Below are 72089 nucleotides of genomic sequence, written 5' to 3' on the forward strand. Positions count from 1 at the left end.
AGAAAATCAATCTTTTCATGCAGGTGAATGATATGAAATCATTCCTCATAGCTTTTGTATTTTTTAATTCTGCATAATTTGTGTTTTAAACTTGATACCTTCTAATATACTTTCACTAAATTGTAATTTTAATATTGTCTAATATCATAATTTATTTAGGAATTTCCTTTTTAAATTTAAAAAAAATTTTTTTGATGAACTTTTTAAAAAAATTCAGTGTAGTTAACATCAGCATTATATTAGTTTCAGGTCTACAATATAATGATTTGACAATTCTGAACATTATAGAATGCTCATCATGATATGTGTACTCTCAATCCCCTGCAACTATTTCACCTACCCCTCCACCCACCTCCCCTCTGATAACCACCAGTTTGTTCTCTATATTTAAGAGTCTGTTGTTTTGTTTGTCTGTTTTTTTTGTTCCTTTGTTTTGTTTCTTAAATTCTACATATGAGTGAAATCAATGGTATTTGTCTTTCTGACTGACTTATTTCACTTAGCATTATACCCTCTAGATCCATCCATATTGTTGCAAATGGCAAGATTTCATCTTTTTTATGGCTGAGTAATAATAGTCCATGGTATACACTTACCACCTCTTTTTTATCCATTCATCTGTCAATAGCTACTTAGTTTGTTTCCATACTTTGGCTATTGTAAATAATGTTATAATAAACATAGAGATGTTTACACCTTTTTGAATTAGTGTTTTTTTATTCTTTGGGTAAATGCCCAGTAGTGGAATTACTGAATCATATGGTAATTCTATATTTAATTTTTTGAAGACTCTTCATACTGTTTTCCACAGTGGCTGTAGCAGTTTGCATTTCCACCAACAGTGCTTGAGATTTCCTTTTCTTTCCATATCCTCACTAACTTTTTTCTTGTGTTTTGATTTTAGCCATTCTGACAGGTGTGAGGTGATATCTCACCTCAGTTTTGATTTGAATTTACTTGATGATGAATGAGGTTGAGTATCTTTTCATGTGTCTGGAGAAATGTCTGTTCACAGGTTCTGCCCATTTTTAATTTGGATTATTATTTGTTGTTGTTGTTGTTTTTTGGATGTTAAGTTGTATAAGTTCTTTATATTATGCTGGTAAGTATTAATATTACTATTATCCTCATTTCACCATAATTATTTCAACAGATATGTATTGAATATTTTCCTATATTTTTCTCATTTCCTATTCTTTTTTTTTTTTTTTTGTCTTAAGCCAGTGAACATTTATTGTTGGATCCAGTTTCTGTGGGTCAGAAATCTGGCAGCATCATAGCTGGGTACTTCTTTTTATTTTTTAATTTTTATTATTTTTATTTTTTTTATTTTTTATAAACATATAATATATTTTTATCCCCAGGGGTACAGGTCTGTGAATCACCAGGTTTACACACTTCACAGCACTCACCAAAGCACATACCCTCCCCAATCTCCATAACCCCACCCCTTTCTCCCAACCCCCTCCCCCTGCACCCTGTTTGTTTTGTGAGATTAAGAGTCACATGGTTTGTCATTCCCTATTCTTGAAGCTATCCTACACATATCTAACAGAGTGATCCATTAAAAAACTAAGTATATATTTGATTTATCTGATCAAATTACTCCATTCCTTAAAATAGTCCTACCATATTAAGTGACTACCCATCTACTACAGGGTCAAGTTTAAACCTCTTAATGTGACATCAAAATCATTTATAACTTGGATCCTGTCTAGTTCTTCAGGTTTATCTCCAACTAATGCTTTGAAAAATTGCTTGCAGGTTCTTATATTAAAGATGTTCTTTCTTCTCTTTATTTAATTTTTATGGTTCTCTCTGCCTGGCTATTTCTCCACAACATCCCACATTTCCCCAACAAACTTCCATTAATCACTAAAGACTCAACTTTTTTTTTTCTTTTTCAAAGATTTTATTTGACAGAGAAAGAGAGAGAGAGAGAGAGAGAGAGAGAGGAAGAGAGAATGACCAGGGGGAAGAGCAAGGGGAGAGGGAGAAGCAGATTCCATGATGAGTGGGGAGCCCCATGTGGGACTTAGTCCAAGGACACTTGTATCGTGACCCGAGCTGAAGGAGGATGCCTAACTGACTGAGCCACCATGGCGCACAAGACTCAATTCTTATTTAATCTCTTCCCGAAGCTTATCTTTCCCTTTTACAGTTTGTGTTAAATACCTGTTCTTTATGTTTCTATGACAGTCATTTACTCATTTATAGATTCAGTAGATATTAATTAAACACAATATTCTAAGTTGGGTGTTAACTAGAAGCCCTGATAGGAGCAACTCATAAGAAAAAGGATTGCAAGTATCCAGCAGGAAAGCTATGGCTGAAATTATAGCCAATCATATACATTCTTGTTTGTTCTATAGTCAGATTTCTGGCAGAGTTAGACCAAAAAATAAAACAAAACAAAAACAAACAACCAAAACAAAAACCAACCACACAAAAAGCAACTTTTTTTGATTAGGTTGAAGTTTTTTTTTTTTAAATTTTTATTTATTTATTTATTTATTTGACAAGTAGGCAGAGAGGCAGGCAGAGAGAGGAGGAAGCAGGCTCCCCACTGAGCAGAGAGCCTGATGTGGAACTCGATCCCAGGACCCTGAGATCATGACCTGAGCCGAAGGCAGCGGCTTAACCCACTGAGCCACCCAGGTGCCCCTAGGTTGAAGTTTTTAAAACAAAACCCATATTAGAAATTTCTGAACTCTGGTACTCATTCTTGATATTTATTTGAGGAGAGTCAGAAGCATAAGCATTCAGTTTTCTTTTGAAAAATTTATCCTCATAGGATTAAAGGAATGGAAGTTCCAAATTTAGGTTTCATAGCATTAATTGCACCCTTTCCTTTAAAGAAAGATAATTTTGGAACTTAAAGATCATATTCAGAAGGAATAAGATGAAAGTTAGGTTGTGAAACTATTTTCTATTAATTCAAACCTCAATATTTTTCTCATGCTTTTTGTAAGTTAAAATAAGCTATTTATCTGCTAAAGTTTCCCTTTTTGTCCTGTGTGAGCATGATATTCTCATACTTCCTAACAATTATCCAATTATTTTCAAAGGACCAAGTTCACTTAGATGGGAGCCCATGTTTGTTAAAAATGATGACAAGAACTTAAGTCTCTATGGATAACTGTGGTGCCCTCAAGTGAAATGATAATTTAATAAATTATTAGAGAAATGATGTTTAACATGTGTAGAGTTGAATAGCAATGAGAAATTGACAATAATTTCTGCTGTTTCTTAAAACTCCTATGTGCCAGTGACAATGCTAGGTGCTTTACATACATAATCTACTTTGATTCTTACAATAGTCCTTCAGATTAACTATTAATATATTCCTGTTGAGAAAAGCCTCAAAGATGTTTTCACTTGCCTATGGTTGGCTAGTTAAATATGGATCTTGGATTTAAATCCATATATTCAGTATTTGAAATTCTGTGTTTCTTTCTTACAGAAATCTGTTGTCATAATAGTAATGAGATAAGGACAAAAGTGTGGTTGGAATAAGGTGATAGAGCAGAGTCCCTCAGTCAAGTATCATAAAGATTAGAAGCAGCTTTCCCAGGATCTACTGAGATCTCCAATTATATTTTAAGGCTCTAGGGTGATTTAGATACATCCTTTCTAAGTATTTGAATGCTATAAAACATTGAACAATTCCTGAAATGAAGTATTAACAAAACATTTGGATTATATTGTATAGAAAGACAAGGACTCTTGTCCTTGGAGAAGGCAAAAATATAGCCATAGGAGGAGAATTACATGGGAATTATATAGAAAGAATAAATGAAATTTAAGGTTGGGAAAATAGGTTATGATTTATTAATCTGATGATTATTTTTTTATAATCATATAATATTTATTAATCTGATGATTATGATTTATTAATATTATTTCTCAGAAGTTACTTTGAATGACTTTTGGCTATTTCAAAACATGCACCTCAGAGGATTATAATTTAGTATAGCTGAAGATATTCAACAGAATGTGCTACAGGCTATTGGAGGTAATTTCTAAATAGAAGTTTCAGAAATTGAGTATGGTAACTTAGTGTATTTTCTCAAAGGAAGAGGTAGAGTTAACTTGTATAGATTTGACACATTTCCTTTCTTTTTACAGTATTTTTTAAAATTTATTTTCAGCAGAACAGTATTCATTGTTTTTGTACCACACCAAGTGCTCCATGCAATACGTGACCTCCTTAATACCCACCACTTGGCTCTCCCAACCTCCCACTCCACCCCCTTTAAAACCCTCAGGTTGTTTTTCAGAGTCCATCATCTCTCATGGTTCACCTCCCCTTCCAGTTTCCCTGAACTCCCTTCTCCTCTCCATCTCCTCATGTTCTCCATGTTATTTGTTATGCTCCACAAATAAGTGAAGCCATATGATAACTGACTCTCTCTGCTTGACTTATTTCACTCAGCATAATCCCTTCCAGTCCCATCCATGTTGCTACAAAAGTTGGGTATTCATCCTTTATGATGGAGGCCAAATACTCCATAGTATATATGGACCACATCTTCCTTATCCATTCGTACGTTGAAGGGCATCTTGGTTCTTTCCACAGTTTGGCGACTGTGGCCATTGCTGCTATAAACATTCGGGTACAGATGGCCCTTCTTTTCACTACATCTGTATTTTGGGGGTAAATACCCAGTAGTGCAATTGTAGGGTCATAGGTGAGCTCTATTTTTAATTTCTTGAGGAATCTCCACACTGTTCTCCAAAGAGGCTGCATTCCCACCCACAGTGTAAGAGGGCTCCCCTTTCTCCACATCCTCTCCAACATGCGTTGTTTCCTGTCTTGATAATTTTGGCCATTCTAACTGGTATAAAATGGTATCTCAATGTGGTTTTAATTTGAATTTCCCTGATGGCTAGTGATGATGAACATTTTTTCATGTGTCTGATAGCCATTTATATGTCTTCATTGGAGAAGTGTCTGTTCATATCTTCTGCCCATTTTTTGATAGGATTATCTTTTTTGTGTGTGTTGAGTTTGAGAAGCTCTTTATAGATCCTGGATATCAACCTTTTGTCTGTACTGTCATTTGCAAATATCTTCTCTTATTCCATGGGTTGCCTCTTTGTTTTGTTGACTGTTTCCTTTGCTGTGCAGAAGCTTTTAATCTTGAAGTCCTGAAAGTTCATTTTTGCTTTCGTTTCCTTTGCCTTTGGAGACATATCTTGAAACAAGTTGCTGTGGCTGATATCAAAGAGGTTACTGCCTATGTTCTTCTCTAGGATTCTTTTTTTTTTTTTAAACATTTTATTTATTTACTTGACAGAGAGAGAGATCACAAGCAGGCAGAGAGTCAGGCAGAGAGAAAGGAGGAAGCAGGCTCCATGCTGAGCAGAGAGCCCAACGTGGGGCTCGATCCCAGGACACAGACCACGACCGAAGGCAGCGGCTCAATCCACTGAGCCACCAAGGTGCTCCCCTCCTCTAGGATTCTGATGGATTCCTGTTGACACATATTTTAAAAGACTTTTCCTTTTTTAAAAGATTTCATTGGTTCTTTATTTCAATAAGTTTTAACAAACAATATACATCTTATATATCTCTTCCTCAGAAAGCTTATTAAAAGATTAGAGGCAGGGCACCTGGGTGGTTCAGTGCGTTAAAGCCTCTGCCTTCAGCTCAGGTCATGATCTCAGGGCCCTGCAATTGAGTCCCACATCCGGCTTTCTGCTTGGCAGGGAGTCTGGTTCCCCCTCTTTCTCTGCCTGCCTCTCTGCCTACTTGTGATCTCTGTCTGTCAAATAAATAAATAAAATCTTTAAAAAAAAAAAGTTCAGAGGCAGAAAAAAGTCATAGGCAGGCTTTTCCCCCCTTACTGTATTTTAACTGGGGAAGTAATCTCAAAAAAAAAAAAAAAAAAAAAAAAAAGAAGAAGCACCTGGGTGGCTCACTGGGTTGAAGCCTTTGCCTTCAGCTCAGGTCATGATCCCAGGGTCCTCAGATCGAGCCCCGAATCAAGCCCTGCATTGGGCACTCTGCTCAGCAGGGAGCCTGCTTCTTTTCCTCTCTCTCTGCCTGCCTCTCTGCCTATTTGTGATCTCTGTCGGTCAAATAAATAAATAAACAATCTAAAAAAAAAAAGGAAATATAAAATATCTTGCAGCAATTCTGAGAACCTCTGGTTCCATGTTATAATTTCTCAGATGAAAGTTACTAACTTGCAGAGTTCATATACTGAAACTTGAAAAATCAAGTTACGCATATCAGGATGTCCTATAGTCACATGGATGGTGGCTCATTGGGTTGAAGTCTGAAAACTGTACAAAATACATTCTAGAGACATCCAGGGGAACCTGTCCTGTGTGGGAGTGGTAGCCAGAGACATCTGGGGAAATTGGCCTATGAGGAAGCTCATCAAAGCTACATATAGTACAGTGGATACAAGAGAAAGCCAGAGTGCCTTAGTAGACTTTCTGGCAGAAGTCTTGTCCAGGAGACTACCATGCCTAAAGCAAAGAGACATAACATTTTGATAATTTATCTTCAGAAAAATTTGGTTTGACCTTTTTGTCTTTTATACTATTTATTTTCCAGATGGTTCCAACTCTCCTTTAGTCTTTAGTTCACATTTTTCTTCTTCAGTATCTGACTAGGAATAGGTACTCATAAATCCATGTAAGGAGGGATGGTGTTTACTTTTCTATGACCCCATAATATGCCAACTGCATGACCATCCCAGCCACCATTCCTACATTTCTAATGTTTCTGGGTAGAGAGGCAGTGGTCACTCTTTGAAGAGAAAATGCATGGTATTTGGAAAATTTTTTAAAAACTTGGCAGTCATCTTATTTATAAGAAAGTTAATGACTTCATTTTGCAAAAGAACCTGTTTTGGCTCTTCTAGTTCAGTGTGCTTTTTGGCATGCACTCTCTTCAGATTTTCTACCTGCTGAGTCATTTCAACTGCTTTACTAATCTAGCTTTCCTGATTAATAGCTCCAAATATCTAAGTTCTCCTGGCTATTCATAACATACACTGGCTATAGAACGTTGTATTCTTCTCCAGCTTCTTAATGTTCTCCTAAGGCTGGCTGTCATCGTCACAGGGCGGTGTTAAAGACTCGAACAGGTTTACACAGATATGTCTTTCTTCAAATTTTCTTCTGCCAAGTCACAGGACCTTTTTTCAAACTACATAATTTTTTTCAAGGTAAACCAGTTGCTTTAAACCCCAACAATGATCTAAGAAATTCAGCTTTTACCTTCTTCTCATTAGAAATGTTATCACTATTTTTCTATTTTTTAAATTAACATATAATGTATTATTTGCTCTAGGGGTGCTGGTCTGTGAATCATTAGGCTTACATATTTTACAGCACTCACCATAGCACATACCCTCCCCAATGTCCATAACCCAATCAACCTACCCCTTCCTCCCCACCACCCAGCAATCCTCGGTTTATTTCATGAGATTAAGAGTCTCTTATGTTTGTCTCCCTCCCAATCCCATCTTGTTTCATTTTTCCTTCCCTAACCCCATGACCCCCACTCTGCCTCTCAAATTCCTCATATCAGAGAGACTGTATGATAATTGTCTTTCTCTGATTGACTTACTTCTCTCAGCATAATACCCTTTAGTTCCATACACATTATTGCAAATGGCAAGATTTCGTTTCCTTTGATGGCTGCATAGTATTCCATTAAATATATATATATATATATATATATATATATATATATATATATATATGTATATATATATACCACATTTTCTTTATCCATTCATCTCTTGATGGACATCTATGTTCTTTCCATAGTTTGGCTATCGTGGACATTGCTGCTATAAACATTCAGGTGCATGTGCCCCTTCAGATCACTACACTTGTATATTTAGGGTAAATACCCACTAGTGGGATTGCTGGGTCATAGGGTAGCTCTATTTTCAACTTTTTTGAGGAACCTCCACTCTGTTTTCCAGAGTGGCTGCACCAGCCTGCATTCCCAACAATAGTGTAGGAGGCTTCCCCTTTCTCTGTATTCTTGCCAACATATGTCATTTCTTGACTTGTTAATTTTAACCATTCTGACTGGTGTGAGGTGGTATCTCATTGTGGTTTTGATTTGTATTTCCCTGATGCTGAGTGATGTGGAGCACTTTTTCATGTGTCTGTTGGCCATTTGGATGTCTTCTTTGCAAAAATGTCTGTTCATGTCCTCTGCCCATTTCTTGATTGGATTATTTGTTCTTTGGGTGTTGTACTGAGAAGTTCTTTATAGATTTTTGATACTAGCTGTTTACTTGATATGTCATTTGTGAATATATTCTCCTATTCTGTCAGTTGTCTTTTGGTTTTGTTGACTGTTACCTTTACTGTGCAAAAGCTTTTTATCTCCATGAAGTCCCAATAGTTCACTTTTGAACTTGCTTCCCTTGCCTTTAGTGATGTTCCTAGGAAGAAAAAGTTGGTGCAGCTGAGGTCAAAGAGGCTTCTGTCTGTGTTATCATCAAGAATTTTGATGGGTTCCTGTCTCACATTGAGATCTTTCATCCATTTTGAGTCTATTTTTGTGTGTGGTGTAAGGAAATGGCATGTGGCATGTGGCTGTCCAATTTTCCCAACACCATTTGTTAAAGATACTGTCTTTTTTCCTTTTTTTTTCTTTTTAAAGATTTTACTTATTTATTTGACAGAGATCACAAGTAGGCAGAGAGGCAGGCAGAGAGAGAGGGGGAGGCAGATTCCCTGCTGAGTAGAGAACCCAATGCAGAGCTTGATCCCAGGACCCTGAGATCATGACCTGAGCTGAAGGCAGAGGCTTTAACCTACTGAGTCATCCAGGCACCTGAAAACTGTTGTTGTTTTTTTTTTTTCCCCCATTGGACATTCTTTCTTGCTTTCTTGAAGATTAGTTGACCATAGAGTTGAGGGTCCATGTCTGAGCTCTCTATTCTGTTCCATTGATCTATGTGCCTATTTTTGTGACAGTACTGTACTGTCTTGATTACAGCTTTGTAATACAGCTTGAACTCTGAAATAGTGATGCTGCCAACTTTGGTTTTCTTTTTCAACATTCCTCTGGCTATTCATGGTCTTTTTTTGGCTTCATAAAAATTTTAGGATTATTTGTTCCATTTCTTTGAAAAAAGGTGATGGCATTTTGATAGGGATTGCATTAAATGTGTAGATTTCTTTCAGTAGCATAGACATTTTCACAATATTTGTTCTTCCAATCCATGAGCTTTTCCAATTCTTTGTGTCTTCCTCCATTTCTTTTATGAGTACTTTATAGTTTCTGAGTATAGATTCTGTGCCTCTTTGGTTAGGTTTATTCTTAGGTATCTTATGGTTTTAGGTACAGTTGTAAATGGGATAGACTCCTTAATTTCTCGTTCTTCTTTCTTGCTGTTGGTGTATAGAAATGCAACTGATTTCCGTGCCTTGATTTTATATCCTGACACTTTGCCGAATTCCTGTATAAGTTCTAGCAGTTTTGGAGTGGAGTCTTTTGGGTTTTCCACATAAAGTGTCATATCATCTGCAAAGAGTGAGAGTTTGACTTCTTTGCCAATTTGGATGCCCTTTATTTCTTACTGTTTTCTGATTGCTGAGGCTAGAACTTCTAGTATTATGTTGAATAGCAGTGGTGATGGTGGACATCCCTGCTGTGTTCCTGACCTTCGGGGAAAAGCTTTCAGTTTTTCCCCATTGAGAATGATATTTGCTGTGAGTTTTTCATAGATGGCTTTTATGATATTGAGGTAGGTACCCTCTATCCCTACACTGTGAAGAGTTTTGATCAAGAAAGGATACTGTACTTTGTCAAATTCTTTCTCAGCATCTACTGAGAGTATCATATGGTTCTTGTTCTTTCTTTCGTTAATGTATTGATTTGATTTGCAGATTGATTGATTGCATTGATTGATTTGCAGATGTTGAACCAAACTTGAAGCCATAAAATAAGTTGGGAAGTTTTCTTTCCATTTCATTCTTCTTCTTCTTCTTCTTCTTCTTCTTCTTCTTCTTCTTTTTTGGAAACAGTTGCAGGAGAATAGGTATTAATTCTTCTTTAAATATTTGGTAGAATTCCCTTGAGAAGCCATCTGGCCATGGGTCCTTTTTTGAGAGATTTTTGTTGACTGCTTCAATATCTTTACTGGATGTGGGTCTGTAACGTTTTCTATTTCTTCATGGTTCAGTTTTGGTAGTTTAAATGTCTCTAGAAATGCATCCATTTCTTCCAGTTTGCCTAATTTGCTGGTGTATAGTTGTTCATAATATATTCTTATAATTGTTTTTACTTCTTTGGTTTTGGTTTTGATCTCTTCTCTTTCACTCATGATTTTCTTAATTTGGGTCTTTTCTCTTCTCTTTTTGATGTATCTGGCCAGGGGTCTATCAGTCTTAGAAATTTTTTCAAAGAACAAGCTCCTAGTCTTGTTGATTTGTTCACCTGTTCTTTGGGTTTCTATTTTATTGATTTCTGCTCTGATCTTTATTATTTCTCTTCTCCTGCTGGGTTTGGACTTTCTTTGCTCTTCTTTCTCCAGCTCTTTCAGGGGTAGGGTTAGGTTGTGTACTTGAGACCTTTCTTGTTTCTTGAGAAAGCCTGTATTGCTATATACTTTCCTCTCAGTACTGCCTTTGTTGTGTCCCAAATATTTTGAATAGTTGTGTTTTCATTTTCATTTGTTTCCATGAATTTTTAAAATTCTTCTTTAATTTCCTGGTTGACCCATTCATTCTTTAGTAAGATGCTCTTTAGCTTCCATGTATATGGGTTCTTTCCAATATTCCTCTTGTGACTGAGTTCTAACTTCAAAGAATTGTGGTCTGAAAATATGCAGGGAATGATCCCAATCTTTTGGTACCAGTTGAGACCTGATTTGTGATCCAGGATGTGATCTATTCTGGGGAATATTCCATGTGCACTAGAGAAGAATGTGTATTCTGTTGCTTTGGGATAAAATATTCTAAATATATCTGTGATGTTCATCTGGTCTAGTATATCATTTAAAGCCTTTATTTCCTTGTTGATCTTTTGCTTTATTTCAGTGAAAGGCTGTTAAAGTCCCCTACTACTATTGTATTATTGTCAATGCATTTCTTTGATTTTGTTATTAATTGGTTTATATAATTGGCTGCTCCCATGTTAGGAGCATAGATATCTAAAATTGTTAGATCTTCTTGTTGGATAGACCCTTTAATTATGATATAGTGTCCTTCCTCATCTCTTATTATAGTTTTTGGCTTAAAATCTAATTTATCTGATATAAGGATTGCCACCCCAGCTTTCTTTTGATGTCTATTAGTGTGGTAAATTGTTTTCCACCACTTCACTTTAAATCTGGAGGTGTCTTTGGGACTAAGATGAGTTTCTTATAGATAGCATATTGATGGTTCTTGTTTTTTTGTTTTTGTTTTTTCCTTTCTGATATCCTGTGTCTTTTGGTTGGGGCATTTAGCCCATTTACATTCAGGGTAACTATTGAAAGATATGAACTTGGTGTCATTGTATTGCCTGTAAGGTGACTATTACTGTATATTGTCTCTGTTCCTTTAAGGTTTGTTACTTTTAGGCTCTTTCTATGCTTAGAGAACCCCTTTCAATATTTCCTGTAGAGATGGTTTGGTGTTTTCAAATTCTTTTAATTTTTGTTTGTCCTAGAAGTTGTTTTTGTTTTTTTGTTTGTTTATTTGTTTTTTTAAATCTCTCCTTCTATTTTCAGTGACAGCCTAGCTGGAAATAGTATTCTTGGCTGCATATTTTTCTCATTTAGTTCTCTGAATACATAATGCCAGTCCTTTCTGGCCTGCTAGGTCTGTGGATAAGTCTGTTGCCAATCTAATATTCATACCATTGGATATTATAGACCTCTTGTCCAGAGCTGCTTTCAGGATTTTCTCTTTGTCACTAAGACTCATAAGTTTTACTATTAGATGGTGGGGTGTGGACCTATTTTTATTGATTTTGAGGGGTGTTCTCTGTGCCTCCTGGATTTTTTATGCTTGTTCCCTTTGCCATATTAGGGAAATTCTCTACTATAATTTGCTTCAATGTACCTTCTGCCCCTCTCTCTTTCTTCTTCTTCTGGGATCCCAAGTATTCTAATATTGTTACATCTTAGGTGTCACTTATCTCTCGAATTCTCCCCTCATGGTTCCATAGTTGTTTGTCTCTCTTTTTCTCAGGTTATTTGTTCTCCATCATTTGGTCTTCCATATCACTAATTATCTCTTCTGCCTCATTTATCCTAGCAATGAGAGCCTCCATTTTTTATTGCACCTCATTAAAAGCTTTTTAAAATTTCAACTTAGTTGGATTTTAGTTCTTTTATTTCTCCAGAAAGGCATTTTGTTTCTCCAAAAAGGGATTCTCTAATATCTTCTATGCTTTTTTCAAACCCAGCTAGCAACTTGATAATCATCATTCTGAACTCTCATTCTGACATATTACTGATGTCCTTATTGATTAGGTCCCTAGTCGTTGGTACTGCCTCTTGTTCTTTTTTTTGTGGTGAGTTTTTCCACCTTGTCATTTTATCCAGATAAGAATAGATGAATGAGAGAACAAAATACTAAAATGGTGGCAAAGACCCCAGAAAAAAATATACTAACCAAATCAGAAGAGACCCAAAACCAGGGGTCATATATATGTATATATATATATATATATATATATATATATATATACATATGTATGTATACACACACACACACACACACACACACGTATTAGACTGAGGAATAGAACAGAGCCACATACTTGATTTTGGTTGTATTCTGGTCTCTTAGAAAAAAATACCTCCCTAAATTTTAAAGAAAGAAAAACTTATACGGATACAAAAATAAGGGTAAACACAATGAAGTGATGGAATATGACTGTAAAGATGAAAAATAAAAAGATTCTAAAAAAGGAATTGATAAGATAGGAAGTTGGCTAAAAACAGAAAAAAGAAGAAAGAATGTGATCAGGCTGAAGAGTAGAACAAAGCCACATGCTAGATTTAAGTTATGTTTTGCTCTATTAAAAGAAACTGTATACCCAAATTTTCTTTAAAGACTTTTATTTATTTATTTGACAGACAGAGATCACAAGTAGGCAGAGAGGTAGGCAGAGAGAGATGAAGGGAAGCAGGTTCCCTGCTGAGCAGAGAGCCCAATGCGGGCTCAATCCCAGGACTCTGGGATCATAACCTGAGCCAAAGTCAGAAGCTTTAACCCACTGAGCCACCCAGGTGCCCATGTATCCCAAAATTTTAAAGAAAAAAAACCCTTATCTGTATACAAAAAATAAGGTCAAATACAATAAAGGGATGAAATATGACTATAATGGTGAAACTTTTAAAAGATTTTTTTAAAAAGTATTGGTAAAATAGTTTAAAAATGTTAAAATAGGAAAGAGAAAAATAAAACAAAAATAGAATAAGAAAAAAAAAAACCTTAAAAAATTTAACTTTAAAAGACTAAAGAATCATGGGGAAAAAAGCCATGAATTTTATGTGTTGCTTTCCCCTAGCTCTTGAGTTCCACAGTTCTCATTGATTAGTGAACTTGGTTCTTGGGTGGATGTTCTTGCTGCTCTTCTGTGGGAGGGTCCTCTTGCAGTGATTCTCAAATGTCTTTGCCCAAGGCAGAAATGCACTGCCCTTGCCAGGGGCCAGTAATTGGCTTGGGTTCACTCTTGGTAGTTTTTGTTTCCTGAATGATTTCTGTACAGCTTTGGAGGATGGTAATGAAAATGGTGACCTCCCAATATCCGGCCCTATAGGAGCCATACACTCAGGGCCCCACTCCTCAATGTGCCCTCAGAGAAAAGAAGTCAATCCCTCCCATCTCCCTGGTCTCCGGCTACACTCTGAACTCACACAGCCTCTGACTGAGCATTTCTATCTCTGGTGTATGACCCCACATGGAATCTTCAAACCCAGCAGATTCCTGCAGTGTGCTGTCACATTGTTCCTCCCAGAGTGTGTGTGTGGGGGGGTCTCTCCGTATCCACCACTTGTAGGGTCCCTGCTTGAAGAACAGTGGCCCAATGTGACTTGGATCATGGTTTAAGGTAATTCCAAATTGGTAAGGTAATCCCAATTAATCCCACTCCTTGGCTCCTTCTCTGTAGCTGGCTTCCCTGCTCTAATACCTGGGAGCTCTGCTACAGTCAGACACCCCAGGTCTTTCTGTGTCCCTGTGGGTCCTGAGATCACACTGTCCCCAAAATTCCCCCCCCCACCCTCCCCACTCAACCTCTGGAGTGACATCCCTCAGTGGAACAGATTCTAAAAGTTCCGATTTTGTGCTACACTGCTTTCTCACTTGCCAGGAGCCACCCCTCCCCTGACAGGCTACCTTCCTGTTGCTTCAGATTCACCTCTCTGCATGTCCTATCTTCTGGAAAGTGGCTAATGTTTTTTTTTTTTTTTTTTTTTCTCCTAGAACTGCTGCTCTTCTTCTTTTCTATCTCCTGTTGAGTTTGTAGGTATTCAGAATGGTTTGATAACTATATAGCTGAACTCCTGGGACCTAATGATATTTCAGTCTCCTACTCCTCCACCATCTTGCTTCCTCTGAGACACCATAAGGGACTCTTAATCATCAACTTTTCCTATTTTTAAAATATGTTTAAAATGGTCACATAATTTCACGTTAAAATGAATTATTAGGTCTTAATTTATAATTTAAAATGTAAACACTTACAGTGTAAAATAACAACATAAAACTGAATAGTCAATTAAAAGGAAATAACAGAAATTTGGCATTATAATTAAGGGGTAGTAAACATGTTTCAGAACTCTATATATGTTTAGACATGTTTTAGACTCTATATATCTAATAGTTTAAAGTATATAAGGTATGATTTGTAAGACCTCGGGTCTGGGAGGCTTTTTACCCTTTAATCCTACTGTGGATTTTTTAGTTGAAAATCATTTGAAATATCCTTGTAAGAGATGAGACAATGTGTGATGAAACAGTCCACTAATGGAAATCTCATTGTTTCATGAGAAACCCACTCAATCTTGATACAGTTCAGATATAAAAACATTTCTTCTTTTGAGATGGAATCTGCTCTCTCCTGGTTACTACTCATTGTCCTCTGTTCAATTCTGTAAGACCCTACAAATCAGATCATCTCCCTTTGTCACATTCCAACCATCAGAGGTCTGGTGACAAAATGTTCATCCCTCTTTAAACTAATCATCTCCATTCTTTTTATTAGTCTTCATATAGCATTATTTCATGTCACCTTAGCCTCCAGGATGTGCTCTCTTATAAAATTCTAGTTTCTCTATATCCCTCTTAAATGTGTGTATCCACAAGCATTTTGAAATTTGACAGTGTATATACTTCTCCTCATATGATGTCATACTGATGCAGTATAATTAGTAGAAAGACTCCTCATTAGTGTATATAGGATAATTTTTTATCATTTCTCCATTGATGTCTCTCTTCCCTGGTGGACTCTTAGATCTTTGGGGTAAGGGAATAGATCTGTCTTGATCATCATTGTATTTTCCATGCTTAGCATAATGCCTGTCTGATGCAGTGTTTTGTAAGTATCCATTAATTGAATGAATGGATGGCTGGGCACATGTTAAGGTCTGTGGCATCATTTTTACTTTAATTCAATAATAAATTATTTACCTATAGTTTCAACAGAGCTCTGATACAAACTGGTTTATGATAGTATCTCATAACTATTTTCTTCAAGACCTATAAAATCTTTCTAGCATGACTTTTTACAAAGGAGAAACATTATACATCAAGAGGACATATCATAGAGGATAAGGTGATTCTGTAATTTCAACCTGTGGAGTATCCAAGTTAATGATGTCTATTTTTCCTGTGAATTCTTTTATTGAGATCACATTTTAGAAAGTGGTGAGGTGTTAGGCAATTATTGATCTGAATAGGCTTGATAATAACATGCCTTCAATATTTTAATCAATATTATGAATCAAGAGATTTATGACAGACTGATTAATATGCAAATAGAATGGATTTGGAAAATACTGTGAATACTCTGGAATCTCGATCCAAATTGATCTCAGCAGATTGGAATCATGATGCAGTTTCCTTATTTTTCACCAAAGGCACAGAAAAGATATAAGAATAAACCATAAATGACAGCCAGACATGGAAATAAGAGTTTGTGGCAGACCAGAAGTCATGAGGCAAGTAAAAGAAGGGAGCAGATAGGACACTGCATTAGGCAGCTTGGTCTTCAGCAGTAAGCTCTGTGAGCTACTGCAGAAGGTATTGCAGGACCTATCTGGGAGAACCTCATTCCATAAAGCAGCACAGGATCAAACAACTGAAAAAGATATATAAAAGCCTACAAAGGAGAAAGAAATGCTATGTTAGGCTCCATTAATAGAATAGGGAGGTGGTACTTCAGTTTTCTGTTGTTTGGAGTTTTATGTTCCATACCAGGTGCCATTATTTTAAAAGGGGCACGTGCACCCAAATGTTTATAGCAGCAATGTCTACAATAGCCAAACTATGGAAAGAACCTAGATGTCCATCAACAGATGAATGGATCAAGAAGAAGTGGTATATATACACAATGGAATACTATGAAGCCCACAAAAGAAATGAAATCTTGCCATTTGCGACAACATGGATGGAACTAGAGCGTATCATGCTTAGCGAAATAAGTCAAGCAGAGAAAGACAACTATCATATGATCTCCCTGATATGAGGAAGTGGTGATGCAACATGGGGGCTTAAGGGGGTAGGAGAAGAATCAATGAAACAAGATGGGATTGGGAGGGAGACAAACCATAAGTGACTCTTAATCTCACAAAACAAACTGAGGGTTGCTGGGGGGAGGGGGATTGGGAGAAGGGGGTGGGGTTATGGACATTGGGGAGAGTATGTGCTTTGGTGAGTGCTGTGAAGTGTGTAAACCTGGCGATTCACAGACCTGTACCCCTGGGGATAAAAATATATGTTTATAAAAAATAAAAAATTTTAAAAAAAGTTAAACTTTAGATTTTTATTAAAGAAATTTCAGACATTATGGAGTCAGATGGGGCTAGTGGGAGCATGGGGTATATTATGGAAACTATGGTTGTTTAAGGCTTCTACATTCATATCAAGAGATGGAAGCAATACCAAGCCTTAAGGATGCCACACAGCAGACTCCTACCTTAAAAATCTCTATCACTCCTGAGCTTTTTCCGTTTACGTTTCCTGATATATGTAACAGTTTCCCTTAAAAGCATGTAGGGATCACCTACCACTTGCTACCACATCTACCATTTGATCATCTACCACTAGCTCCATTTCTCTTTTGGAAATCTCACCCTGAAAAATCGATCTCATTACTTCCAAATGATTGACAGAGGCCTTTCAGATCAGTGAGGTCAGAGTAAATAGTGATTTAGGGTTTAAGTCTTAAAGTCAGAGAAACCTAGGCTTGAATCCTAACCCCTACACTGATTAAGACAACCTAGGACAAGTTACTTAACCTCCATGATTCCCAGATTCTTTACCTATAAAAAGGAGATAATGATGCTCAGCCTACAAGGGATGAGACATTAATTGCCTGTGTTAGAGTAGGCAGCAAATAAATGATGGCTAATATTTTGATGGTTGCCTAACTTACTAAACTGATGCTCTGTTTGCTCCCTCTCTTCCATTACTAAAGCCAAGGCATTAAAAGTCATAGTAATAATGACTATAACAGTTTCTTATCCTTATTTTCATAGCAAATCTGAAAATTAAAATTTGGATATTCTAAATATAATTCACATTTACCCCCATTGCCCCACCAGAAAGATATACCTTACCATTTTTCCATTTCAATCCTTCTATTCTCTTTTCTTATTTAAACTTTTTTCCCCCCCACAATGAATAAAAAAAATAATCTAACTCTGATATAGAGGTGGAAAAGGTAATTTTAGGGGATGATTTAAGTTGGAAACACATTTGTTTATAGCACTCACATTATCCCAGGGCATCCTGGACAGAATGAGTGCTGCCTCAGGCTACTAGCTTCTCAGGTACTCATTAATCCTGAAGAAAGCTTCAGGTTGAGGCCATTACCACTTAATTACAGTTTGTGATTACTGGCACATTCTTTAGTGACCTTATTCTATGTGCTGGCCTGTCTGTTCACTAGAGAATCCATGCAGCTGGAAATTTTGGCTGACTAGAAAGTATAAATGGGGATTTGGGGGGGGGGGCTTGAATTGAAACCATTCTTGCTGAAATGTCAACATGTTTTTCTCCCATCTGGATATGGTTAATCACGGTGCTTGCTTTGATATACTTTTTTCATAAACTGTGCTTTTGATGTGTGCCTGAACTTATCAAAATGTTATTTTAAAGCAGTGGTTTGAGCAGAAGTGCTTGTCTATCATTATTTACTCTTTGTGGGCATAACAGGGGAGGTTTCTTATGAACACTTCAGCATATTGGAGCTTGCAATGTAGGGACCATGTCAGGGACATTTCTTCCTATGTAGAAACTGGAAGGAATTTTAATTCCATGATTCCTCTAAGAATAATGTGCTCTAAAATCATAAGGAAAGGGGCCTAATCTAGTAGCAAAGAGTACTTGGCTAGGAACAGAAAATCTGGCTGGCTTCTATGCTTAATGCTTAATTATAACTGATTTTTGGACAAAACAGTTGCACTTATTTACACATTATTCATGTCATAAATAAGTAGTATTTTCTTTGTGCCATACACTGGGGAAGGTATTGTGGATACTGAAGTCTGTGGGGACATGGGATGGTATTTTCTCTATCATACCTTCCCTAGTGTGCAATAATATATAAACAATGAGTGTGGCTGCGTTCCAATAAAATTGTATTTATAAACCATAAAATTTGATTTTCATATGATTTTTTGGTATTTCATGAAATATCACTTTTCTTTTGAGTTAAGACTATTTAAAAATGTAAAAACTATTCTTAAGTCATGGGCCATTCAAACAGAAGTATGGATTTGACCTATGGGTTATAGTTTACTAAATACTGATTTACAAGACAAAATAATAGCATTATTATTGGTGGCAGTAGATTTTCTGGGTTTTATGGGAGCACCTGGAACTCTTGGGTGTCTGAGTCTTTCCCAAGGATGAGTTATGTGATAGGACCAAAAGGATGAGGAAGAATGAGTCAGATGAGACCAAAGAGAAGAGTATATGCAAAGTCCCAGAGGCAAGAGAATAAATAAATCAAATGAATAACTGAAATACAGTATATAAGAAATAAATACAAAATATAAGAAATAGTGACAAATGTGCAATCTGCTTAAGTGAGCAGGGGCCATATTTTGAATAGTTTATATTACCATATAAAGGATTTTGGAGCAACAGAAAGGTTTTGGGAAGCTTTTAGTAAGCAAGTATAAATTAAATTTGAGGCTTAAAATATCTCTGTCGATATACTTGCAGGATAGAGTAGACATGGCTGTGCCTCAATATGACTTTACAAACCTAAGTGGGAGATCAGATTTAGTCTGTGGGCTATCTTTTGCTAAACCCTTCTATAGAGTCAGACAATCTGATTGAAACCTTGTCCCATAATTAACTATTTTTTGGCAAATTACGAAGGGGTTTTTTAATTGTTATTTTTTACTATTATATTCTGTTCAGCCCTTCCTTTCCTTCAAGAAGTCCTTTAGAAATCCATAAATTTAAATGAAGAATAGAAAAACTTTCATTTACTATGTTGAAAGAAAGCAGTAACTGGGAAAATGTTTGTTGTTTATTTATTTATTTTTAAGATTTTATTTATTTATTTGACAGACAGAGATCACAACTAGGCAAAGAGGCAAGCAGAGAGAGGGGGGAAGCAGGCTCTTTGCTGAGCAGAGAGCCCCATGTGGGGCTTGATTCCAGGACCCTGAGATCATGACCTGAGCCACCCAGGTGCCCCGACATATCTGACATTCTGAAAAATTTGTGTGAGTGTGTGATTATATTTCTTTAAAAAAAAGAGAAAGAACTCAAGGGAGGTTTTCTTTCTTTTTTTTTTTTAAAGATTTTATTTATTTGTTTGACACACACAGAGAGAAATCACAAGTAGGCAGAGAGGCAGGCAGAGAGAGGGGGGGAAGCAGACTCTCTGCTAAGAGAGCCTGATGTGGGACTCGATCACAGTACCCTGGGATCATGACCTGAGCCGAAGGCAGAGGCTTAACCCACTGAGCCACCCAGGCGCCCCTCAAGGGATCTTTGCAAAGCACATCAGTATATGTAATGTGTAGTGGAAAGACCCCAACTGAAGGTCAATATGACCAGTGTTCTAGTCCTATATCTGCAATTAACCAGAGCTATTTGACTTTGAACAGGTGTTATGATGTCATATGAAAAGAGAAAAAAGAGAATATCATTGTTTTCCAGCCCCGTAATTGATCCCTACTTTTGTCACTTTATCACCCCTGAGGAAACCTAGATTTAATTAAGGCAGTTTTCTCCAACATTAGTCAATGTGTGTACTTATAATACTATATTAATATAAAACAATAATAAAACATAAAAACAATAATTATTCTTAATCACTCAAAAAGTTTATAATAGGGGCATGTGGGTGGCTCAATGGGTTAAAGCCTCTGCCTTCAGCTCAGGTCATGATCCCAGGGTCCTGGGATGAAGCACTGCATTGGGCTCTCTGCTCGGCAAGGAGCCTTCTTCCCCCTCTCTCTCTGCCTGCCTCTCTGACTACTTGTGATCTCTGTCTGTCAAATAAATAAATAAAATCTTTAAAAAAACAAGTTTATAATAAATCATATATGGACTTAAAGACTCAGATGAAAATTCCTCCAAAATTGATCTGTAGATTGTAATCCCAATCAAAATTCTATCAATTAAGTTCTGCTTCTGAAAGCTACAAAATAATGTTGCTCCCATCCTAACAATAACAGAAAGCCAGATACTTACAAAATTACCATTTACCTTAAAGCCATCAGAGTGCTAAGGTCACAAGATAATCAAGAAAACTGAATTCTCTAAAGAGACAGATTCCTTGACAGGAAGAGGGCAGATACAAACCTTTGCCAAAGTGCAGGAAAAATATGTGGCTACCATAGGAGCATATAAGAAAAAAAAAAAATCAGTTAATATTGTAATTACTTCTTAAAAGCCAAAAGTAGATAAAGATTTCAGTTTAGAAAAACAGAAAGCCCCAGGCACAGGGGAGTTCAGCCTCACTCAGACTCTTCTCCATGAGTGTTATCAAGTGTTCACAGAGAGTGGGTGCAGAGCAAGATGGTCCTTCCCCACTCCAGACCTATGATGGGATGGATGTACAGGAAGTTACTGGATGCCAATGGCTGACAGGCAAAAAACAAAACAAAACAAAAAAACTAAAACAAAAGAAACTATACTTACTTCACTAGATCCTTCTATCTGAAACAAAAGTCTTAAGCCTCAAGGGCCGTCAATTCAAGAAGATACAACAATCTTAAGTGTTTATATATGGAGTTACATTTTAAAAATTGATAGAAGTCTCAAAATAATAACAGAAAAATCTACAAAAATAGCCAAAGATGTCAACATTCCTCTGTCAATAATGAACGGAAAAACAGAAAATCAGAAAAACCTATAACAATTATCCAAAATCTATAGTAAGACTAGAGAACACCTGAGAAGTATCATCAACTGCCTAATGTAACTGACACTTAGAGAATAACCCATTTAATAACATCACAACACACATTCCTTGCAAGTCCATGCACAACACTTACTGATGTAGAACATATTCTCAATAATGAGCCTATGCTAGAAGTAAGTAATAAAAATATATAAAAATTCTTGTATGTTTGAAAATTAAACCATATATTTTGAAATAACTTGTATCAAAGGGGAAATTGTGAGAGTCATTTGAAAATAGTTTTAATTTAATGAAAAAGCACAGCATATTAAACTTTATAGTATACAGTTAATGCATCACTTATAGAGAAATCTATAGTGATCTATATACTCTATATGTATCAATCTATATATTGATAGAAATATGAGAAAAGAAAAGAAATATGAGAAATATGAGAAGAGAGAAATATCTGAACTGAAAAAAAATCTAATTTATCAATTTATCTAATTTATCTAGATATCAATTTATCTAATTAATCTATCAATTTAAGATAGCAGCAAAACAAAAGCAAACTAAATCCAAAGCAAATATAAAGATATATGTAATAAACTTACAAGTTTAATTCAAAACAAGAAAATAGAGAAAATAAGTGAAACCAATTGCTGGTTCTTTGAAAATAACAAATTGATAAACTTCTAGATACAGATGACAAATATCAGGAAAGAAAGGAAATCAGTATATATTATACAGACCTTGAGGATATTAAAAAGTAAATATTATTAACACATTTATTTCAGTCAATTTGATGACATTAAATGAACAAATTTCTAGAAGGTCACAATCTACCAAAGTTAATTCAAGACTCAAATAACTTAAATGGTCTACTTAAGATAACATGAACACAAAATAAATTCTAAATGAGATGGCATCACTGATAAATTAACCAAATGTTTATATGCTACAAAAATTTCTCCAGGTAATTGAAAAAGGAGGAATCCTTCCACATTTATGAGACCAGTATTACCCAGAGACATTACAAAAAAAAAACTACAATCTTCAATATTCTTCATGAGCACAAATGCAAAAATCCTTGAAAATAAATATCATATTTTTGTGAGCAGAAAATATCCTCATAGGGTATTTTGGTGGCTGGAAGAATTTTCCAATGTCTATCAACTCAAAACTCCCTGAGTGTCAAGAAAGGAGCTCAGACTTCAACTTCAAATTCTATTGGCTAATCTTGTCTCTAGTCTTATTTCCCCAAACAGATTGTAAATATTTTGTAAACACTATGAAATTGGAGATCATATCTTCTACTTAAGTTTTTTTCACTAGTATAGCAATTAGGTATTTAATTAATATTTGTTCAGTAGTTTGATGGACACGAATGTAGAACTCAATTGTATCTAACAGATAAATTGATAGCACACTGAGATTTTGATAGTGATCTCAGTCTGACAGTTATCTTGGGAAGCTTCTCTCTCTCAATACATAAGCAAACTTTTAATTTAATACATACACAAAATTGTAGAAATAAAATGTAGCAGAATGAATTTCACAAAGTAAACCTTTGTGACCAGCACCCATCTTACAAACAGAACACCACCCAGATCCCAAAAGTCCTCTTTTGTCCCTTTATGATTGCTAGACCTCTAAGAGTAAGAACTCTCCTGACTTTTAACACCTTAGCCTAATTTTGTCTGTTTAGGAACTTTCATCAATAAAACTGTAACATATGCAGTCTTCTGAGTCTAACTTCTTTTGCTCTCCATCAGATTTATGTGCATTGTTATATATACAGATTGTTCGTTCTCACTGCTGAATTTTATTTATTACATAAATACCACTATTTATTTATATATAGTCTGCTGTTGTTAGATGATTGAGTTGCTTCCAGTTTGGAGATGTTATGAACAGCATCATTATAAACATTCCTTCGCATGTCTTTTGGGGCATATATTTCTATATTTCTACAGAGTTTACACTAAGTAGTAAAATAGCTGGAGCAAGGATATGCATATGCTCTGCCGAACATTTTTCCAGTTTATAGTTCTACCAGCAGTGAATGAGAATTCCAGTTGTTCTACATTTTCCTCAACACTTGAGATTGTTATATTTTTAAATTTTAACATTTTGGTATGTGTCGTGGTAATTGCTTTGTGTTTTAAATTCTCACTATCCTGATGATTAATGAAGGGGGGCACCTTTCTTCATTATTATTGGCCAAATGGTATGTTCTTTTGTGAAGCACCTGTTCATATCATTTGCTCATTTGTTTTCCATTGGAACATATTATGCATTCTTATTGATTTGTAGAAGTTCTTTGTATATTCTAGTTATACATCTTTGTTGAGTATATTGCAAATATTTTCTCTCACTTTGTGGGTTGCCTTTTCTTAATGGTGTCTATTTACAAGACTGCTAAAGCATTTCTCAGTCTTTTAAACTTTCTGTTTAGGTTTTGGTTTCCTGCTTGCTACTGTTTCAGAACTTGGTAACTGTTGTGAGACAAAACCAGTAATATGTCTGAGGCTCCCCATATACCTATTAAAAGCTTAGTTTTTTTCCTTTCTGCATCTTCTAGTAGCATCCCTTTCTGGCTTCAAAACTTAGATTCTCATCCTTATGCCCATTCACAAAATTAACAATTGCCCTAGGGCTTTTGTTAAGAAACTGCAGAAGTCTGTTTATTTCTGCTACATTCTTTCTCTCTGGAGTATGGCCCTTCCAATTCTCTTTGCCACTGCCACAGTCTACTGACTTCAAGCTGATGATTAACATATTTTATCTTGGTTTTCCTTTCTGTTCTCAGTGAAAGCATTGGTCTGCCAAAATCTCCTTCCCATTTATTTTTAAGCAGAAATCTACCACAATATATTTTGGATTGATAGATACTGATATCAAAATACTTAGCTGATCAAGAAACATCAGTTAAGGGACGCCTGGGTGGCTCAGTTGGTTGGCCGACTGCCTTCAGCTCAGGTCATGATCCTGGAGTCCTGGGATCGAGTCCCACATCGGGCTCTCAGCTCCACGGGGAGTCTGCTTCTCTCTCTGACCTTTTCCTCATTCATGCTCTGTCTCACTTTCTCTCTCTCAAATAAATAAATAAATATTTAAAAAAAAGAGTTAAGAAATAAAATGGGCTTGCAAGCATTACTATGCTTGGTGCTGATACATTTTTGGGTAAGTAGCATCAGGAGACCCAAGAGTAAGATCTCTTGATAATTGAAGGAGACCTGACTTTCATTTGCTTTTTCTTAGAAGCACTGGAAAACTAGAGTGGAGCTGATTGTCCTCATAATATGGGAGAAGTGAAATAGAAACAGTTTTAAGGGTGTTTAAACACATTAGTAATGATTTTTCTCTTGCATGACTAGTTTTGTTGCCAATTCAAGTAATGTAACTAAATCATGGCTTTAGGACTTTTCTCAGAAAACCATGAAAAAGAAACTGAAAAATTACTTGGCAAATCACACGCAGAAAATTGTGATTTGTCTGAAATGAATTTCTGACCTAGATTACCAGCCTGATTTCCGTTTTTCTGCCAAGCGAGGAAATTGAACCTACGATGTCGTAGTTCTCTCTGGCTAAGGCAAACTTTTATTAACAAATCCCATGGCTGATGCCTGTAAATAACAACATGAACAATCTCAGTGCCTTTTACTATATCGTTACTCTTATTGGTACTTTAACTTTTAATTAGGCTTCAGCACTGTTTGTGTACACAGTTGCTTTTTATGTAACTACCTGCCTTAACACAAAGTTGATGCATTAATAATATTTTAATAATAGTTAAGCCCTCCTAGGGAATACTTTTGGCTTTATTTTAGAGTTGAGAAATTTCCTGAAGATGATCTGAAATAGTGTTTGTTTGTTTGTATGTATTTTTTAAGGAAAATTCACATCCAAGCATCACTCAGTAAGATCTGGTACAAATAATGTGACACAAATAATAATAGCTAAAGATATAAGCAGAGATGTCTTCTCTGCTCCTAATTTTAAAAATAATATTGGCTTTTTCTAATTATTAAGATAATATTTTTCTGTGCAATACTTTAAAGAAACCATTCTTTATCATTTCACCCAGAGAAGTATCAGTTTGTTTAAAACCTTATATTTTTATAGGATATACTCCCCCACGTATACATGTTTATGTATATATATGTTTAAACTGGATTTATATTATATGTTTTATAAACAGACTTTCTTTCATTTAACTATATATTTTGGAAAATTTCCCTTTTCATTATAGTTTGTATAAAATGTGATTTTAACAGGTGTGTAATATAGCAAGTGTATATGGTAACACAATATTGATGAATATATAAGTTGTTTGAAACTCGTCACCATGTTCTAAGAACATTCGTGTATATGAATCTTCTTATACACATCTCACCATTCTATTAGAATAATTTCTTATAAAAGGAAATAAGAGATTAAAAATTCACAACTTTAAGGTTCTTGAATCATGATATCAAACTACTTTTCAGAATGATACTAAGTATATGAAATCATCCATTTCACTGAGCATTTACCAGTACTGAAAATTGTGCATTTATGTTACAGTTATTATAAAATTACATATGTATACTGTGACATTAGGGATGATTTTTATTGTTTCAACAAGTACCTAGGCAAACTTCATCTGAATCTTATTTATTTATATTAAAGATTTATCTATCTATGAGAGAGAGGGAGCATAAAAGAAGAAAGGGGCAGAAGGAGAAGGGAGAGAAAGAGAGACTCTCAACCAGACTCCCTTCTGAGTGTGGGGCCTGATGCAGGACTCCATCCTAGGACCCGAGATCATCACCTGAGCTGAAATCAAGAGTCAGATACTTAACCGACTAAGCCACCCAGGCATCCCTCAAGTCTGAATTTTAAAGCGACAGCTACATGACACCCACAGAATTGGAATAAGACAGAAGCAGAACTCAGTTCCTCAATCTCATTGGTAAAAAAATCTCCATTGGTCCTTAGCAAAGAGTTACACAATCTTAGAACCAACTTAATATTCTTTGTCTAGTTCTATGTGTTACAAACTATGGCTCGTTCTCATATTGCAAGTTTTAGTTCTTTGTAGTGAACTGTACTATTTGTACAAGGTACTACGTCAAAGAATCCTTTTAGTATGGTTCTGTGTAGATATCTAGATTAGGAGAACATTATTCTGTAGTCTGAGTAGAAAAATGAAAGCAGAATTCTCTCCTAATAGAGCTGCACGTTTCCCCAGCAGTTAGAAAATTCTGTGTGATGAGCTTAAGAAAATGTACCTCTTTCAAAAGAAATGTACCTCTTTCAAAAGAAATGATGACCTTTCTCTGACCTTTATTATTTATTTAACATTTATGGAGCAAGTCTTTCACATTGCTCAGAGAAGAATAAGGTGAAAAAGCATATGGAGTTTATTCTGATTTTATGAGAGCTTTCTTTTATTTGATCCCATAAGGGTTTTTGAGGTGAAATTGATGAAGTAGTGAGGTATGAGGCACAGATCTTCATCACTGAATATCACAAATCACTTAAAACTATATTGGGAATCCACTGAGTTCTCCTCTTAAATGAGAATATGGTGTTTTTGAAGACAGTAGAGAATGGAAATTTTTTCTAGATTTAGAATTACAACATCACCATCAAAAAGTCCAAGCATACCTAAGATAATATTAGAGATAATGGAAAAGCAGGGATGATATTTTGGAAGTTCAGAATACGATGCCACAAATACAAATAATTATTTTCTTTTTTAGCAAAAAGCTTTTGGCTGTTCATTTCCATTTAAGAGGCTCAGACATATGGCATTACCCATTGCTTGGCAGGCATTTTCTTTTTCTTTTTTTTTTTTTTTTAAAGATTTTATTTATTTATCAGAGAGAGAGGGGGGGAGAGAGCGAGCACAGGCAGACAGAATGGCAGGCAGAGGCAAAGGGAGAAGCAGGCTCCCTGCCGAGCAAGGAGCCCAATGTGGGACTCGATCCCAGGACGCTGGGATCATGACCTGAGCCGAAGGCAGCTGCCCAACCAACTGAGCCACCCAGGCATCCCTGGCAGGCATTTTCTTAATTGGAAAACACACGTGCCTCTCTTTTAGATTAATTAGGATACTCTGGAGAAAGCATTTTACCATCTATAGATCTTCACGTCTGTTCCTCTTTACCTGTATCAGAAGTTCTATGTTAACAAACCCAGCTGCATTTGGGCGACAGCAATCACTATTTCTAGGTTGGTTAAGTATTTGAGTTGAGGATGAGGAAGGGAAAATCTCTAGAAAAGGAGATAAAACTTTTAAAGCCTTCATTGTATTCATTTAGAAGGAAAGATGCATGGCAAGGTAAAAGGTAGAATGCCTGTGTTTATAAAGGAAGCATTGGAAATAAGCAGAACTTTTCAAAGTTCTCCTTCTTTTTTTCTAGCTAGAAGTGGATTCCAAAAGACATTGTTCTCTCATAGTTGTGGCTTTAGGGTTTGGGGAAGGCTCCTTTGAGAAAGGCTTACTGCTGTCCAACAACCTCTTTCCCTCATCTCCTAGTAACCTCTGGGAAGGATGCAGAGAGGACAGTCTAGTGCTGGACTAAGGGACATCTTTGGGGGTTGGTAACCCGGTCCATGCAGCATGTTTCTTAGCCTTGTTTCATTGCCCTCCAGGAGAACTGCATGTCAGGGAGAAGACATTATAAATTTTCTCTCCCAGTGTGGCCATAGGAAAGTCAATCCAAGAAGTTTGTTTTGAAGAAGCTTCATGAAGTACAGGGTACAAAGGTAAAATATTAAAGGTAAACATTAAACAAAATAGGGAAGATCTGTCATATCTCTTATTCCAAAGAACTGACATTATCAACTCAAGTTTAATGTTTTTGTATTAGTCTTTTGTACTCTCAACGGCTACCAGCCCAGTGCTATAGAACTTGAAGGTCCTGATAACTCAGACTTGCATCAAAGCTCCCATTTAAAGGCTTTAAAGCATATTGCCTTATTTTTTACAGCTGTCTCCTTTTCCAATTAGGTAATGCATATTTATCTGTTGTGATACTGGTCCGGATAACTGAGGCATGGACTACAATTAGTCTGAAGAGATTGCTTAGGGAAATTGGTCATGCTGAGAGCAGCATGTAAAGGTCTATCATTCAGTCTGTCTGTCTCTGCCACGTTTCTTCTCTGAGAGTCACCAGACAGTTGTAACAGAGCACAGTCTTTCTGGTCAACTTATCTGGGTTTTACTCTTAGTTCAATCTGCTAGTATTGTGACTCTAGGCAAATATTTTCATCTCTCTGTGTTTCAGTTGCATTTTTCTGTGAAATGGGTTAATAAGAATGTCTACATATACAAATTGTGATAATTAAATGAGTTAATACATGAAGAGCAGGTGGAACGGTGTCTGACACATAGTAAAAGTGCTGTAAGAGTTTTCTATCATTATCAGTAGGCAGGAGTTCTTCATCAGCCCAAGGCTCACTGGTTGGAACCCCCTTGAAATTGTACACAGAATCTAATGCGGCTGCTCCTGTATAGGATTTCTTGGCAGCATGCTCATACTGTTCATCAAAGTCATCTCTGAAATTAAAATGTTTAAGGACGACTGTGCCAGACATACATGAAGAGTTAGTGTCTATCATTACTAAAACTCTGTGAACCATTACTCATTTTGTTTCCTACAAATAATAATTGAATCTTCAACCAAAAATAATCATTAAGAATTTATTTACAGGGTATGTGGAAGCTATTGGTTAGGTATGCTAAGTCTGTTTTCTACAACTTCCTTTGAATTATGATTTCTTACCCACAATTATAAGCAGAGGCTAAAGAAATCAGCGGGCCAAATTAATCACAAAGAACACACCATATTGCATATCCCCCAAATCTGAGCATTTTTCTCAGCCTTTGCACTGTCCTGCATTAATGCAGGGACCCACTAGATGTCAATGTTTCCATGAGAATGAGTAAAGGCATTCTGTTGTCATCCTTAAAGCAAAGGATTAATTGATTGCTATAAAAAGTTAGATGAAATAAAATGTTCTCCTTGCTCTTCACACGAAGATAAGCTAATAACTTTGGACACAATTTCACTCCTCTGCATTCACCAAATGTCCAATTACATATCCTCTCTGCCTGGACCTTCAAAATAATATAAAATTGAATGAAGGCAATGAAAGAAGTCGCAGGAGGATTTCCACAGAGCACCATCCAGTTTAGAAACAAAGCAATTCAATACGTGTCTCCAAGATTTCCAAAGGCAATGACTTAGTAATATTCTTCCTGTATCTCCCCTATGTTCTTTTTCTTTTAGCTTTGAGACCTTTAAAAAAAAGTCTCTTTATGAGAACAATGCTTCAGCCATCTTTCTTCAAGTAAGCTTGCTTAATTGGGACAAAGATGACCCTTTTGAATCATAAATCTGTGTGGAATAGTTCTGTGTTGTTTCAATGTTCCATTTTCACCATTTGAGTACATTTTAGATGCTGTGCCTCAACCATCAGACAATCAGCAGAACCACAAAGAGCTATCTAAAGAGGCAAGAAATAAATAAAATCTTAAAAAAAAATAAAGAGGCAAGAAAACATAATGGATGGTATATAGGAAAATTCTATAACCAGAATTATCTAAATGAGTAAGGAGGATGCTGAAAGCATTAATTTAAGGAAAATACCAGCACAAAGGCTTCCTAATATCCCTGCCCTTGTGGTTTTATTCCGTACATGTCCTTTTCCCCATGAATAGGGAGCAAAGCATATGTGACTTTATAGCATTCTATCGCATGTGCACTGGGACTTCCCCAACGTCAAGTATCACCTGGGAATTCAAAATCTACCATGTATATCGAGGAATCAAACCCAGGAAGTTTGTCAAATGCATGCTTGAGTTAAAACAGAAAGATTGATTAGGGTGGAAGTGCTTTTCTAATCAAAGCAGTAGGAAAAATTTGTCCCAGGGATTCAGCATCTCAGGTTTTCAGGGCTGACAACCACAGAAAGCAGATGGCCTCAGAGGCTGTGCTGGACACTGGTTCAGAAACAACGCAAGGTTAACAGTGACATATGCTGTCATCCGTGAGGTACCAGAGTTCCAAGAAATATGCTAATTACATGGCCTTCTCTGAAATAGTGTTTCTTCTGTACATTTTCTAAAAGTTAATGTAATCAGGCTTAAAATGGCTCAGAGAAGGGAGCCATTTTATTTCTCTTGGGAGATCCCCTGGGAACTTCCATAGAATGCAATCCCTTTGCTTTTTCTTTTTCAGTTTTCTCTTTCAACAAGTTGAAAGTAAAAGTAATTCGTTGGAATAATGGTTTAGTATTTTCAATACAATGATATTTCAGTATAACAGTCTAAACATCCTAGAAATGTAATTCTTTATCTTAAAACAATATAGATGAATGATTTATGTAGACCCAGGGCTGTAGACTTGAAAATATCCAGATTAATATTTATGGTGAGGTTTAGGGCTAGGAGTGGCTAGCAAGACTCTTTCCAAATAATTCCCCTTTCCCCCGTCATAGCTTGTCACTGATGTCTGAAGTGACCCTATTAGAGATTCACGAAAGAATTGTCTTTGCCATTGGAGAAGAAATCCCTTCATCAAATTATTACCATTAATGCCTTATTGTGAACTCATTTATTTGCCTCTTTCTAATGTCATGGGAAAGATGGCAAAAAGCAGGTATGTAGGGTTCTTCCCAGAGAGGATAGGTCAGGTGGATTGCCCTGCATAGTGAGAGAATAAGAAAACCCTGGAAGTGTGGGGGGTATGAGGTTAACAGAAGTATCTAAAAAATAGAAAGGATACTTAAAGTATTAATAATAAAATCTCAGGAAAGCATATTTTAATTTCCTTCTAAATTTTCAAATTTAGATTTCAAATTATCAGAAGATGCTAAGAGTAGGGCATTGGTTCCTGAACATTATGTAACTGGTCTTAACTGAGAAGTGCCATTTTCTAGTGAGAAAACGTAGAATAACAAGGCAGAGATAATTAATGGATTTATTGGCATGATGGTATGTTGAATTTAGTAAATCATTTGACCTCCAGACCACTCTCTGGGGGGCCACTTGGAAAGACTCCGACCTCTCTCCCTTTTTCCCAGCTGCATATCTCTTAAAAAGGTACAGGGTTATTACAGTTTTAGAGGCAGACCCATGGTTATCAAGAATTGCTTTACCACTTATGTGATGTTAACCTTGAGAATTTCCCTTAACCTTTCTAAACTTCAATTTTCTCCCCTAAAATGGGAAAAAAAAAATCCTCCATAAGCTGTCCAAACAAGTCATAGGGTAGTTTTTAAGTTTAAAATGACAACTAAGTGTAAATGGGTTTTGTGAACTGTGAGACGCTTTACATGATCTCTTGAGCATAATTATTTATATAAATAGTGTAATTATGTCCTTTTAAAGTCTTTCAGGTCATGAAAACTAGAGTAATTACAGGTAAAAAATATGTCTAATATGAACTACATTAGAAAGTGTGGGAATGTGTGTAAGAAGATTAGAAAAAAAATTTGTAACTCTGAGAAAGGAAAACAAGAAAGAAATGCTATGGGATTTTATTGGACTCCTGACAATGGCACAAACCTTACAATGTGATTTTAATAGATTTGGGGGGAAGGTGTGAGATTGTCAGAGTTGTGACAATATCCATCTGGTGTTTTCTTTGGAGATAAAAGAGATAAGGTAATTTTTAAAAAGCATATCTTAAATGCTGACTTAGCTTATGACCCTTTCCAAACATTTGTGATCACTCACTTTGATGGCCTTTCTGATGTGACTAAAGCTTATGAGTTATTTTTATTAAGAACTTGAAAGGTTGCCAGATAACTAATTGCAGTGGAAAATAGCCAAGGAGCAGGGCCCAGAGTTGTGCACAGTGTGGATTCTCTCTCTAGCCTGCTAGTTACCAGCTTCCCTGGTCATTCTAACAACTTCCTTTTAAGACTGAACACTCCTATTTCTGTATGTTCTTCTTTTATTTATTTTGTCTGTGTCATATATGTGTCTGTATACTGCTTGTGTCTTATCATCTACTCCTCAACACAGACTGTATTTTTTTATTATCTTTGAGACTACCTGAAGGGTCTAATGTACTTAGACAACACGTGGGTGACATTCTGATACATAGTCTTTCACTGTTTAGGGAAAGAAAAATGGGTTCTAGATTCAGCTGAGCTCCTTACTAGATGTATACATTTTATAATTATACAGAATTGGATCTTTATCTTCTCATGAGGACCCAAGAGAATAGAGGAAGCTTATTCCTTCACATTAATTCATCCACCAATTGTTACCAAGTACATATTGCATGCCAAGGCTCTGCATAGGGACTTACCTGACAAATGTGACTAGAATTCTCACTGAAGAGTAGAATAAGGACTTCAGAGAAGGAGAAACTCAGAGGAGAATTTCAACTGGATGAGGTCACAGGAAGGAAGACCCCAGCTGCTGAGCTTTAGGATTCAGATATATGTATAACTCACTTGTATACTTTATCATGACCCTTTGTTAAAGAAGACATCCCAGAGACTTTCCATTTTGTCCTCACACTTGGTTTTCTGATGGTGAAACTCATTACCAATGGTAGGACGCCTGAGATTATCATCTATCTTAGGTATCTCCTTACCCTTAAACTTGGATTTCCCTAAAATTCTTCATAATGGTAAGATATAGATTTTTGGGGCCAGCTAGGAAGGCAGCTCTAAGAGACAGGACTCCATAATCAAAGAATACACAAGGTGATTAATTAAGGGATTTGGTAGAGTTGATAAAAGAGAAGATTAATGAGAAGAGGGGAAGGCACTGAATGTATAGAAGTTATCAATACCTGTGTACAGCGAGACTTAGGTGAGTAAAGCAGAGGTTAGAGGTGAAGAAAGGGGGGAGTCATTAAACTAAATCCTAGGTACCAAGATATTTTATGGATAGTGTGGGAAGGTAAATAAACTTTTTTTTGGTCACCATTCTCCTCTTTTTAAACCTTCCTCAAATCTTCCAAGTCCCTCCATCAGCTACAGATGAAAATAATTATTGTTTAAGAGTTATATCTGAAGATAAAGCATTAAGGGACTGATGTTTTAAAAGCTTAAGGTGTCTTCATATAAGAAATTGCAGAAGCCACCTAGAAATCTCTAATCGTTGATTATTTAGATGGGGGGATGGAGCTATGTTCTTAACATGTCCTTTAAATGGTCCAAAGTGATGGCAGACATGATGGTTGAGGTGTTACACAGGTGCTTGAAATGGTTAGTTGGTCCAGATGCTAATACCATTCTGCTGGCTCTTCATCTGATGGTTGAAGCTTAGGGTAGGCACTGGTTAGTATACTAATCGAACTATTAATTCCAGATCCCTAGATAGATAGATAGGTAGATAGATAGGTAGTGAGAATTCCTCAGATCAAAGTGAAGAACATCTGGAATTTGTATAAGGCAAATGAGACATCTATAAAGAGAGAAGGTCAGGGCATGAGATGACTAATCTTACCTAATGAAGAAATTCACTCTTTGTAAATAAATATACGTGTGTGTGTGTGTGTGTGTGTATGCCAAAATATACCAGTTTATATAGAGACAAATTTATTAAGGTATCTTTTAAAATAGGAAATTGTTGGAGAGCACATAAATGTCTTTCATAAAAATCATGTACGCTTACATTTGTAATCCTTAATGGATGCTATTTCATTTATGTTTTTATGTATGTCTAATTTTTTTCCTTAGGATAAACTTGAAAGACAGTTACTGTGTCAAAGGGTATAGATGTATTAATTGATTGAATATATTTTTTATTCTGTGTACCAGAAAGGTTTTGAAACATTTAATTGTTTGAGTGATATTTTAATAATTTATACTCCTACCAGCAGAGCATGAAAATTCTTATTTCTTCATCTGTTGGACATTAGGTATCTTTTTTTTTCTACAACCTAGTAGATCAATATTAAATTTTCTTAGCTTTGTAATTTTTATTTCTTTGATTATTAACAGTTCTAAGCATTAAAAATGCTCACTGGCCATTTTTACTTCTTCTTTACTGGTTCTTCTTCATGTCCCAAGACCATTTTAAGGGATGCTTTTGTGTCTTTTTAATAATCTTTTAGGAACTATTTACGTTTTCACATCATATGTATTGGAAATATTTTAAGCAGTTTTTGCTTGCATTTCACTGATTATTTCCTTTGTTATAGGGGGTACTCTAACTTTTAGGTTATTTGCATTAATCAGTATTTAACTTTTGGTTTCTGCTTTCTGTGTCATGCCTGGAAAGATTTTCTTCACGTCATATAAAGTAAACACATATATTTTCCTACTCTTAGTATGCTTTATGCTCTTTATATATAATTATCTTAACCTGGTGGAATTTATAATGGTAAAAAGTAGGAATCTGAATTTTTCTTCCCAAATAACCAGTTTTCTCAATACCGTTCATTGGGATATTTTCTGGATTACATTCTAAGTTCTTCAGCATGCTTCTGTTTCAGAACTGTCTGTTTGCATGCTCAGTACCACACTGTAAACATATTATAGTTATAAACTATACTAATATAGGATAGATACTATCTACACTGCATCACTCATTTTTTGTGTGTGTTTTAGTACTTTTTATCCAATTATGGAAAGAAACTAAAATATCAGAAAATAACAACCAAAAGGTCTTAGTGTTAAATAACTAGCTCTTGTCAGAAGGAGAAGCTGAAGTATCAGAGATTTTTGTGGATGATTTCAAAAAAGGATAAAGAATATCTAGCAGAGGAATCCAATTCTGATTCAACTTCAGATTCTCTAGACTCTGTTGATCCAGTTAATCCTATAACAACTGCCACTTCAACAGATTTGGAAAGCAATTTGATAGCCTACATAAAGCTGTCTTGTAATACCCAGGACCAAAATAACTACTGGCTGGCAAGACATTCAATTAAAATAGGTAACATTCATACAAATGATATAATCGGACATAAGGTACTCCAACCTTATATTTTGTGACCAGTGGTAATGAGCTATTTCTGTCTGAAAAAAGGAATGTACCACCAGTAACCATATGGTACCTAATGTGTAAGGAGGCCCAGACCTGTACTTGGGGATTCACCATCATTGTCTTTGCTGTTTGTTCAGAATGAAATTTTTAGCACAGGTAGGAGAAATGGACTTTCAAAAAATACCTGGGACCAAGATTTTATTAGGATTTTAAGGAACTAAAGAGACCTATTCTACCCTAATCCCAAAGGTGGTCATATTTATTGTGTGTTATGGATTTGCATTCTCATAACCTCACCATTAAAAACAATTCCCAGTATAGATAACATAATTTTAAAACTGTAAAATGCTAACTTCCTGACTTTCCAATATAAAAACAAGATTAATTTCTCTGAAAACACTCAGATTAATAGATTTAATCTAATTTGACATAAGAGCTGAAGACCCCATTGGGAGAACTCTAACCAGTTCTAAGTTCAGGCTCTATTTGACTATTACCAGAGTGAAGAAGCTCATACTTTTATTAGGGAGTCCATTCTGCTTGTTTTTATTAGGTCAAAGTATCTCTGACTATAACTTCAGTGGTTCTATCTCCTGGAGTCTTCATAGCACACATCTACACTCTCTTTGACAAGAGAGCTCTTTAAATGTTTGAAAAGAGCAAGCGCCTGAAGGATTTCCGAGCTGCAACTGCTCCACCCACGGTGCTATTCTCAGAACTTTTCCTGTTTCCTTTCTGGTTTATCAGAATCTGGAGCTCTGAACCAAATGCAAATTCTGAATCAGATTCAATCCACATAGAGTATAGTGAGAGGAATCACTTTAAAAATCGTTTATAAAAAATAAAAAATTATATTAAAAAAAAATCGAATATATTTCTCTTTGTATTCCCAGTGCATAGCACAGAGTTCACTAAGTATGTAATAGGTGCTTATTAAATGTTTGAAGGCAAAAGTGAATTAATGAGGCATTTTAGATATTTTTATGATCATTTTAACAAAAAAAAAGTAGGTCATGTTTTCGTAAAAGAAATTGTTTTTGTCCATATGCCCGTATTCCTTGAAATGTGTGGGAAAAATCATTCTAGAACAAGTTAAATGAATTTAACCTGCTTAAATCTTATCTAGGTAGCTTCAAGTGTTATATAGACTTTATTTTTATTTTGTTTATAGTTCGAGGACCCAGAGCAGAGGTTTGGTTTGTGGCAGCTCCATGTATCTCAAGAAGGAACATTTCCTGTGGAAAGTTCCGGCAACATCCCAGTGCACAGACATTGGTCTTGTTTAGTGTGCTGGTGCTGGAGGATGTGCGCTACTTTGTTTAATGACAGGGCAGTTTGTTTCTCAGCTGTGGGCTGCTTGTGTTAGTGTTCCTGCCATTGCCAGAGGCGGTTCTGTTGAACCTGGCATCTGTTCGTGCACTTTCTCCAAAACTGAAGGCTAATTTAGGCTTTGAAGTGTGTGAAGACCTGCTAGCTCTTTCCATTTCTGATTTTTTTTTTTTTTTTTGGCCCCAAATTGTCACTGTAATGAGGCCATTTTAAAAATTTTCCCCCCACAATGATTTATTTTTCTTAGTGAAGTTTTTCCTTCTGGAATTTGACCTTGTATATCTGTTTTCAGTTTTATTGGGAGTACTTTCTATTAATACTCCATGACTTGTCCAACTCTCGTCTGCCCTTTTCCCATCTCAACTTCTTGCTCTCATTTCTGTATAAGGTTTTCTTTGTCCATTACTGAGAATCGGGTCTCTACCTTACAGTAACTCATAACTACTCAAGTGGCATATTGTTGACTGTTCTAGGATGAAAGGAGACCCTTCCCCAGGAAGTGAAGATGAATTAGCTGCAATGAAAAGTGACAGTGACAGTCTCAAAATTTCTATATGGAGAAGTTTAAGGGTGATAATCTGGTTGAAAGAATTGAAAGAAGAATATGTCTGGGGGGTTGTGTTGAAGCTGTGCTTTCATTAAAGCAAACTTTCTACTTAGAACTGATTGTATCTTCTTTGTTTTTGTTTTTGTTTTTATTCTTTTGAGAGAGAGAGAGGATGGAGAGCATTGGAGGGGAGGGGCAGAGGAAGAGGGAGAAACAGAACCTTAAGTAGACCCCCAGGTGAGCAGGGAGCCCAACATGGGGCTCTATCTCATGACTCTGAGATCATGACCTGAGCCCAAATCAAGAGTTGGACGCTTAACCGACTGAACCACACAGGAGCCCCAGAACTGACTGTATCTTTATTGAGAGAATGACATGATATGAGTTACTGTAACAATTAAGGCCACCTTAGCTAGACTTCTGCTCTACTCATGCCTTCATTCCAGATACTAAATGATCTGAGAGAGCCTTCTTGAAAGCTGCTGCTTCTTCTCCATTTATTCCTTCTCCAGGATCTGCTTTTCTCCAGTTTTATGACAAGGGTGGGAGAGACAAAGACAGCTCAACAAAGGAAATGAGAATCCAGGAGTCGACTTTCTGCCCTGGCTCTGGATTTTCAAGATCCAAGCTTGCGTTCCCCCATCCCTTTTGCCCACCTTCTTAGCCTGGTGCCCCTTAAATGGATCCTCTGGGTATGTGATGTGGTAGGAAGGAAGTCACGTTGGCTCAAGTGGGTGCCTGTTTTGGGATTCTGATTGTGGCACCTATGCTTGTGAGGACCCTGAACCTGTTATTTGGCATCCTTGAGCTTTGGGAACCTTCATTTGAGAAATGGGTATTAAAACAACAAGAACGGGCGCCTGGGTGGCTCAGTGGGTTAAGCCGCTGCCTTCGGCTCGGGTCATGATCTCGGGGTCCTGGGATCGAGTCCCGCATCAGGCTCTCTGCTCGGCAGGGAGTCTGCTTCCTCCTCTCTCTCTCTCTGCCTGCCTCTCTGCCTACTTGTGATCTCTCTCTGTCAAATAAATAAATAAAAATCTTTAAAACAACAAGAACAAGGACAACAACAACAACAACAACAACAAACCACCTTTTAATTTTATTGGTGAGTAGGGAGATTGAACCAGATACTTTGGGTTGTTTGTATTAGAAAGTGTTGAACAAACTCTCTCTTCTTTCCCTGTGGAAACAATGAAAACGTTGTAGCAATCTGAGAAATATAAAAAGCCTTCTTCCCCTTCTGATTGCATTTAATTCAGTTTCATTCAACACACTCTTTAACTGGGTTGCTGTACCTAGTGGAAAGGTGGTGTATGAAGAGGCATCCACACACACTGATGGTGCTTCCTTAGCATTAACTTGGCATGAAGGATTATACTTGTTCAAAATTCAGTAAAAACATTGCATAATAATACAAATAATAATTTGCAAGTAAGCTTCTGCTTAGGAAGTAAATTCTGGATGCAGTTTTGTGTGATATGTGTCTGCATATGTACATTATATCCATTCAGGGGCATCATTTCTTCTACCCAAATAGTGTGTGTTTCTATATTACTCTCTGTATAAAGATCTGATGACCTACTAATTCACAGGCATGCATGTAGGTAGTGATATGAGTATAATGATATATAGGCTGTATTCAGGTATATGCTACTCTAAAGGACCAGGCCTTTAGCAAAATGAACTTTCCTCTAGTCTGAATGGTTTTGAATTCCATCTCTAACACTAATGTGCTATCTGACCTGATAAATCATCTTTCTAAAGTTAACTTTCTTGACCGTAAAGTAAGAGATTTTGGTTTTTCAAATATTCACTTTGTGGGTTTGAGAGAGTTTTCAAATAACGAGGTGAAAAATATTTCTAAATAAGAGTGCTATACATGTGCTACTTTTATTAATTAAGGTTAGGGATGCTCCTTGGGTGATGATTCGGCATTGCCTTCCCAAAGGCAAAGGCCATGATGACACTATTAGGGAATCAAAAGTTGATACTTGGGGCACCTAGATGGCTCAGTGGGTTAAAGCCTCTGCCTTCAGCTCAGGTCATGGTCTCTGGGTCCTGGGATTGAGCCCCGCATTGGGTTCTCTCTGCTCAGCAGGGAGCCTGATTCCCTTCCTCTCTCTCTGCCTGCCTCTCTACTTGTGATCTCTCTCTGTCAAATAAATAAATTAAATCTTAAAAAAAAAAAAAAAAGTTGATGCCTTGTACGGACTTGTCCTGGAAGCCAGAGGGAATGGCATCTCCCTACTGAGGATTTCCACTTCCATTTACTTCCACACTTACATAGTGAATGCAGTAGTACTAGCAGAGAGACTATCAGAAATGGGAAGGTTTCTTTACAAGCCCACAAGGTCACTCATTAGGATCTTATCACATGGAGTGAAATAAAGAAAAAAAGTGTTAATTTTAACACATCTTAATTGAACCTTGCTATACTTCTTTTGTGTGTGAATCATGTGAAATCTTGCATTGACCCTTAAAAGGAGACAGTCACATACAAGTATATAAAAAGTCATGCTTCTAGTAGAGGGAAAAATGTCATTCTGATGTTTTCTTTTTCCTTATCTAAATATGATTATTCTATAAAAGAAGTACTCCAACCTTGTCAGAATGAGCCTCTGTGAGTTTTAATGTAAAAGAGTAGATCAGTCAACTTGAACTCAAAATGACATTGATAAATATTAACCATAGATGGCATTTATTAGACTATGTATGGGGAAAGAGTAGCTTTACATATTCATTAAGTGATTTTTAAGATAAACTTCCATTTGGATGAATTTACTTCTCTCAAATATAGGTATGTTAGGTTGAGAAAGATTTGCATTTATTAGATATAAGGAAGATTTGCATTATTTTTACTATGGTACAGTTGAGTGTTCTACTTTTGTTCAAAATGTGCAAAGGGAGAGTTCCCATCATGATCCTGTGCAGGTGGCTGTGGAACTTGGATGTAATCAGGGATGCAAGATAGGTTTACTCGTCGATAAGGTCCAGGTCAGGGAAGCACCGAATGAACAGATGGTCATGAGGAACCTTCTCGCGTGAGGCGACGGAAAAAAACTGAAGTCGCATTCAAGAGGGGATGTCACATCCAGAGAGATCCATCTATGAGTTCAGAGGCAAAATACTAAACATGTTGCTGAGAGCACCTTTAAGAATTCTGCCAAATGGTCCCTAGTCAGTTGTTTTCATAGAATTATGTGCACATCGTTGATGTTTACTCTGGGGCATCTTATATTTCAGCTAAATAGGGATGAGGTCTAGAAGGGGAGCTATAATGCTGCCAGGTGAAGTTCTCTGTGGAAAATATACAAAATGAGAAAGAATGGCACAAAATAAAGGGAGGAATGTTAGATAATTTTTTCCCGTGAGCCAGCAGCAGTTACCCCTTCCTTCTTTCTAGAGGACCACATTGTAATAATGAATCTCCTAACTAAAGCTGCTCTGGGGCTGTAGACTGTAAACACTATGGAAAAATAAGTCCTCACTCCCCATAATGGGCAGATTTAAGATTTGTATAACCTCACATTGTCATACTCATTCTCATAGAGTAAATGGGTAGATCTACATATTAGGATTTTATAAAACATGAATATTCTCTGAGAGAAAGTCATAGTCTCTTAAATGAGACAGCTTTGGGATAGGTGCTATTTGTGGCACACTAACTATGAACCCAGCTTTCCAAAAGTGGCAATATTTAGAATATGTGAAATGGTGGTAGGTAAAAAGGAGCTTTTTTAATCAATGGAATTTTTTAGGATCAAATTAGCTAGCAGGTACAAAAAATCTCCATACACAGTAAATACATAAATATTATTATTTATGTGATTTTGAATTGCCATGCTACCACACCCCACTAAATTAGAATTTGGAAGTGTTAATGCATCTTCCTTAAGCATCTAATTAATTTCCATAATGTAGGTTACTTGTAACACACTCTAAAAACAGCTAGGTAGAGGATCTGTCTCATCCAATTTTCTCAAAGCCTTAAATACTCTATGGAAAAATATAAAATAATGTTCTAGGTTCCTCTGAACTTGCCTCTCAATCTTCTTATAGTTTACATATTCAGATACTTGGATTAAGTCACATATGGGACTGACCCAAGATGTAGTTAAATCTAATTTCTCTCTATTCCACACAAACTGGTAGATGTTGCAGCACCCAGCCAAGTGTGTATGAGTTTCAAGTGGTGTTCCTTTTCTTAAGTACTCGTGGCTCACTAACATGCTTCTTTGTGTATGGTGGGATTAGAAACACACTGATGTCTTTATCTAAACGAGATCAGCATGCCTGGTAGAATGCTCTACAATGTTATGGACTGCAACCATGAATTTCCAGGATATGATCTTCTTGTAGAGAATGTGGAACCAGTGGACATGAAGAAATCATACAGAATAATAATTTAGTCAACTCTGGTTGAATACTATGTATAAGGCACTGTCGTTTCCATAGCAGATATTCTTACCACCCACAAGAATCTCAAGAAGTAGGTATTATTATTATTTCTATTTTATAAGTGAGAAATAAGAGGCTAGTCTTTTTAAGTGCTTTTCCAGTGGCCAAGTTGTGAGGTGGGTATAGAACATCAATCATCTGTCTGCAGACTCATGTCCTTAACCATCACCTGCTTCAACTTTTTGCCCCTGGCCTTTAGACATTTAATGTTTGATCCATTTGTCTAATAGCATATCTTTTTCATATGCCTGTGTCACCTAATCTCTTACACCAAAAAAAAAAAAAAATTTAGACATTAAGAAACCAGTTATCTACCATTTCCTGGTGTGAATAGCCCACTAGAACATTAACCAAAATCAAAGTAAAACAAAGCTAAACAAAAAAATTCAGGCTGGAAATTGTAGTCTTGTATAAAGCATATACATTCTGTGTTTTAATGTTTATCCTGACGGTTCCTCATCCAAAAGAATCTTCATGAAGAGAGGTAAAGATAAATAATTTTAAAACAAATGGAGCAGTAAGACATAACGATTCTAGGCAGAAAGCATATTTTTTAGGAAAAGCTTCCTGTTTAATACATAAAATTCAGTTTGGATCCTGATGTATTATATGTAACATAATTTGCATTTAAGATGCTTGAAAGTAATTAACTACAATAACCGTTGAATATGAAGCAGTATAACATAATATTTAAAATCACAAACTTGAGTCAGGCAACTTGGATTCAAATCCTGGATTTGCCACTGTTTGTGTGGCCTTGGATAATTCACTTAACCTGTCTAAGCCTTTGTTTCTTCCTCTGTATAATGAAAATAATTATGTACTTCAAGATTTTGGAGGAGCAAGTTAAACATTTGTAAAGTTCTAAACTCCGTTCCTGTATTGTAATAAGCAGGCAATAAGTAATCATAATTATATACGTCTGTGATGCTTGGGGTATATTTAGGATAATGATCAGACATGAGTATCATAGTCATATATATATGTATATATATATGTTATTGACATGAATTTAGGTATATTTCTTCATGGATTATGCATAAGATAAAAAGAACAGAGGATGAACCATTTAGGGTAGAAGAATAAGGAAGAAATAGTCCATGAAAAAGATCAAGGGATGGCTGGAGAAATAGAAAACCAGAAGCATAGGGAAGAGGGAATGTATTAGGGTATTGAAAGAACTAAATACACGTGAGGGCATTTATTATAGGAATTGGCTCATGTGATTCTAGAGGCCAGCAATTCCCATTGTCTGCCCTCTGCAGGCTGCCGAAGTTCGAAAGCTGACAGTGTCATTTAGTTTGAGCTCAAAGACCTGAGAACCAGAGGAGCCAATATTGTAAGTCTGATTCCCAAGGCCTGATAATCTGTGAGCTGATGGCATGAATACTGGTTTGAGTTGGAAGGCTTAATAATTAAGGATGGTGACATCTGGGATGTTTGGGTGGCTCAGTTGGTTAAGCAGCTGCTTTTGGCTCAGGTCATGATCCAAGGGTCCTGGAATTGAGTCCCACATTGGGCTCCTTGCTTGGCAGGGAGCCTGCTTCTCCTTCTGCCTCTGCCTGCCACTCTTCCTGCTTGTGCTCTCTCTCTCTGACCAAAAAAAAAAAAAAAAAAAAAAAAAAAAAGGTGATGTATAAGAACAGGATGAGAGAGATGTCCCAGCTCAAGCGAAAAGAACATATTAGCTCTTCCACCACCTTTTTGTTCTAATCAGGTCCTCAGTGGATTGAATGATGTCTGCCTATGTGAACAAAGATGATCTTTACTCAGTCTACTTATTCAAAAGCTAATCTCTTCTGGAAACACCCTCATAGACCCAGAAATAATGTTTTACCAGCTATTCCTTAGCCCAATGAAGTTGACAAATAAAATTAGCCTTCACAGTCCACTTCTTGTCAACTGGCACCTGTATTTGTCAAATTAAACAATACTTAATATCTAAATAATGATAATTAACAAGGTCATAATTCTAACATGAGAAAACTCTTCTGCATACAGCTGAAAATGCACTAATCCTTTCCTTACATAGGAGGTAAAATCCTTTCAGGTGTTTATTCTTCTCCTGATATCCCATAACTTAAATACTTAAATGTAAAATTAACAATACTTAAATACTGATAAAATGCCAATACATCTCATGTTACATCATAAAGAAACAAAGACAGATTTAATATATGTATATATACACACAGATATATTCAGAACAAAATAAAAAATACGCATGGCAATCACAGTTCTTAATTCTGTATCTGGTCATGTGGTCTTAGCTGGTATTTATAACTACCTTCTTCTACTACCCATTCTGTGTTCTCTTTGCCTTTGGCAAGCACCTTAACTGGTCATTTCTTTACCTAACAGGGTGATTCAAATTTTCATTCTTAAAGGGTCTGGACTGTTAGTAGTCCTGCCAGGATTTGGTTGTTTTAGTTTCCATTGACCTTAGTCACAGGGATGGTAATACTAGGAGAAGGCTAATATTCCAGACATACTCCTCTCTATTTCCATTGTGGAGTAGCAGTCCAATTTCTCCTTGGTAGTCAGGACCAGTTTCCCAAGCCAACACCACAGTTGCTGTTGCCTATTGATTCAGATGCTTTAGAAGCCCTAAGTGGCTGGGTGGCAATCTTAACTTCCAATTCAGTAGAATCATTGTGTCTCTTGGTAGAACTATTACTTTCTATGGAACCAAGTCCTCTAGACAAGCAGAACATTAGGTGACAAAAACAGAAAATAAAAATTTTGCTAGTAGGTAATCATAGGTAACAGTGAATGGTGCCACTTCCATTTCCACCTTGATTCCTGGACCCCTGAATCCTGGCTATTGGAGAGTCCACACCATATATTAGATGCTGATTCCAAAGCATTAAGAACTCTCCAGAGAACCTTTCTCCAGCCTTGCAAGGAACTGTCATCTAGCTAGTGCTATAATTGAGTCTAATAAAGGTCATTTTGTCATTCTATCAAGCTGATTGCTTCAGAATGGTAGAGACCATAGTAAGACCCGTGAATCCCATGAGCATCATTCCATTCGCCACATTTCTTTTACTGTGAGGTAAGGTGTTTTTTTTTTGTTTGTTTTTGTTTTTTGTTGTTGTTGTTTTGTTTTTTTTAAATCAGAAGCAGTGCTATATGGAACACTTAGAGGAAAATGAGATTCATGGCCCCAAAGGAAGTCCAATAGTCTAGTAAGATGAGGATAAGATATGTCTATTGACTGACGATTATATATGTTATGAGTGATTTACAAATTTTAGTTTATAGTAGATAGAAGTGACATTTGAAGTATGAATAACAAGTGTGTCAAAGGGGAAAAAGGTTGGAAGCTGAAGAATCAAAGGAAGGGTTTTCTGTTGTTGCTATTAGTTGTTTTTGTTCTTTAGGTAGGAAAAAGCATGCGCTGAATGCCAAAGGGCCAGTACTAGTAAGAAAACGGTTTAAAATATGAAGGAGACAGTGAGTTATAATCCCTTGAAGGAAATGAAGGGCTAGGATAGAGAGCCCAGGTTCATTAATGCATTCCTTTATTAATATTCTACCAATATAGCATTGGTCAGGAAGCCAAACAAGTACTAGAGACACAGGGCAAGCCAGACGTATGTGACTCTTCTTCATGAAGATTTCACTTGAGAGTTTGGATTTTATTTCATGTCTAATGAGAAGTCACTGAAGGAATTTAAGCAGATAAATTGCGTGATTTGTTACACAGCATTTTAGGATCAATGACTCAACATAAGGAATAGACAACATGTTAAAATCATCCACACGGAAGTAATCAGAAACACAAAAATTGTTTTGGCTGGCTCTAGTAAGGAGAAAACCCGAGTTCTTTACATTAGTTCTTCCATCTGCCTGGGACCTCCTTTCTTCCAGTATTTGCAAAGCTGGGTTCCTTGTTGTGATTTGTATAGCAGCTTAAACTTCCATCTGTTAGAGAAGCATTTCTTAATTCCTCAATCTAAAATAGCTACCAGTTTGCTACTTAATAGCCCATCTTAGCTCTTTGTATACATTTATCTAGCTTTATATTTTTATATAGATATTTATTTTATTGATTCTCTTTCTCTATTGGGATCTAAATTCCATGAGGGAAGGGCTATTGTGTGAATTTTATAACTGTGTCCCTTCATCTGGAATAGGGCCTTGCATATCAAGCAGTTGACTAATGAAGGGATATTATGAATAAATATATAAAAGCATAATAAAAGTAGCAGCTGAAACAGAGATGTACACCAAACACTGTTTAATACAGAAAAAGAAAATCTGGAGATCATCATTTGAGTATCAAAAGACAAAGATCCCAGGATCTATCTTAAACTAGTGTTGTAAACAATTAATAACTCACCACACTTCTAGTAAATGATAGAGCTGGGATTTGAACTCAAGTTGGAGTGGGTCCAGAGTTGACACTCTTTATACCCTTCCCTATTGCCTTTCTTTTCTCCCATGGATGAAAACAGGGTGGTTTTTATTACCTTCTTATAGACAAAAGGTACATATTTCTCTGGTTATTAACATAGAAGACAATTTAATGTGGTCAGCTCTGAATTGAGACAGTCCTGTGTTTGAAGCCTGTCTCAGCTGCCTACCAGCTTTGTGGCCTAACCAACTCATTTAATCTTTCTGTGCCTTTCATTTCTTCACAGTCATTGTAAGGATTAACTGAGATGATACTTATCAAGTAGCTAATGCAGGCCCTGGCCCATAGTAAACAATTTATAAATGTTGGATATTTTTAATTATAATAGTCTCATTAACATGGGTACTATTGTTATGACTCACGAAGGAAAAGCTGCAACTCTAACAAAAGAAACGAGGCTAACTTATCTAAATTCTTCCGTCATTGTTGCAGAAAGCTTGGGACTTGGAGGCAACAGCATCTGAAAATTGCTTTGTTGAGTCTTAAAGAGCTAGGTTTGCATTGTATCACAGCACTTGTCACTTGTGCCAAGGATGCCAGTGATTAAGTATGAGTGAGGTTCTTAAACTAGGTATGACAAGAATTAGGTGGAGGGAAGGAATTCCATGAACCAGAGTAGGCTCTTTCTAGGCTAGGCACGGCAGAAGCAGAGTAATAGAAAAGTAAACACGTAAGTTGGGTTCACAGAATGGTGAGTAGGGAGTTTGGCTAGAGTGGAGGAACTGTGCTAGGGAGCTGATGTTATTGAAATCAAGATCTGACAAGACCTAGGTCAGATCTAGGTAGGTATGAGGACATTATCTTGTCAGAAACTAAATATGTCTATAATTATGTTCCCTCCTTTGAATAGTTTTCTTTCAAAGAGAGTACTCATTCTACAATCAGGAATTATATGTGATTTTTCTTAGCTCTACTTAAATATATTTTGGAAAAATGCCATTTAAAACATATTAGCCTCCTCTTCAACAAAGTGTTTTGTCAACACCCAAAATTGATCCCGTTTGTTCCTCTCCCATGCTTGTTTTAATGAAATCTTATTTTTTAAGTCCTATTATAGACCTTCCCTAGCACCACCTTTAATTTGTTGCATTTTTACTCAAGAATCTTGTCTTTTATATCCTTGTGTCAGGAATCATACGTAACTATGTTCAGTCCACTATTGTTGGTAATCACAAAAAAGTACATAACTTTAATGTCCACTAGTAAGGACATCAAGCCAAATGTGGTTTGGTTACATAAAAGAAAACTATTCAATAGTAAAATAAGACTAAATGAATCTAAAGGATTAAAAAAAAAAAAAAACAGTGTAAAGGTTTAGAAAGCAAGGTACCAAGTTATGTCTGAGTATGATAGCATTTGTATAAATTTGAAAATTCACACAAAACAATAATCAAGCCATTTATGGAAACAAAAGAATTAAAACATGGATTAGAAAAATATCAAATTCATGGTAATAGTTGTGTCTGGAGGAGGTATGGGAACTTGGATTGGGGAAGAGCTCAAGGAGGGTTCAATATTAACCAAAACACTTTGTTTCTTTTATAAAATAAACTATGCAAAAAGTGACAAAATATAAGATTTATTCATCCAGGGAAGGTTTATGTATAGGTTGTTATATTTTTCCCTCTGTTCTTTTCTCTGTTTTTCCCATCCTATCAAGAACAAAATTAAAGATGAAATTGATCCTTAAGAAATAGGTTAGAATGCAGGATCTCATACTGTTCACCTTCGAAGACCCCTTATGTTATTCTCCACCCCTCATCAACAACAGACTTTAGATTTTGAAAAATTTTGTTTGACAAGTTATATTTATTTAGCCTAATTCCTACCCTCATTTTCTTTTAAAAAATGTATTTACCAATAAAAGCTTATCCTCAGTCTGAGAAAAACATTTGTGGAGGTATATGATGTGGTGACAGTCATTTTGCCCAGATCTGTACTTGGAGGAATGTTGTGAGGTTACTGATGAAGGGGCTGGTAGGGGAGCCTAGGTGACTGTCCAGGCAGCTCTGCTGCTCCTTGCTGTTTATCAGTTGATGAGTCTTGTAAAGGAATTACACACTTTGTCTTATCACAAAATCATCTATATTCAGGGTTAATGTTATAATCCTAACTATGCTATGCAGTGAAGTTTAGAGTTTATTGGGGGATGTGTGGGAATTTATGCTAACAGCTATAAAGAAGTATTCATGAATTAATTAAGGATATGTAAGGCTATATCTTGAGTTATAATATGCAGCATATCAGGAGATATTATGTCATATAACATATCCATGGATTGGAAGAATTACCTTGGGAATGCCATAGGTATAATATCCCTCCAGCCAAAGCAAGGAAACTTGACTATTTAGTTAGCCTATATATCATTTGAGACAAATATCTGATTACTATTTTAATTTTTGAAATATTTAAAACAATTAGAAGATTTTCATTAATATATTTGCGAGCCCCTAAGAAATGAGGGATTTCACATTGGGGACAACTTCTCTCATGGGAATCCATTTATGATTTTTTTTAAAGGTTTTATTTATTTATTTGACACAGAGAGAGATCACAAGTAGGCAGAGAGGCAGGCAGAGCGAAAGGGGGAAGCAGGCCTCCCGCTGAGCAGAGAGCCCCATGTGGGGCTGGATCCCAGGACCCTGAGAGCATGACCTGAGCCGAAGGCAGAGGCTTAACCCACTGAGCCACCCAGGCGTCCGATGGGAATCTAATTAGTTAATTTTTTAAATCAATGAAACAATTTCCTTTTAACTCTAGAAAAGTTTAATCCCTTCACAACTATGACTACTTCTTCATTTAGTGCAAATTTAAGAGTTCTATGGAAAAGCACTAAATCACAGAAAGACAAATTTTGATATGAGAAAATGGAATATAGGTCACATGAAGATGCATTATTTTTGTGAAAGAAAGACTGAGTTTGGGGTTGCAAATCCATTAGTATGATAAGGTCTGAATTTGTATTGAAATCTGTATTGAGATTACCATAGGAAAACTAAAAACGTAGACAAAAAGGTAGATTGCTGAGCCCATAGTTTCCCATGGAAATTCTAAACTGACTAAGAGAAACCATTACTATTTGCAACACACCCTAACTTATCCATTATTCCTATCTCTGGTTAAATACTTGGCAATGCATAGCATGCCTACAAGTAATGCTGGCTGAGAGGAGAGAATATTCATGATAGTGATGAGATACTGTGGCAGATTTCAAAGGAAATTTTAAGTCATCAGACCCAAGCCAAATATCCCCCCCAACTGGAAAAAGTTCATTTAATGCATTAATGGGGGAAGGAGACCCATAAGCCTCCCAACTCTATCAGGGCCTCCTCCAGCAGTTATTACTTCAGTTAGATTTCGTTGTGGGGCTCCGGAAGGCTGGAGTGAAAATCTGCTTGCTAATGACAACTCATTTAGTTGAATGACAGTTGTCTGATGCTCACAGGGAATGAAGCAAGCATTGCCTGGTGCATGCTATACCCTCTTTTAAAGCTTTGTTGCAAGAGGATCTTTACTACTGTGAGCGCTAGAGTTCAATGTGAGCTATTAATGAAGGGAAATCTCTCAGTATGAAAAAATAGTCTAAAAAATATGAGCAAGAAGAAGAAAAGTCTGAGAAATAACACAATGCATCACTCTGGTCTACTAGGTGAATTGATTGCTACAAGATTCAAATATGGGAGGCACCCCTGCAATAGCGGTTTGGGGCCACAGATACAGCAACACAAATCCTTATTTACCTTCATTTACGAACCCATAGGACTACTTATCATAGGAAATGTGGCTCTTTTAGGCTTTCAGTCTGTATGCCTGCATGCTCTTCTATATAATCGCACTTGTACAATTTACAATTTAGGTAACAGTAAGTCTGGATTTGGAATAGCTTTTTGTAAACTTTAAGAAAACTGCAAACATGGATTCTATAATACCATTTTGGCTACCATATTCAATTGATTTTCTTTGATGAGATTTAGTAGAGTACTTTGATCTACTGTTTCTTGAGCCCATCAAAACAGGACTGGAGATGAAAGGATAGTGACTACTGACATTTCTGCTTCTCTGCTCAGCTCATCAAAGTGATTTGATCAGACACAGAACTCTGTTTTGTATGGCTGCTTGAGAGATAGTATTACAAGACTTTAACAAAACGTTAAAAAATTGTTATTCAAATTTTATATTTCAGGGAAGAGTGATTTGTTCAGGAATTTACATTTTGGTGAAAAAAAAATGCTGTTTCTCTTTTAGACCTCAGATTCCTTTTTGTAGCAATGCACAGCTGGCTACATGAGCATAAACAAATGTGAAACCCCATACTGAGAGATACTACATTAAGAAAGTGAAATAAATTCAATACAATGTCGGGAAATATCATTCTCTGTCATTCTCTGAAGGAAAGGGTAATGTGTTTCTTTGCGCCAGAGTCCTCTTAGCATAAAAGACCTAGAATACATCTTTGTGCTATTCCTTACCTCTCTTCCTTTGAGCCTTCATTCATAAGCCTGAGAAAGTTAGGTGTTTTTACTGCCTTATATTGCCCTATTCCTATTTACTCTATGACAAGGTTTTTTTAAAAAGGCTTAAAGACAGTGGGGTGTGTGGGTGGCTCAGTGGGTTAAAGCCTTTGTCTTCTGCTCAGGTCATGATCTCAGGGTCCTGGGATCAAGCCCTGCATCAGACTCTGCTCAGCAGGGAGCCTACTTCCCTTCCTCTCTCTCTGCCTGCTTGTGATCTGTCAAATAAATAAAATCTTAAAAAAAAAAAAAAGGCTTAAAGCCAGTGATTTGATATGGTCCCTACTAACAATCTAGTAGTTTCCTTTTTGGGAAATACCAAAGAAATCTTCCTGCTTTCTATGTCCTCTTTGGAGACCTTTGCTGGATTAATTCCTTTATTGAGAATGAAGACCTTGAGGGAAACAAGTAGGTAGAATGTCAGTCACTACAGTATTTCTTAAAGAAAGATAATTCACTTTTGATCTCCTGACAGAAATGATCTCTTCTCTCAAGGTGAAATCTGTTTATCCTGTTACCTCTGTTTTATAACACTTCTTAGCAGACCATGGGGGGCTCTATCATATCTCTCCTCACTCCTCCAGTTACATGGGCGTATAATGAGGACAGGTATGTAAAGGTGACTCTGCTGGCTCCCTGTTGCCACATGGTGTTCCCGCTTACCCTTTTTATTGTTTTTAATAAAAATTGTATGTATGTGTGTGTGTATCTATGGGTTTGACCTGTGTGGGTCCACTTGTACCCTGCTTTCTTATAGTACAGTGCCATACATTTATTTTCTCTTTCTTAGATTCTCTTTTCTCTAGCTTCCATTTTGTCAGAATATAGTATATAATGCATAGAAAATACAGAACCCATGTTAATTGGCTATGCTATCAGTAATGCTTCTGGCCAACAGTAGGTTATTAGTAGTTTCATTTTAGGGAAATTAAAAGTTGTACAATGATTTTCAACTATATGGGGGTCAGTACCCCTAAACCCCATATTGTTCAAGAGTCAACTATATATATGTACTGTACAACATGATGATTTTATAGATATATATAGTGAAATGATTGCCACCATCATGCTAATTAGTGTATCATTTTCTCAATAGTTACCATTACTTAAACTAAGGTATAATTGGCAGAAGATTACATTAGTTTCAATACAATATAAGACTTTGATATTTGTATACACTGCAAAATGATCATGACAGTAAGTCTAGTTAACATCTATCACTGTACATAGCTGCAAAAAAATTACGTTCTTGTGATGAGAACTTTTAATATTTACTCTATGGTATACAGTATTATTAAGTATAGTCACCATGCTGTGCATTACATCCCCATGACTTATTTATTTATTTATTTTGTACCTGGAAATCTGTACCTTTCAATTTACTATACCCATTTTACCTACACCTGCGCCCTGGCCTCTGCTTAGCAACCTCCAATTTGTTCTTAGCAGCTTATTTGTTTTGCTTTTTTTTTTTTTAGATTCCACATATAAGTGAGATCATATAGTCTTTTTCTTTCTCTGATTTATTTCATTTAGTGTAATGCCCTCAAGGTCCATCTATTTTGTCACAAATGGTAAGATTTCACATTTCTTATGGCTGAATAGTATTTCATAGCATATGTATATATATACATATATATACAAACAACATACATATCAAGTGCAAGCAGTGGAGAGCAAGGGGTTGCCTGGTGAGGAATGTGGGGCTATGTCTTGGGGCATATGAGGTGACTTAGCTCTTAGGAAACTTTTTACTAAGGTGAGTGACAGATGTGACTCTCCTTATATATATAATATATTATATATATATGTATCTTCTTAAACCATTTATCCATAAAAGGACACTAAAGTTGTTTTTGTATCTTGTTTATTGCAAATAACACTGGAATGAACATGGGGATTCATAAGCCTTTTAAATTAGTATTTCTGTTTTCTTCAGATAAATACCCAGAAGTAGAACCACTCGATCATATAGTAGTTCTATTTTTAATTTTTGAGAAACCTCCATACTATTTTCCATCCTGGCTGTGCCAATTTATAGTCCCACCAACAGTGCATAAAGGTTCCTTTTTCCCTATGTATTCACCAATACTTACTATTTCTTATCTTTTTTGATAGTAGCCATCTAACAGGTGTGAGGTGATATTTCATTGGGGTTTTGATTTATATTTCCCTGATTAAAGATGTTGAGCATCTTTTCATGTACCATTGGCCATCTATATATCTTCTTCAGAAAAAAAAAAATTCAGATCTTATGCCTATTTTTAAAGCAGATTGGTTATTTTTTGTTTTTGTTTTGTTTTTGCTAAGCTGTATGAATTTTTAAGTATATTTTAGATATTAATCTCTTATCAGATATATGATTTGTAATGATATATGATTTTTCCCATTTGATAGGTTGCCTTTTCATTTTCTTGATGGTTTCCTTTGCTGTACAGAAGCTTTTTAGTTTGATCCCAATTATTCGTGTTTGCTTTTTTTTTTTTTTTCTGTTTTTGTCAGATCCAAAATTCATTACACTGATGTTAAGAAACTTACCGCCTGGGGCACCTGGGTGGCTCAGTGGGTTAAGCCTCTGCCTTCAGCTCAGGTCATGATCTCGGTCCCGGGATCGAGCCCCGCATCGGCCTCTCTGCTCAGCGGTGAACCTGCTTCCTCCTCTCTCTGCCTGCCTCTCTGCCTCTCTGCCTGCTTGTGATCTCTCTCTCTCTGTCAAATAAATAAATAAAATCTTAAAAAAAAAAAAAAGAAACTTACCACCTATATTTTCTTCTAGGAGTTTTATGACTTCAGGTTTTATGTTCAAGTCTTTAATCCATTTTAAGTTAGTTTTTGTGTATGGTGTAAGACAGTAGTTCAGTTTCATTCATTTTCATGTGACTGTCTGGTTTTCCCAACGCCCTTTATTGAAGTGATTGTCCTCCTTGCCATTGTATATTCATGGTTTTTTTCTTGTAAATTAGTTGTCTGCATATGCATGTATATGCATGTATATGCAGTATGTCTGTATATGCTTATATCTGGGCCTATTCCAGTCCATTGATCTATGTGTCTATTCCAGTCCATTGATCTATGTGTCTGTTTTTGTGCTAATACAGTACAGTTCTGATTACTACAGCTTTGTAATGTAATTTGACATCATGAGTTCTCTAGTTATAATTTGTGTGTGTGTGATGAGAGCACCTTAAATCTTCTCTCTTCCCAAATTCCCAATATTCTTTGGTTAAAGAGTCATCTATCCTTTTAGTTAAATGCCTACTGAATATTTAGATTTTTAATTTGTGTTACGTTTTCAAAAAAGTCTTCACTAGTCTCCAATCCAGGTTAATTTTTTTGAGTATTATACTTTTATAGTATCATGATATTTTTCTTTCCTATGCAACACTTACTTCAGCTTTTAGCTATTTTATTTGTGCTTGTGATATGACTCTGAGCTCAATTAAACTAGGGATTGTGTCTGTTTTCATTATTGTCTCAGGTATACAGCATGTTTCCAGGTACTCAAATAAGTACATAATAAAATGTTCTTGAATAAATATATACATATGAATATGAATAAATATAAACTGGAAAAAGACTTGGTAGACTAAAAATTTCTACCAACTATCAGTAATTTCAAATTTATTCACAGAAAATTTTAAAAACTCTACATGTAATATCTTATAACATATAATAATCTTAAAAGCACTGATTTTATCTGCAAAAGAAGACTCTCTGATGCTTTATTATATATTGAAAAAAAGGTATAAGAAGGAATAGTTCTCAAAACAATTAAAATATGGCCATCTCCTTTTCTTAAAAAACATATTTAAAAAAAAAGACTTAGAATTGCATTGGTTGACTTTTCCTCTTCTTCACGGGAGTGTCTAACTAGTTCTTCAATTTACATTGAATGGGTAAACACTGGCATAATGGGAGAAGTTTGCATAATGGAAAGTGCTCTGATATCCAACCAGCTGTGCCAAGATTCAATTTTACTTAATTACTGTCAACATACATATTAAGTGCAAGCAGTGGAGAGCAAGGGGTTGCCTGTTGAGGAATGTGGGTCTATGTTTTGGGGCATATGAGGCGATTTAGCTCTCAAGAAACTGTTTACTAAGGTGAGTGACAGACGTGACTCCCCTTATTTACTTAGAATCATTTTTAAGGAAGGTGTCTTTGCTTTTTCCCTACATACATCATTTTCTGACAGACACCTTATGCTCTAGCCACATTGAATTTCTTATCTTACCTTAAACACTGGCTTTATCACACCTCATGCCTGTCTATATACTTGTTCCCCATTCTATTTTTCCTTTCCTCCTGGGTGAAACAAGATATAAATTTGGTCTTTGAAGAGTCAATGTAGCCAAACTTCATTAGAGCTACTTGACAGATTTTTTTGTGTGACCTTTTGCATAAACCTTCCATTTTATTCATCTTCATATTATATGTACCTATATTGTATCTTCATCATAACTCATGTTGGATAACTGCTGTTCACTTAAAAAACAGTCTTTTTCCAATCTCCCTTACATGTTATATCTTTTTTCTATACCCATTTTGCTCTAAAGGCAACTATTTTGTTCATGCTCTTTCAACTGCCCCCCCCATCTGTCTCTCTCTCTCTCTCAAGGACATTACAGTCATACTTATTTTCCTCTCAATAACCATCAATATTTCTTTGTTGTTTCCTGTTCTCAGTGCTTATATATTAAAATCCAAATCCCCCATCTAAATAAAAACAGACTCATTACTAACTGGGATGTGCTCTGTAGCCATTTACTTACCTTGTATTACTATTCTCTTGGCAGCCTCCATCCACTTTCTGACCACGTGGTCCTTCTGCTTCTACACCTACCATCAAATTAGATCCACTTTTTCATTAGCATTAAGATACCCTTCTTAATCAGATTTAAAGCCTCCCCAGCCCCCTTATTCCTGATATTTCAGTGACAGGTGTTCTATCGATGACTTACAGGTGTTCTATCGATGACTTCAGCCTCTTCCCAAACTCTCCTTGGCCTTTTCTCTCACTCATCTACAGTAGTTCCCATTTATCTTGTGGGTCTTTTCCCTTCAGTCACCAGCTCCTTTTTCTCCTACAGTCTCTCATCCATGGGAAATCCCCAAACATTTTTTTCTGGTCCTTTGTTCTTAAACTTTATTTATTTTCTAGAAGCTACTCTCCTCTTTTTCTGTTTTAAATATTCACCTATAAATCACTTGTTCCTAAATCCTAATCTTTTACCAAATTTCTCTTTCAAGGTGCAACCCTTCAGTTCCAATAATCTATAGGAAAGTTTCTTTGGAAATCTTCAAAACTGAAAACTTCAAGGTGCCTAGGTGGCTCAGGTGGTTAAACATTGGCCTTTGGCTTAGATCATGATCTCAGGGTCCTGGGATTGAGCCCTATGTCTGGTTCTCTGCTCAGCTGGGAGTCTGCTTCTCCCTCTCCCTTGGCCTTCCCCTCATGTTCTCTCTCTTTCTTTCAAAGGAATAAATAAAACCTTTAAAGAAACCCTTACAACTTAAAAAAAAAAAAACAAAAACAGAAAACGTTAGTGTGACTATAACCAAACTTTTCATTTTTATCCTTAAGATGGTTCCATTTTATTTCATCCACATTTCAAGTCATGTCACTAAGACTTCTAAAGACAAAGCCCCATGTGCTCTCAAATAGATTTCCCACTGCTTGATTGTCCTCCTCTGCCATTACCCTTGTGAGGGTAAATGTGAATTTAACTCATATGTGACTTTAACTTCTTTCTAGCTTTATTTTCTACTTTTTGTATCTTCCACACTCCCCAGACTATATCTTACTTTTCTCTGTCTTTTGTATGAATAACTGTGCTATAGAATCAGGTCCTCCTATTGTAGGTAGGTAGTTGTCTGAAAGACTGTATTCAGAACTCCTTTTATGAAATCTTAACAGTAGTCTCAGTAATCTTCTACTGCAGTCTATAACTTCAGTCTATAACAATATTTTACTGCCTCTAAAAAACTCATGATATATAAGAAAATTAATAATGCTTGTGACATGTCCTTCAAAATAAGCTCAAGCACAGCAAGCAAGGGGAGGTAAAATAAATAGGCAGATGAAAACGATTAGGTCCAATGAGATAGGAATCTGTATGTGATGGACACAGTTGCCCTGGCATTCAGATCTCTTCCTGCCTATGGAAGTATATAGGGAGAAGGTTTGTGAAAGACACAGGGCTACTGTGCAATCTCTCTTGGTACTACAAGAGTCAGCATATTGTTTGCTATTATTTTACAAATTTTATTCTCCCCAATATCCCCATATGGATAGAAATTATAGTGTTTACCAGTTTATCTAACATATCTAGCTTCATAATAAGAGAAAAACCAAACCAAAGCAAACAGCTATAACTCTATTGACTATATTGTAATACAGACAACATAAACAAAAGTTAGAAATTAAAGATTCCATCATTAAATAATTGGAAACACATACATGTTACTTTTGTCTATCTTTAAGTGTGAAGTCTTTTAGGGGTGCCTGCGTGGCTCAGTTGGTGAAGTGACTGCTTACAGCTCAGGTCATGATCTTGGAGTCCCAGGATGGAGTCCCACATGGGCCTCTCTGATCAGCAGGGAGTCTGCTTCTCCCTCTCACCCTCCCCTGCCATGCTCGCTCTCTCTCTCAAATAAACAAATAAATATATTTTTTTAAACGTGATGTCTTTTAGAATTCAAGTTGCACACTGGTGTTTGTGTGTGTATGTGTGTGCATCTAAATAAATAGTCTCCTTCAGTTTAAGTGATCTTAGATTTAAGATGTCTGTTTCATATAACTAAAAAAATAATTAAATTATACCATCAAAAAAGTTTGATAAGTCCTGAAAAAAATAACATGATCTCACTAATCACACTCATTTATTAACAATTTTCTATATTTCCTTCTACTCTTTTTCTTTAGATTTACGTGCTCTGCACTTTTGTAATCATAGTGTATATGTTATTCTTTCTTCTAAAACTATATAAAAAATAAAACCAACCAGTATCGTATGTATCATGACTATCCTCCCTAAATATGCTCCATAGCTTCTATGCTTCCATGATGTTTTTTAAAAACAGTATCTCAGGCTTGAGCTAAATGAAGTCTAAGGACTTGGAGCCACAGGTTTTCTTCTTTCATTGGTAACATGCCAGCGACCCATTCACTCTTCTCAGCTTCTAGCTTACTGTGCCACACTGTTACATGATACTTAAAAAAATTAACTAATTTACAGGAAATAATTAAGACTCATTGCCTCGAGATTAAAAAATAAAATAAAATTGGTCCTACATAAAGGACTCTCTCTAGTGTAATGCTGACTGAATAAAGAGGGTAAAGTTTCTATCTGTGAAATAAATTATCAGACAGTCTAAACATGCTCATGCTGAGAAGGAAACATTCAGCAATTTCAAGAAATTTGATCTTTGCCCTTTTGACATTTCTGTGCTATTCAGCTGCCATCTTGGGCTCTCAGCCCCTGCCCCATTACTTATATATCTTGCTTGATCTGTGCTCATCAGTTATTGCATCAGAAGCCCTAACTCTCCATTAATTCAAATAAGTTCAAATCAAGAAGAAATATGTCTGAGTTGACTAAAAACTTGGCTCCCTTTATTTGTGTAATACCTATTACTTTCCTTATTTATTTACTTATTTATTTATATTTAGTATATTTTTAAGAAATACTTTACATGTAAATTCAATTAATTAACAAATAGCATATTATTAGTTTCAGAGGTAGAGTTCAGTTATTCATCAGTCTTATGTAACACTCAGTGCTCATTATGTCACATGCCCTCTTTAATGTCTATCACCCAGTTGCCCCATCCCAACCCCAACAGCCCTCAGTTTGTTTCCTATGATTAATTGAGTCTCTTATGGTTTATCTCTTTCTCCGGTTTCATCTTGTTTTATTTTTCCCTCCCTTCCCCTGTGTTCCTCTGTTTTGTTTCTTAAATTCCACATATGAGTGAAATAATATGATAATTTTCTTTTTCTGATTGACTTATTTCTCTCAGCATAATATACTTTAGTTCTATCCATGTCATTGCAATTGGCAATATTTCACTTTTTATGGCTGAGTAATATTTCATTGTATGTAAATACCACATCTTCTTTGTCCATTCATCTGTCAACAGACATCTGGACTCGTTCCACAGTTTGGTTATTGTGGACATTGGTGTTATAAACATTGGGGTGCTGGTGTCCCTTCAGATCATTACATTTGTCTCTTTGGGGTAAATATCCAGTTGTGCTATTGCTGGGTCATAGGGCAGCTCTATTTTCAACTTTTTGAGTAACCTCCATATTGTTTTCTAGAGTGGCTGCACCAGCTTGCATTTCCACCAAGAGTGTAAGAGAGCTCTCATTTCTTCACATCCTCGCCAACATCTGTCATTTCCCAACTTGTTAATTTTAATTATTCTTACCAGTGTGAGGTGGGATCTCATTCTGGTTTTGATTTATACTTCCCTAATGCTGAGTGATATTGACCAATTTTTCATGTGTTTGTTTGCCATTTGTATGTCTTCTTTGGAGAAATGTCTGTTCATGTCTTCTGCCAATTTCTTGTTTGGATTATTTATTCTTTGGGTGTTAAGTTTGTTAAGTTTTTTATAGGTTTTTGGATACTGGTCCTTTATCTGATAAGACTTTTGCTATTATCTTCTCCCATTCGGTTGGTTGTCTTTTGGTTTTGTCAACTGTTTCCTTTGCTGTACAAAAGCTTTTTATCTTGATGAAGTCCCAATAGTTTATTTTTGCCTTTGTTTCCCTTGCCTTTGGAGACATATCTAGCAAGAAGTTGCTGCAGCCGAGGTCCCAGAGGTTGCTGCCTATTTCTCCTCTAGGATTTTGATGGATTCCTATTTCACATTGAGGTCTTTCATCCATTTGAGTCTATTTTTTTTTTTTTTTTTTTGGTATGGTGTAAGGAGATGGTCCAGTTTCATTATTCTGCATGTGGCTGTCCAATTTTCCCAACACCATTTGTTCAGATTGTCTTTTTTCTATTGGATATTCTTTCCTCCTTTGTCAAAGATTAGTTGACTGTATTGTTGAGGGTCCATTTCTGGGTTCTCTATTCTGTTCCATTGACCTATGTGACTGTTTTTGTGCCAGTACCATACTGTCTTAATGATGACAGCGTTGTAATGGAGCTTGAAGTCTGGAATTGTGATGCCATCAGCTTTGGTTTTCTCTTTCAACATTCCTTTGGCTCTTTGGGGTCTTTTCTGGTTCCATACAAATTTTAGTATTATTTGTTCCAGCTCTGTGAAAAAAGTTGATGGTATTATGATAGGGATTACATTGAATTTATATATTGTTCTAGGTAGCATAGACATTTTTGCAATATTCATTCTTCAAATCCATGAACATGGAACATTCAATTTCTTTGTGTCTTCCTCAATTTCTTTCATGAATATTCTGTAGTTTTCTGAGTACAGAATCTTTCCCTCTTTGGTTAGGTTTATTCCTAGGTATCTTATGGTTTTTGGTCCCCTTATATTTAAATCAATTCTTTCATTTTCCTTTATTATTTACTTCCTTCCTCAGTGCCCTGCATCATCTTTCTGTTTCAAATTATATTTTAGTTCTTGTATGGGGATTATTTTAGAGAAATGTTTTTGTTTTTAATTATTACTCATTATTATTTTCCATTTTATTTTTAAGAATTTCACAAATTTTAGTGACTACATCTATATTTCCAATTGAACCTTAAGATATATCACCCCCCATCCATCACCCATTTTTTTTTTGAAATTTTAATATAATTTTTTATTTTTTATAAACATATATTTTTATCCCCAGGGGTACAGGTCTGTGAATCACCAGGTTTACACACTTCACAGCACTCACCAAAACACATACCCTCCCCAATGTCCATAATACCATCCCCTTCTCCCAAACCCCCTCCCCCCAACAACCCTCAGTTTGTTTTGTGAGATTAAGAGTCACTTATGGTTTGTCTCACCCATTTTTACATTCTTCCATTTATATATTGAGAATCCTCTTTTTCAGTAGGCAAAACCTAGTTGGGCTACTTTAATGAGTTGATTCACTTAGTTCAATTAAAGAAAGGACTAATTTAGTCAAGTAACCATTTGTGAACTATCAATATTTTTCAAAGCATCCATGCATGAAATCAAAATCTGTTTCCTAGAAATGGAGTTTTTATGTTAGCATATCCCATCAATAATATAAAATAGATTTTTCTAACAATTATTTGAGATTTTCTTTTTCATATTTTTATTGTAAAAACTCTCAAATTTTGTTTCCTAAACAGATCTATTGGGATAACACTGACATTTTTTTTCTGTTTAGAAAATAGTGTTTCTTTTTTCATATGCCAATTATCATTATGTTTTATTGTTTTACTAACACTGATAATTGGTCTAGGAATGTCCTTTGAAGAATGACTTTTGCTTATACTGGTGTACTAAAACTTACTATTTTCTTTTCCTTCTGGAGGTTTCATTAATGTTTGTTACTGGTCTGTATATAGAAACAAACAATCATTTCACTTTATCATACTCTTCGATCCTTTCTGTAAAATACCTTTGATGTTTTCTTCAAGATTATATCTTCTTAGTCCTCAAACACAGATATAAACAATTACAGTAGTTATTTTGGTGTAATAATGACTGATTAATTACCTAGGCTTTGCTGCTGGTTTGTTAGATTTTTAAATTAGATAATACTGAATTGAAGTAAATATTGTAAATGATAATATAATTTTCTCTGGATCACTCTTTGTGGCAGCTTTTCCGATGATTGTTTTCATGTTGTATATTACAGGGAAAAGTGTGTTTCTTTATAAGAATATTTTGAATTTAATACCAAATACCCTATGCCACTTGAATGAGAAACATTTCTCCTTTTCCTAGTAAATACTTGTTGAAGATGTTGCCATTAATAATTGTCTCTTCTTATATTAACCATTCAAACTTCCAAAATTATTCTTGTACATTTAATCAACTGAAAGTAAAACACTATTTTTTGTAATTTATTTGGGCATCTTCAGAACAATGAGTAATTCCTGCTAAAAGAAGATTTATTGCGAAGAAAAGCAGAATCAGTTCCAAATTTCATCATATTTGTATATTATGGTATCTGAGGCATTTTATTTCTCAGAACACTTCCCTACCCTACTCCCTCAAAACTCATTTATGTTATACTTACATATGCTTAGTAATTGTACAAATTATTTTTGTTTTACTCTCATCAATTTTGGTCTTTCATGAATTGATTTTTACTTTTGTGTGTATAACAAATGTGTTTGACCTAACATAGCTCCTCTTGCAACATTCCCCAGAGAATTTTTAGATCAAAAGTCAGGTATCCTCAGTCCTAGCACATTTCTTTATATTACATTGTCACACTTCCACAGTTGATAAAAATACCTTTCTCCACACTCTTGCCAATACAGAGCTTCCTACCTGTTACTGCTGTAGCAGCCTGCCACTACCTTGGGACTGGTTTATGTTCTCCTCTCTGTATCTCTATTATATAAGCAATATTTAAATATCTTGTCTTAAAAATTTTTTGAACAGTTTCTATGTATGTAACTGAAACATAAATCTTTTTCCTTATTTTTTCTCAAGGTAACTAAACTGTTTAGTTAGAACATCTTTTTTTTTTTTTTTTTTTAAGATTTTATTTATTTATTTGACAGACAGAGATCACAAGTAGGCAGAGAGGCGGGCAGAGAGAGAGAGGAGGAAGCAGGCTCTCTGCTGAGCAGAGAGGCCGATGCGGGACTCGATCCCAGGACCCTGAGATCATGACCTGAGCTGAAGGCAGCGGCTTAACCCACTGAGCCACCCAGGTGCCCCTAGTTAGAACATCTTTTATAAACCCACTTTTAAACACATTTCATTGATACGTATGTGTGTGATTCTTTTTGCATACACAAATTAAACTATATGAATTGCTTTCTCTATTTTTTCTTAAAAATATAGTAACAGTATAAATGTCCTTTTTGAAAACTGCATGTATGCTTTTTTGTTACTTTTTTTAGTCAAAATTCAGGTTGTTTCTATTTTTGTTGATTATATTTAAAAGAATACCTATAATTGAGAGTACTGAGTAGAAAGATATGAATATGTCTAGTTTTATTACATATTACAAAATTTACTAACATTTGCTTATTAATAGAATTGTTCACTTTGCCCATGCCCCTAATTATTTTTAGCTTGTTTTATCTATCAGTTTCAAGAAAAAAAAAAGGCATGGAAAAAATTTTCCAGAGTAAGTTTTCAGTGACATACATTTATGATATTATATCTTCTTGGTGGGTTGCTTTTTTTTTTTATCATGATTTTATCTTCCTCTTTATTCCTACTAACTTCCTTAAATTCTGTTTTGCCTAATATTATGCTACACCAGCTTTTCATTTTCTTTTGGTTATTATTTTCTAGGAGTACCCTTCTTTCTTCTTTATGAACCTCATGTGTGTAGAATTGGATTAATAAAAACCATAGTTCCGAATGAACTATCATCATCGATAGTCTTTTTATATTCATTTACATAGTTTAATTTTTAATAATTAATAACACTCATTAATGCACGTATATCAGGTGTTGCTATCTGTAAAGTGTCAAATATAATATACATTTTTAGGGTTAGATTCATCATTTATTATCAAGTCTTTTTGATACTTTTGAACATTTGTGACTGATTTCTTGTCATATCTGATTAGTTCATCACTGATTTTAATTTAATAGTATGACTGACGATGAACTCACTTTGGGAGTAGAAGTGCCAGCTCTGTCTTTTAAAGTTTACTTATGTTTTCTGTATTATTTTTAGCCTCTTGTTTCTTGGCAGAAATATTTAAAAGTCATTTGAGCCTTTTTGTGGGGATTAACCTAGTTAAAATGCATAATATAATTGGCAAATCCACTTGACATAAAAAAAATAAAAATATAAATGAACAAAGGAGTAAGGTCACCATAGTCAATCTCTTTGGGTTGAGGAATTCTCATTATTCCCTTAGGAGATATTGTGTAATGTATAATACATAATCATTTGACGTGCCACAATGAGGATACTGGTGTTCATTTGTATATAAAATATTTGGTAAAGCTTAAATTCTTGATTTGTTTTAAATAGAAATTACATTTCGGAGAATGTATGCTATTTTGCTCATCACAATGAATCAGCTAGTGCAGTGATTCTCAAAGTGTAGTCAGTGAACTCCTGGGGTCCCAGAGACCCTTTCTAGAGGTCCATAAGATGAAAATATTTTTTAACAATACTAAGAAATTATTCTTTTTTTTTTTTAATCTATGTCTACCTTTGCAGATGATGGATATACCATGGAGACAAACCACCAGAGCTCTGCCATGAATCGAAGCAGTGGCAATAAACTTATGGTAGAGATTGTATTGTTCATTGCTATGCATGTACAGGAATGGGGGAAAATTTCTCACAAATGCATTGGATGGAGCAGTAACAATAATTAATTTTATTTAATCTCAATTCCTGAATAAATTTTTAAAAATATTTATGTGACAAAGTATGCATAAAGTACTTCTGCTACATAGCAAAGGGCAGTGCTGTTTCATTGTACGGTGATTGGGAGCCAAACTTGCCTCTTTTTCAAGATGAAATACCATTTTCATTTGAAAGAAATTATGGTTATTCAGACTTGAGTATTTGGCAGAAATTTTCTCAAGAAGGAATGAAGTGAGCCTATCACTTCAAGGAAAACAACTGCCAGTATTTGGTGGCCAATGATAAAATTTGAGTTTTCAAGCTAAAAATCAGAATTTTAAAAACATGTATCTGCCACTACAAACTTGACAGCTTTTCAATACAGACCTCAGTGCGAAATGAAAATGTGGGGCTCCTTGTTCAAAAAGCCAAAAAAAGAAAAAAAAAGTGCTGTTAAGTTTTCTAAAATAAAAAGCCTTTTTCCTTCTTTCATAGTTTCTCTTTTTTGGTTTGTGATGGTGTTTTTTTATTTGCTACTTAATATTTTTCTAAGCAAGGAAATGGAAATTTTAAGTTATTAACATGAGTTTTACTGTTTATATTATGCAGTTTTATATACCAATATGAGAACATTTGATTCATATGCAAAATCACAACAATTGCACAATTCGAATGTCGTAGTTGATGTGGGCATATTATTTGTTCTTACCAGAAGAGCAGACATAATGTTCAACTATAAGCAACAGTTTTTATTTTATTTCTGGGCAATTGTACATTCTGTGATTACCATCTTCAGCTTATTTATGAATAAGGAAGGACTGAAAAGAAAAGGGATTATAGGGGCTGCTTGATCTTTCATTTTCTTTTTTTTTTTTTTAATTTTTTATTTTTTATAAACATATATTTTTATCCCCAGGGGTACAGGTCTGTGAATCACCAGGTTTACACACTTCACAGCACTCACCAAATCACATACCCTCCCCAATGTCCATAATCCCACCCCCTTCTCCCAAACCCCCTCCCCCCGGCAACCCTCAGTTTGTTTTGTGAGATTAAGAGTCACTTATGGTTTGTCTCCCTCCCAATCCCATCTTGTTTCATTGATTCTTCTTCTACCCACTTAAGCCTCCATGTTGTATCACCACTTCCTCATATCAGGGAGATCATATGATAGTTGTCTTTCTCTGCTTGACTTATTTCGCTAAGCATGATACGCTCTAGTTCCATCCATGTTGTTGCAAATGGCAAGATTTCATTTCTTTTGATGGCTGCATAGTATTCCATTGTGTATATATACCACATCTTCTTGATCCATTCATCTGTTGATGGACATCTAGGTTCTTTCCATAGTTTGGCTATTGTGGACATTGCTGCTATAAACATTCGGGTGCATGTGCCCCTTTGGATCACTACATTTGTATCTTTAGGGTAAATACCCAATAGTGCAATTGCTGGGTCATAGGGCAGTTCTATTTTCAACATTTTGAGGAACCTCCATGCTGTTTTCCAGAGTGGCTGCACCAGCTTGCATTCCCACCAACAGTGTAGGAGGGTTCCCCTTTCTCCACATCCTCGCCAGCATCTGTCATTTCCTGACTTGTTGATTTTAGCCATTCTGACTGGTGTGAGGTGATATCTCATTGTGGTTTTGATTTGTATTTCCCTGATGCCGAGTGATGTGGAGCACTTTTTCATGTGTCTGTTCGCCATCTGGATGTCTTCTTTGCAGAAATGTCTGTTCATGTCCTCAACCGGGAAATTAAAGAAGAATTGAAAAAAATCATGGAAACAAATGATAATGAAAATACAACGGTTCAAAATCTGTGGGACACAACAAAGGCAGTCCTGAGAGGAAAATATATAGCGGTACAAGCCTTTCTCAAGAAACAAGAAAGGTCTCAGGTACACAACCTAACCCTACACCTAAAGGAGCTGGAGAAAGAACAAGATCTTTCATTTTCTTACTGTCATCAGTTTCAGGGAAAATGATTGGCCATTACAGGAAAGAAACACCAATGACAAAGGATATGATAGAGTTCCTAGGTGCTTCATCTTTCTTAGAAAATGCTGCTTTCTTTCTGCATTCAAAGCAAATTCTGGTTTGATTACAGAGTATGGTTCTTCAGGGCCGTTAGCACCCCACCTTCATCATAGGTTTAACAAGCTTACATTGCACTTTGAATTTCACTGAATTCCCATGCTGTGGGTACACAGGAACTTTGTGGCTGTGGAGTGCTGTGCACACTGTAGGTAAATGAGGCACCAAGGAATGGCTGGCATGCTGCATCCTGCACATGTCTCTTTTGCCTCATTATCCCATTGGGTTTCACTTAGAAAACACAAGTTCAAAAATTACTAAAAATTTCAAGACAGTTACAGCAGGACACTATTAAACCAAACCAGGGAACTTTTGGAGTGTGGGATCTCCCATAAAGCCAAGCCTGCTTGAAGACTTTTATGTGATTAGTTATGATACTAATGAATGTGAACTGTTTATATTGCATAATGAAATGTGTCAACATTTGGGAGATTTGCTCAAGCTGTGAACTGATATTTTTCAAATGATCAATGCATAACTATGAATGAGTAAAATACCCAGTCAAAGTGGCAAATAGACCAATGTATTTAATGTCAACAGAAAACAAAAAGTTTGTTGCTATGGTTTCAGAGTCCATATAGCAACTAGTTTTTAATAAACTATCACTCACTGATTTTGGTGCAGGACAAAAGAAAAATATTCACAGTAACCAGAAGAGACTGTGGAAATATTTTTCCTTTCTTCAACTTACATACCTGTGTGAAGCTGGACTCTCTACATAAACGTTAACAAAAACATCATATCACAGTACATTGATTGCAGAAGCAGATATGAGAATCCAGGTATTTCCTATTATGCCAAACTTAATTTAAAAGAATTACAAAAATACAAAATAATTTCACTGTGTTGAATATTTTTGAAAAATATTTATTTTAAAATTATACTATTTATGCTAATATAAATGGACTTGGAGTCTTATTTTTTAATTATTCATAAATTAAAAATTTAATAATTTCTGTTTTAATTTGAAATAGCAATAATCCAATGGACATGACTCATATAAGAAAATGTTCTTTGGAGGATGTCTGGATGGCTCAGTTGGTTAAGCATCTGCATTAGTCTCAGGCCATGATCCCAGAGTCCTGGGATGAAGTCCCGCATCATGCTCCTTGCTTAGCAAGGGACCTGCTTCTCCCTAACTCTCTGCCCCTGCTCATGTGTTCTCTCTCTCTTGCTCACTCTAGCTCTAAAATAAATAAATAAGATTTAAAAAAAAAAATAAAAAGAAAATGCTCTTTGGAGTACTCAGTTTTTAAGAGTGTCACAAGGTCTTAAAAACAAAAAGTTTGAGAACCTCCCTTATCTAGAAGATCAAAGAGGGTGACATTTTTATAATTTAAAATTTTTTAATATACATATAATATATTTTTAGCCCCAGGGGAATTCTTAAAACAAAATTGAAACTCATTTTAATAAAAAAATCAAAGATAGTTTGCACTTCCTAGTAAGTGTACTGCTTCTTAAAATTAAAATAGAAATAATAAGGTGTTATAATGGGGTTTAAAAATTTGGGAAGGTAGACCTGGGGATAAAAATATATGTATATAAAAAATATATGTTTATAAAAAAAAATAAATAAAAATAAAAAAAAAAAAAATTTGGGAAGGTAGAAAGACAGTATCACCAAACATAAATATAAAACATGTTTATATTGACTTAATAATATTTTTTATTATAATTCTCAAGATACATGCTAGTTTTTATTCATTTTACTTTTCTAAATTTGCATTTCTAGTTTCCTAATCAGAAAATAGTTTATTAAAAGAATTTTAAATGTACAGGTGTAGAATACCATAAATCCTCTGAACTCTCATACTTTAAATGCATTTCTTCCAATGTCTTTTTATCCTCTGATACAAATAATAATATTATAATTATAATTGTTATAATGTATGTCAAAATCTGATATGATAGATATATTTTTAGCATGATGTCTCAAATTATGTTTTATAAAAAAATTTTCTATGGTATTATATAAGATCTACTTTTAAATATTATGTATTTTAAGTTATATATGATGTTCAGATGGTTTCTAGTTTATAAACGAATTTTGACCCAAAATGAGTGATTGGGGATAAACTCTTATTATTCATCCCATAGGATTTATGAATATTAAGCACATTCATGAATGGACTTTTCCACTGTGTGATTGGTCATGACCCATAAATAATAATTTATTAACAAATTTTCCACTACTATTTGTGAAAATTTTAATTATGGTAATAATGAACATTGTAGAGTCTCTGGTCTAAGAAATGATAGAATAATATAAAGGAAATATAATGCATATAAATAACTATGATAATAGCATTATGTCACAAGCCTATTAAAAAATGAAGAAAGTGTCCTGTGCCATCAAATAAGTTCATATTTGATGAATAAAATTAATGCTTAAGGACCTTTGATAAAGTACTCTACTGGTTTAACAGATTTTTCCCAGAATGAAAAGTTTTTTCAGCACTTACATCACAGTTTACCCATGCAAATATTAATAATTAAATGAAATATACTGAATATATTGAGTTCAGCTCTTCCTTGAATCAAAGTTAGGGAAGGACCATTGCTCTATTTAATTGTAAAAAAGAAGAATGTCCACAATTTGCTCACAAATACCTTCTATACTTTGGATATCATTCTGTTGCTCTCTGCTGTTGTTTTGTCTATTTGAATTAAAACTAGAGTAGATGAAGACATCTACACAAGGAGCAACATATAAACTTATCACAAGTCAAATAATTCAAATTAAACTACAATACTGTTGTATTAGGGTATGTTTAAAAATATTCTGGTGTTGTAAACGTTAGAGCAAGATCAATCATATAGTGCAAATTTACATAATCCTTTTTGAAAGCAGTATGTCAGTACATATAAGGAGAAAAAAAAAATTCACTGTCTTAACTCAGGAGTCTAATTAGTGGAAATGTGTCATAAAAAATATTTAAACAAAACAAGAGAAGCCATTAAAATTATTTATTATTGTATTATATTTATAATATTAATGAAATATAGAATAAATCATTGTCTAACAAAGTGATTAAATATCATGCATTCACAAGAATAGTAAAAAACATTTGTAAAAACATGGTAACATGTTTAACAAATCAAAATGATAATAAAGGATAGTAGACACTAGGATTAGACCTGTATAAAATTATGGATGCTTTTAGATAAATATCACTGGGAAATGCACACACACACACACAAAAACAAAAAATCTGATGCCAAAGTAATAGGATTATATTTGGTTTATATCCATTTTGCTGAACCTTCTTTAATATTGCTTTTTTCTTGGTAAAAAACAAACTCATAAACAAAGAGCCCAAGAGGCTTTCTGAGGCAATTACAGTATAATGTATTTCACTCGAAATTGAGACTCAGGCTAGAAATCTAGTGCTCTCATATATATAGATATATAGATACAGATATAGATATATGCTTATAAATAAGTGGTCTAATTTGTGAACAGTAATTTCACCATCAGTTAAATGTAAATTCCACAAGCCCTTCAGAGTTATGAAATTAATTAAGTTTATATGTGAAAGTACAGTCCCTGAAACAGTTGATATTCAGTACATTTTAGATGAATCTGAAATCAGGGAGGTTTTTTTTTCCTTCTAGTGCTTTAAGAATGTTCATAAACTTTGCCAGAAGATCTAACATACTGGCCTACAGAAGGATATATACTTCAGGAATTTTACCCAATAAGTGTATTTATTACTTTCAACACGTGTTCATTGTGTGTGCTTGAATAGTTTTAAGTAGGAAATCCATTTTTACCTCTAAAGGTAATTTATTGTCCAACTCGCAATGATAAAAAGGGAGTCAAATGCAGGTGTGTACATAGTTAAAGCAAAATGCTTTGCTGTATCAAAAAAGCCACAAGTCTGCAATGATCTTATATACAAAGATTTACTAATTCAAATTCTTTAAGTGTTTAGTGTTGTATGCATAGTTGCAAAGGATGGTAGATTCTTTGGTGTAATTTGACTGTGTAGCTCCTAGTATAGTGGAAATAGCAGAAGAGTGAAATCTGGGAGAACTGTCTTCTTATAAAATCAGCTTCATTTCTCCCCTCTCTCATCTGTCAAGTTAAGGGTTACATAAAAATTATTTAAGGTCTTTTTTCATTTATCAAATTCTGTGATATTATGATTCTATCATTTATCTATCTACCTACCAGTCATCTACCTATGTATCTATTGACTTGCCATCTAATGGCCATTATACATTTCTTGATATAGAGCACACATTTAGCTATATATGGTTATTACATTATTTATCGGTCAACTCTGTGTCCACAAATATCTGAAGTAAACTCTGTTAAGAAGGCTGGATAATTCCCTATGGTTGTCTTGCAGGCTAAAATTCCTCATATATTTAATGATGGGAAAATGTCTACTGCAATATTATAGGAAAGTCTATAATATTACAACATAGTCAATAAATCATTTTTTTGGAGGAGGTGGGGCTAATACTTAGCATTTATTATATTCTATGCTCTTTTAAAAGCACTTGGCATACATTATAATATTTCAAACTCAAAGCATTAGCTTAGATAAATACTGTTTCATATGTAAGGAACCTGATACCAAAAAAGCATATAAAACTTAACTTATTTAAATAGCCAAATTGGGGTGGGAACCAGGTCCACCTGTGTCAAAGCCTGAGTCCTTTTGTAGCATGGTGTACTGCTTTACAAGAGCAACTTGGCTAATGGGTATGTCCCCAAATGCCTCTCTTATTTATAATGACACTTACATAGATATTCATAGGTGGCCTTTCCCAAATGGAATAGAAAGTGTCTGTTCTAGGTTTCAGGATCCTTGGCTTGCCAAGTGAAGAGAATGAAAGCATAGAGAGAAGGAAGCTTTATGTCAGTTTTTCAAAAGGCAGCAGAATTGGGAGCAGCTAGACTAAAATGAAAAATTGGAGCGAAGCAGAGTAAGTGGAGAAAAGACAACAAAGATGTGATTGAGAAAGTATGCTTATTGAATTATTAGACAGGATGAGGCAGGAAGAAAAAAAGACGTTTCCACTAATGATGACTGATAGTTGGAAAAGATATTTTTGAAACAAGATAGCCCATTCTCCACAAGTCAAGTGACAGGACCAAATCCAAATTTTAACAGAAAAATGTGGCTATGATAGAGTGCACTTGTATGAACATCACAGGCATAGCTCCGTCAATTGATGTTTCCTGCGACTAAAGCAAGATATTACTGAAGTTGCACGTTCATCACTTTCTAAACTAGATGTCAGAGATCTTAAAACACTCCAGAAGGAAAAGTCCCATTTTTTATATGGTGAAAGAGATAAAGCACACAGCAGGAAATGTAATTCTCTTGAGAATTCTTCCCAAAGGATTTGATAGAGCATAGAATTTTTATGTGGTTTTAAATAAATATCCTACACAGAAATTTTAGCTTTCGGATCCAATTAAAACCATAATTCCTTGTGCTAAATACATGTAAGGACAGAACAGATTGGGATACACAGCAGGACCATGACCCTAAAGCTCAATTGTAGAGCAGATGTCAATCAGCAGTCTGCAATTAAGTCAGAGATACTTCTGTGACACAGCTCACTGAGGTGCTGGACTGTGAAGATGAAGCCATGACCATGAATTTGGTTTATGTGTAGAGCAGTATTTGGAGGTGCTCATAGCCTAGAAACTAAATGCCATTCATCTCCTCTGGTCCCCATCTTTGGATCTCCTATTCCTACTTCCATTTCTCTACTTACAGACAATTGAGTCTTGACCATAATTTTGTTTTAACTTGGTTTAGTCAGATTGTCTTTTTCAGTTCTACTACCTTT

The 72089-nt window shown here is 35.5% G+C and overlaps 1 pseudogene; it reads right to left on the reverse strand.

The window, feature by feature from the left end:
• Positions 1-6269: 6269 nt before the first annotated feature.
• LOC131825582 (inositol 1,4,5-triphosphate receptor associated 2-like) lies at positions 6270-29152 on the reverse strand (annotated as a pseudogene).
• Positions 29153-72089: the final 42937 nt, after the last annotated feature.

The sequence above is a fragment of the Mustela lutreola genome, chromosome 2, assembly GCF_030435805.1.
Source record: "Mustela lutreola isolate mMusLut2 chromosome 2, mMusLut2.pri, whole genome shotgun sequence".
NCBI lineage: Eukaryota > Metazoa > Chordata > Mammalia > Carnivora > Mustelidae > Mustela > Mustela lutreola.